Source organism: Musca vetustissima, unplaced genomic scaffold, assembly GCF_032173495.1.
Source record: "Musca vetustissima isolate MV318-11 ecotype Yass unplaced genomic scaffold, APGP_CSIRO_Mvet_v1 utg34875, whole genome shotgun sequence".
In the NCBI taxonomy this organism is placed as follows: Eukaryota; Metazoa; Arthropoda; class Insecta; order Diptera; family Muscidae; genus Musca; species Musca vetustissima.
The window spans coordinates 7,378-74,573 of NW_026886214.1; the positions used below are offsets into that span (position 1 = coordinate 7,378).

Sequence of the window (67,196 nt, forward strand, 5' to 3'; positions counted from 1 at the left end):
TGTCAAAAATTTGATTTAAAAAATCCACGCCTATTGCCTTAATAGTCTCTCAAAAATTAGATTTAAAAAATCCACGCCTATTGCCTTAATAGTCTCTCAAAAATTAGATTTAAAAAATCCACGCCTATTGCCTTAATAGTCTCTCAAAAATTAGATTTAAAAAATCCACGCCTATTGCCTTAATAGTCTCTCAAAAATTAGATTTAAAAAATCCACGCCTATTGCCTTAATAGTCTCTCAAAAATTAGATTTAAAAAATCCACGCCTATTGCCTTAATAGTCTCTCAAAAATTAGATTTAAAAAATCCACGCCTATTGCCTTAATAGTCTCTCAAAAATTAGATTTAAAAAATCCACGCCTATTGCCTTAATAGTTTGTCAAAAATTATATTTAAAAAATCCACGCCTATTGCCTTAATAGTTTGTCAAAAATTATATTTAAAAAATCCACGCCTATTGCCTTAATAGTCTCTCAAAAATTAGATTTAAAAAATCCACGCCTATTGCCTTAATAGTCTCTCAAAAATTAGATTTAAAAAATCCACGCCTATTGCCTTAATAGTCTCTCAAAAATTAGATTTAAAAAATCCACGCCTATTGCCTTAATAGTCTCTCAAAAATTAGATTTAAAAAATCCACGCCTATTGCCTTAATAGTCTCTCAAAAATTAGATTTAAAAAATCCACGCCTATTGCCTTAATAGTCTCTCAAAAATAAGATTTAAAAAATCCACGCCTATTGCCTTAATAGTCTCTCAAAAATTAGATTTAAAAAATCCACGCCTATTGCCTTAATAGTCTCTCAAAAATTAGATTTAAAAAATCCACGCCTATTGCCTTAATAGTCTCTCAAAAATTAGATTTAAAAAATCCACGCCTATTGCCTTAATAGTCTCTCAAAAATTAGATTTAAAAAATCCACGCCTATTGCCTTAATAGTCTCTCAAAAATTAGATTTAAAAAATCCACGCCTATTGCCTTAATAGTCTCTCAAAAATTAGATTTAAAAAATCCACGCCTATTGCCTTAATAGTCTCTCAAAAATTAGATTTAAAAAATCCACGCCTATTGCCTTAATAGTCTCTCAAAAATTAGATTTAAAAAATCCACGCCTATTGCCTTAATAGTCTCTCAAAAAATAGATTTAAAAAATCCACGCCTATTGCCTTAATAGTCTCTCAAAAAATAGATTTAAAAAATCCACGCCTATTGCCTTAATAGTCTCTCAAAAATTAGATTTAAAAAATCCACGCCTATTGCCTTAATAGTCTGTCAAAAATTTGATTTAAAAAATCCACGCCTATTGCCTTAATAGTCTGTCAAAAATTTGATTTAAAAAATCCACGCCTATTGCCTTAATAGTCTGTCAAAAATTTGATTTAAAAAATCCACGCCTATTGCCTTAATAGTCTGTCAAAAATTTGATTTAAAAAATCCACGCCTATTGCCTTAATAGTCTGTCAAAAATTTGATTTAAAAAATCCACGCCTATTGCCTTAATAGTCTGTCAAAAATTTGATTTAAAAAATCCACGCCTATTGCCTTAATAGTCTGTCAAAAATTTGATTTAAAAAATCCACGCCTATTGCCTTAATAGTCTGTCAAAAATTTGATTTAAAAAATCCACGCTTATTGCCTTAATAGTCTGTCAAAAATGTGATTTAAAAAATCCACGCCTATTGCCTTAATAGTCTGTCAAAAATTTTATTTAAAAAATTCAAGCCTATTGCCTTAATAGTCTGTCAAAAATTTGATTTAAAAAATCCACGCCTATTGCCTTAATAGTCTGTCAAAATTTTGATTTAAAAAATCCACGCCTATTGCCTTAATAGTCTGCCAAAAATTTGATTTAAAAAATCCACGCCTATTGCCTTAATAGTCTGTCAAAAATTTGATAAAAAAAAAAATCCACGCCTATTGCCTTTATAGTCTCTCAAAAATTTGATTAAAAAATCCACGCCTATTGCCTTAATAGTCTGTCAAAAATTTGATTTAAAAAATCCACGCCTATTGCCTTAATAGACCCCATCCCATCAGCAAGTTGTACGACATATCGTACTGTCTCTTAACAGCCTGGCAGCATAGACACCGTTAACTGACGGCGTCAAAAGCAACAATCCCAACGACTTGGATTTTCCAACCGACAAATGTCGACTTTTCGATTTTGTCAATGGTCTAATTGGCCTTCAATGGTCCAGTTGGCACCAAGGTGATTTGTAATAATATATTGTATGGCCCTTGTACCCATTTTGGATTTTTTGGATCTGGACGAATTTCAAATTATCTCTGACAAAGAAACCTAACCTTATTATTTTCTTATTAGCACATTTTTCTAAGGGTATACTTTTAGGCGTCAATAAGTGTTGGGTGAAACAACGTCGAACACAAGAACTAGCAAGCGAACATCATCATCAAAATCAATGTAGAAAAGTTTTCTTCATGAAAAAAAACAGGAAAGAAATGTTACAAAGTGAAAAATATATAAAATAAAAAAGTAGATTCTTGCAGTACGGGAACAGACAAATAATAAACCAAGTAGTTATAAAAAAATCAAAAGTCAATCTTAAAAAGTCGTTTTTGCGATTTCTTCAAAGTTCAAAAGTCGAATTCTACTTTTAAAAGGTGTACACATTAGCACTTTTGATTGACAGCTTTTTTATCGATTACTGACTGTCTTACAACCATGAATATTTTTGAATGACAAACATGAGAGGCCACACTATCAAACAAGCAAAACTTTGGGAAAAATTGCCATTCAAAAGTGCTAGTGTGTACACCTCTTTAGACTTTACAATACAAAAAGTCGATTAATCGATTAGTCGAAAGTCGATAAGTTAATAAGACGAAAGTCGATTTATTTATCCCTATTTCCAAACGACAGCAAAATACCGAAATTGAATGCATTTGCGAATTCAAATCATAGCGGACTTTCAAGCTGAGAAGTTGTGAAAAATACGGTTCTTGGAAAGCTAACAGGCCGATAAAAGCCAGTTAAATCTCCCAAAGGAAGAAAAAAGATATCTATAGATTGTGAAAAAAACAAAAAAAGTACTCTTAAAAATCAAAAGAAAAAAGTGAATTATAGAAGCAATTTGTTTGCTTCTCTTATTTTAACAATTTCGTATTGTTAAAGAAAAGCAACAAAACAGCGATTGCGACTGCAATAAATTTGCCGACTACAAGTGAAAAAATTCTATAAGAAAAGTTCTTTAATAAAATAAAGAACTAAAGAATTAACCAAAAAACCACAACGCAAATAAAGTGCTGTTCTTTTTGCTGCATTTATCTTCATTTCCTGTTCTTTGCTTCTTTCTTGTGACCAATTACAAAAAAACAAACAATAACAACAATATATAGTAAACCACAGACAAAAATCCAATAAGACTTGTTCTCTGCTCAGTGTACAAGCGTGTGTCTGTGTGCTTTTAATTGTATGAACAGCAGCCTGCCTGGCGTTCGTTGAAATACACACGGCAGCAAATCGAAGGAATAATAACAACAAACATTGTTGCATTTGCAAAATTCGTGTTTGTGTGTGTGTGAGTGTTGTTTGTACAAGAAGAACAAGAACACAGAAGCAACGCAAAGTAACAGAACCAAAACAAAAGGGACTTGCAATAATACAGAAGAGAAATTAAAAACGAAGGTAGATAACAATAACAACAACAAAAAAGTGCATTAAGTTTTTTGATATACAAAAAACATCACGAAACAACAACAACAAAAGAAAAAACTTTGTTAAGTTTGACAAACAACCGGTTCTCTTTGTTCCTCTTCGCTCGCCTGTGAGTGTGTGTGTTGTTTGTTTTTTTTTGGCAAAGACAGCTGAGAGCTATCATCTCCACCAAATACAGACAGATTTTGTTGTTTGTCATTTGGTTGGCGACTGACTCTTTGAATGCATTTGAAATTAAGTGAAAAACTTGCATAAACACGCACAACAAACCAAACGCGGCACAGACCATCGACGAAAAAAGGTAAGCTTTACATTTATTTTTCTGTTTTTGTTGGCTTTTTGTCGTAACAAATTTCTAGATTTTTCATTGATTGGAATGTTCGCGAATGAAATTGTGGAACAAAGTAGTTAAAGTAAGAATAGAAAGGAACAGCTGTAGCTAATAGAGAATCCGGAAAAGAAGGAGAAAATGGATATAACCATGGGTTACAGGGTTGCCGTGTGTAACGTTAAGTAAAATATAGGAAGAATACTTTTCTGGAAATTGCAGTGTGCATTGGATGTTGTTGTTGTACGAAAATTCGTTATAAATGGACCGAGTCGGTAGACAGCTGCCGCCAATATTTGGTACATTTCTCCGAGAGCGTCTGCCCAAAATTAATACAAAGCGCAGATTTTTGAAAATTTTGATTTTTGAATGCAAACATTTGAAGAGGTATAAAATATTGTTTTTTTTTTTTTATAAAATTTGTTTGTAATATTCATATAATTTAGTTTTAATAATAGCAAATGTGATATAGATGTAAGTAGGGATGTGTAAAAACTTGTTCAAATTGTTACATCCATAACCATACCATATGTAGATGTAAAGTTCAAAATCTATTTGGCCGGTAATCTCCAAGACTATCAAGATTATCTCCAAGATTGATTTCTATGGGTAGGAAAGAGTTGAAGATGACTGTGGGGATCATCACAAAATCATTGCATGATAAGGCAAGGTCTCTTTTTTCAAAATGTATCTCAGAGATAGACTCAAGAATCAAAAAAACATGCCATGGATGACCAACCCTAACCTGTACCTCTTCTCACATTTTTGTACCCTCCCCTATAAGGTGAAGTGTATATTAAATTTGTCAACACCTCGAAGTATTCACCGGAGAACCTATAAAATATATTTATTCTTGATCGGAATAATATTCTATGTCGATTTATCTGTTGAAATCACGATAGAGCTCGCAATATATTAATTATAGAGCTTCGAAATTTTGCACTTTCATGGGTGATACATCTTCCAACTAAAATATAAAAAATATTGGTCAAATTTTGTACGATAGCCATCAGATAACGGTACCCCCGCACATTCGGTATTTTTGAGATTTTTGGTACGTTTTTAAACCGAATTTTGGCTATAACGTTTTCATTGGCTGGCACATCTTCCTTTCAAAACCCGTCCACTTTCTAGCAAGTCCCCATATATCGGTACATTCCAAATTTAGACATTTTGGAGAATTTGCCACGTTTTTCAGGCCAATTGACTGGAATTTCGTATTTTGAGTTCAAATAGTGTAGCAAATCTTCGAACAACAAGTAAAAAAGTGTCAGTCGATATTGCGGAGGTCTTCGGAATTAAACACAGATTTTATTATTTGTTTTATGTGAGAAATATGTTTTTATCAAAGGGGTTTCGGATTTGATGTTGATAAAATTTTATAAAATATTAATCATTTGTGAGGGAAGTACCGGTAGGAATGGAATACTGGGTCCCATCTTCGGAATTGATATAGGATTGGTAAAGATAATAGGTTGTGCATGGTTTGGTTGAAATATGATATTCCATTCGCCTGATATTGCATATATAAATATTGAAAATTTTGATCATTACTGGTGGTGGTACTAAAAGGAGTGAACCAATGGGTCCATCTTTGGACTTAATCTGGCTTGTGCAAAGTTTCGTTCATATCGAAGCACAATTTTGACAATTTTGTGGGGGAGGAACCAGAAAGAGTGGATTAATGGGTCCCAGACCACTAGTCTTTTTAAAGGTAATATGTTGTACCAAGCTTTGTACCAGAAGGAGTTTAATAGCCTAGACAGACGACAGCCTTAATTCAAATTAACTTGTACATTATCCTCATTTTTATGTGTTGTTAATGCACAAAATCAAACTGAATTTAAACTGAATTAGGCAATTTCAATATGGCAATGCTGTCGAAAATTAATTGTTTCTTGTCAAATTTATCTATATTTATGAAAATAAAAATAAGAAATGCAGGCAATTTTCAACCATTTTTTAAATCGGGAACTGTTTTGCATAGTCGCTATTCCTCCTTTCCTTAAAGATATAATCCCGAAAAATGTTGAAACAAATGTACAAAATTTTCATTCTACACACAGACAAACAATTGTTTTGAAGCAAAAAACTGTTTCGTAAATGCAGAAACTCTCGTCTGTCAGGGTTAAATATTAATTCAAATTAAGAAATTTTTAATGCAAATTAAGGCTGTCGTCTGTCTATGGTATAAGATCGAAGATGGGGAATATAGATCCATATTCCCCATCTTCGAACTTAAACTAAGTTTAGAAGAAATATTAAGATGTGCAAAGTTTGAATGAAATCGGTTGCTGCCTTCGGGAGTTATCGTGCTCACAAGCCAGCCAGACAGGCGTACAACGGACGGACTCTAAATCGACTCTAAATTTTCTGAAACGGATTTGGTCCAAAGAAACGTGGCGTCTAAAACCAATTATTCGTTGAGGCACATTTTCACCGTATCAAAGTGTATACACCCTCATTAGTAAAAAGGCTGAGGGTATAAAAATTAATGCACTTTTTACGATAGCCCTCATATAACGAATTATCTGTAATTATGTTCTCATTGAGTGTTAAACCTTTTTACCTTTTTCCATGTCATGGTGGAGGGTGTAAAAGCCCTAATTTGGTAGATTTTATATTTTCAATACAAAATGAGCCACTTACGTAGACCGTATGCAAATAAATATGCTTTGTTTTTTCCTCTCCATTTTTAGTAGTAGGCATATGTCAGTCACTAAAAAAAATAATGACAGGTGGTGCCTGGTGACTGATATCTGAGATTGTATTATATTCTATAATGACGATGATGATAACAGTATTGAATTACTTTCAAAAAAAATCAAAAACAAACGAACATTAAGGTAATGAGTTGAATATTACAGATTTATTGTTCGAAAAAAAAAACACCCATTGTTTTTTGTTTTGTTTTCGCTATTTTGAATTCGCTGAATAATTTTTATTGGATATGCAGAAATACATGTACATGTCTATAAGGGATTTGGAGTAGCATGTGGTTTACTTTTTTACTGCAAAGCAAGTACATGATAAGCAATTTAAAATCTGTGGCCACACCTCCATTACGACGACCACATTAATACTGATAAGTGTTTTTATTTATATATTGTACCATAATTTGCATTAATGCAAAAACAAGATTGCAGTCAATATATTTTCAGGGCACGATAACACGATAAAAAGCGAAAGCATGGTAGCTAAACATTCTAGAGTGCTAAAAATTACCACGATGCATGGGGGGTAGATGTACGACAATTATTTTACCTTATTCAGTAGAGATATATATAGCCCCTAATATATTGTGGTAATTTGGCATTCCATATTCTTTGTGAATAATCTGGAAGAACGAGTTGACCAACTGGGTCGCATTTTCGGTCTTGATCTAGGCTTGGTAAAGATAATAGGTTCTAAAAAGTTTGGTTCAAATCGGATAGTCCGTCTGCATGTTATTATAAAATTAATTTTTAGCGCAATTTTGACCATTTTGTGGGGAAGTCACCAAAAGGAGTGGACCGATAATCCCCATCTTCGAACTTAAATTAAATTTGGAAGGAATATTAAGATGTGCAATGTTTGGTCCACTTCAGAAGGATTGGACCAATGGGTCCCATCTTTGGACTCAAAATATACTTCGTAAATATAATGGGTTGAGCAATGTTTGGTTCAAATCGGACATTCCAATCGCATGATGTTGGATTTATAAATATTGAAAATGTTGACCGTCTGTGGGGGATGTACCTGAAGAAGTGGCCATCGGCTGTACAAAGTTTCGTTTAAATCGGATAGTCCGTTTGCATGTTGCCCATTTTGTGGGGGAGGTACCAGAAGGAGTGGACCGATAATCCCCATCTTCGAACTTCAACTAATTTTGGAAGAAATGTTAAGATGCGGAAAGTTTGGATGAATCCGGTTAGGTATTTTGAGAATTTAAATCATATTTTCGAGTCTTTTTTTGGTATGTTCAAGGTCCTATCATAACACGAGTTTTCTCCTAGGAGTCCCCATTAATTTTAGATATTTTGAATGACATCCTCATGGTAAAGTGTATAAAAAATACGGCCCGGCCGAACCTAACCTCGTTTTCACTTGTGTTTACTCATAGGATACAAAATTTCTAGCAGATATTTTAGAACGGTATAGACCCTATATAATGGTCTCGTGCGATTTAAGATAATTTTCAAAGCCCATTATGGAGGGTATAAAAAGTTCGAAATTTTTTTTTTTTTTTTTTTGTTTATACTTTGTCTTTTTCATTTTACACATCATAACACCGGGTGGTGATGATGATTTTGATTGGGCAATTGAATGTCTGCTGATGCAAAAGAACGAACACAATCTGATGATGTACACGAACTGCCACTGCTGCTGCTTCACATGATGCATGCACATACATACATGTGTTCAGTTTTGTCTTGTTGCTCCGTTCTTTCTTTTTTTCTGTTGTATCCTTTATTCTTTTTGCTAATTACATTTTATTATTATTGCTGCATACTCTTTTTTTATTATCTTCTTTGCTGCTGCACTTTATTTTAACCGGATGGATTCACTGGTTATTCTGATAGGCTTTGCAAATTCTGCTTTTTTGGCATTAAAAAAATCTGGATTTATTTTTCGTTTTTCTCCCTTCTCCTTCCCTTTACTTGGTGTGATATTATGGGTTTTACATGAATTTTCTGGACTTGTTTGTTAGTGGCTCCCCGACACCACAAACATGTGTATCTACCTTCACAGTACGTGTGTTTTCTATTCCTTTTTAATGTTCATTTCTCTGTTTTGTTTTCTTTTCTTCTTTTTTATTATTTATTTACTTGCACAATATTCAAGCATATACAGTTGTTGATTTTTGCCCGGTTTAACCTTGAAAAAATGTATCGGTTCAGGTTTTTTTATTATATATTTTTCGGGGATTCCGCTCTAATGTCTGTCCTCCCCTCTTTAATTGCATTCCTCTTGGTATTTTAATGGCAATAAATTTGTAATGCATTGTGGTTCTTTTTTATTAAATAATCAGCAATTTTATTTTTTCAGAAATTCTATTGATTGGGGTGGGGAGAGGAAGTGTGGAGGATGTCTACAACTTGTCTCGTAAATAAATTAATTTTTTTCATTCCATAATGATTGCATTTTTTTCTTCAAAATTAAATGCCTGCCCAGAAATTTGTGTGTACTTGTTTTTTTAATCAACATAGATTGTGCCGAGAGGTTTTGCCTGCTGGCCTGGTGGGCCTGCTGTGAAATATTTTGTTGTTTTTTACTCGTTCGAATTCGCACAGAAAATTGCGTCGCAATATAAATTTCGGGTTTATTTTTGTAAACACTTTTTTTGTTATTATTATTCTTTTATATGCCGGTTCTGCTCTCAGTTTGTTGTTTTCTTCCACTTTTTTTATTTTTTTGTTTTGTTATGGTTCCCCCGAATAAATTTTTTGGGGTAGGCTGAGGAAGAAAAAAAAACGAAAGCAGAAAAACAGCAGACACATAAAAACGCCACAACTCAACCTATTAAATACACGTACATAAATATTGTATATAAAACAATTTTGTTGTTGGTGGAATTTGTTAGTATATTTGTTTGTATATATATGTAGTTTTGTATATATAAAATTAAAAAAAAAACAAACCAGCCATCTAACCAACCAAAACAAAACAGCTCAGCCCTCAATACCGGCTAAAAGTAGTGTGGTGGCCACAACATACATATGCTGGAAAAAAATTGAGAGGTGTCGAAACCTAATTATCATACAAAATCAAAACAAATTAGTCTTTATTAGGTAGAAAAAGTAAACAAAAAGCAGATACACATCGGCAGAACAAATCGTTATTTTCAACAGAATTCAATTTACTTCAGATTTACTCAATGATTATACCCTTCAGCACACTGTGGTACAGGGTATTTTGTCTTTGTGCATATGTTTGTAACAGGCAAAAGGAAACGAGTGACCCACTGTTCCTTTTGAGAATATGCATAGAAACACTTTCTGAGTCGATTTATGCATGCCCGTCAGTCTGTGGATGTTAAATTGTACAGGTCGCATTTATAATCCGATTTGGATGAAAGTTGCACAGCTCATTTATTTGGCCCAAGGCTGAACCCTATTGAAATTGGGAAAAATCGGTTCAGATTTAGATATAACTCCCATATATAATTTCGTCCAATTTAAGGTAAATGGTCCGCCAAAGTCCCTATATATCTTTCCATTTGTACGAAATTTGGTATAGCGCACTGAATTAAGTCTAGAATGATTTGTGTTAAGTTTGTGAAAATCGGTTCAGCTTTAGATATAGCTCCCATATATATTTCCGTCCGGTTTAAGTAAATGATGCGCCAAAGTCCCTAAATATCTTTTGATTTGCACGAAATTTGGCATAGCGCACTAAATTAAGTCTAGAATTGTGTGTGCTAAGTTGGAAATCGGTTCAGATTTGGATATGTATACAAAACATATATAGAAATTTAGCAGCTTATGAATTTAAGGTAAATGTTTTTTTGTTAAATTTGAAATCGTATTACTGAATAATTGTCTGAGATATGTCTATTCTATAAAGGATATTGTACATATGAGCATCTCCTGTATGTACCCAAAGTGGTGACGGGTATCATATAGTCGGCCCCATCCGACTTTTGAAATTTTTTTACTGGTTTTTTAACTTAAAATTCAAAGGTCCGCCATTTTAGTTCATACGAGAGCCAGACATGTAATTTTCTAAAACCCTTGGAATTCTTGAAAATTAAAAATCGATAATGGGGGAGATCCCCTTAAATAAAGCTCGACCCATAATAAAATGAACTCGTTTTTAGCGATTTAACGACGATATCCCAAAAAAAGTTCTGGTCTTTATATGTTATCGCTTATAACGAATAACGCTTATAGCGAGCAATTTGTCCGGTCTCTTGACCGTTGTTATAATCGATTTCTACAGTATATGCAAAATTTGATGTCTTGCACACAGTCGTAGGGAGTTTGGCACTGGATCATTTACATGAAATCGATAGAAAATTGTGGTAACTCCCACCTCAAATGGGCAAAAATTTCAATATTTATAAATGGAATTGAAATGCCCGATTTGAACCATACATTGCACGGTCGATTATCTTTATCAAGCGTAGATAAGTCCGAAGATGTCGCCCAATGTTGCATTAGTGCATATGGTACATCAACCCACAAATGGTCAAATTTTTTTAATATTGATTTTATATCATGCTAACGATTCAAACTAAACTTTGAAACAACCTAATATTTTAACCATGTCTATATAATGCTGGAAGATGGTTTTTATCGATCCACTCCTAAATGATCCACTTGTAAATGTCATATGTAGCGAAACATATATAGAGCAACCTCTGCTAAGATGATCAACTCATTGAAATATATACATTTTATAAAGCAGTAGCAGTATATAAATTTTTTGGAGTAGTTCATGTATTGTTGGTTATGATATAATTAAGTGATATACTGTTAATTTTAAGCTTTTGGAGTAGTCCATGTAAAGAAGTTTTTGGAATCGCTCATGGCCCTTTGGGCTAGGTTTTTGTTTATGAAATAAATAGAAATTGAAATTGCAAATAATAAAACGTTTTATTCCGTAGACCTCCGCAAACCATATGCCGTAGTCGGCAACACCGACAGACACATTTTTACTTGTTGGACCAAAATAAATCCAATGAACAATGTCCCTGTTCTGTCGTCATATAAGGGTACCAAGCGGTTTAAGATAATCTGCGGGGTATAAATGTTTTATCTTGTTTATTTGAATGTATTTTTAAAATCATTTGATTTTTAATTTCTGATATTAAAAGTTTGCACTTTATACATTTTATTGTATTACTGAATAATTGTGGTGGTGGCATACACAAAATTAAAAGCCTTCTCTTGCATCATACCCGTAGAAATAAACATTATATGTATGTATCAACTGATATGTGATGTGTGTGGTGCTGTACGACAATGTATACAAAACAAACCAAACAACCATTTAGAATGTTTTTGTGTAAATTTTTTACTGACTACACACATATCTTTGTATATTATATACTTTTTGTATATAATAACACGAGCCGGCTTTGGGCAAAACAAAATAAAAGACAAAAAAATAACAAATTTAAATACAATTTTCTGGAAGCAAGACAATAACAATTATCATCATCATCGTCCAGGGCTATGATGGTGTGGTTGTTAATGATGTTTACAACTTTCTTCTGCAATATTTTCTTCTCCTAGGAGTAGGGGCAGGATAAAAGAAAATAAATGCCAGTTTTCTTTTTTGAAAAAAGTATAATAACGGCTAGACAACAACACAGGAGGACGTACGAAATATCGTAGGAGGTTTGTTATTTTCTTTTGAGCATCCCATAAAATTACATGTTTTTTTTCTAGTAATTTTTATGCACGTGCCAAAATTTTTGGTGTGGCATTTATGTTTAACATATTTTTTTTGAAGAAATTTTGGTAGAAAGGATACAGAAGGCCAATTTAAAGGTATGAAATATTTTACTAAAATATCTTTAGTTATTTATGGAAGGCACAATATAAGCATGCTTAAGAGGATTTTGAGATTTGGAAGTTCCAGTGATCGGCAATCATTTCCGCCATCGAAAAATAATTGTTTTAAATTTGTTTATTAATTTTAAATTATAATATGCACGAACTATCCGATTATCGTTGCATACCTTCTAGTACCTCCCATACAAAGGATCAACATTTTCAATTCTTATAAATCCAATATTAAGCGAATGAAATGTCCGATTTGACCCAAACTTTACACATCGTAATAGATAAAGTCCGAAGGTATGGGGGGACTCCCTCTCCTCGCAATACTTGTTCCTTGATCATGTCCGAAGATGGTACCCGTCGGTCCACTTTTTCTTTCCACCACAAAGAGTTACAATTTTGAAAATTTGTGAAACCAATATCAAGCGAATGGAATGTCAGGTTTGATCCAAACTTATAGTCCAAATCGTAACCTAGATCATGTCCGAATTTGGGACCCGTCCGTCATATTGAGTATTTATACCCTTCACCACTCTGCGGTACATGGTAACAGGCAAGAGGAATCGAGATAGACTCATGGTTACTTTTGAGAATATGCACAGGATCACTTTCTGAGTCGATTTATGCATGTCCGTCTGCCCGTCCGTCCATGTATTTTTGTGAGCAAAGTACAGGTCGCATTTATGATCCAATTTGGATGAAATTTGGCACAGCCCATTTGTTTGGCCCAATGACGAAATCTATTGAAATTGAAGATAATCGGTTCAGATTTAGATATAACTTCCATCGTCCGATTTTAGGTAGAAGTCTCAATTGATTTTGGGTATTTGAATGTTCAACTCCTGGTGTAGGGAGGTATTTTGTATACCCTGGCAGAACTCAATATTGTGTTTAATTGTTCAAATCTTCAGTTCCATGCTGGAAGACTGCGGTTGTCCCTCTCTTTAAAGTATGCAAACCTACAGACACTGCTGGTAGATTTGTATAAAATATTCAAAATATGCAGGGCAAATGAAATACAGCAAAAATCATCACCAAAGTTTTGAATGTTGCCTCTGTTGTTGTTGTAGACGTTCTTATTGTGGCATTGTCAATATCATGGCGCATGACCTTGAAATTTGTTGTGCAAAAGGGAGTTTCCTTTTTTTGGGTAAAGTGATGGTGGTGTTGTAGTTGCTTATCGCGCTGCAAACAACAACAGCAGCTATCGCGCAGACAACCAAAGCAGCAGTATGTTTTGTATTTTGATTTTAAGGCGACAGAAGCCTTAAAATATTTTGCAATATTCGTCGCTACTTGCTTCTTCTGTATACCTCTGCCGATAAATGGGCAAGTTTGGACAGATGGATGGATGGAAGAGGAGTAGGAGAACGAAGTGCAATTTCAAAAAATGTTATATTCTTTTTGTATACAATATTCTGAACGTAATACGACGCAATATCATCGTCGTCCAAAACCGGCAAAATAACCCATGACACCATCCTGCTGCGCTCCCTACCTCTTCTCTCTTCTTTTCATGACTAACCTAATAATCAAGAAAGTAAATACATTTGTGCAAAACTTTGTATGTGTCTGTGTTTGTATGTACAGCTGCAACATGTTTTTCGGTATTATTTTTTATTCTGTTTTGAATAGCCTTTTGCGGGTTTTGTCGATGTCGTTCGTCTAAGCTTTATTTTATTTTGTTTCCAATTTGTGAAGCACAGGCATTCTACCAGAATATGCCCATAAATTGACGATTCATTCAGTAGCTCTATATTTTTTGTTATTTATTGTCTAAGGCCAGACGATGGACGCATTTAATATTCCTAATTAAAAAGTTTTTATTAAAAAAATATATATTCTTATATATAGAATTGGGTGTGTATTTTATAAGTTAAAAATATCTTTTATATTTAATAGAAAATTTTTATTTTCAAAAAAAAAAAAAAAAAATGAAATCAAAATATACGTATATATATATATTTATACACACTGTGGTACAGGGTATTATGTCTCTGTGCATGTGATTGTAACAGGCAAAAGGAATCGAGATAGATTTCTTTCTTTTGAGAATACTCATAGAATCTCTTTCTGAGACGATTTATACATGTCCGTCTGTCTGTCCATTTTAAATTGTAAACATGAGAATACTCATAGAATCTCTTTCTGAGACGATTTATACATGTCCGTCTGTCTGTCCATTTTAAATTGTAAACAAAGTACAGGTCGCATTTTTGATTCGAATAGGATGAAATTTGGACACAGATAATTTATTTGGCCCATTTGAAATTGAAAAAAATCGATTCAGATTTAGATATAGCTCCCACATATATTTTCGTCCGATTTAATGTAAATAGTGTACCAAAGTCCCTATATATCCTTCGATTTCCACGAAATTTGGTAGGATAGTGATAGATATATGTAGTTTTGGAAATTTGTACCTTTGTGTACGAAAGGTACTATATATGGTACAATTTGGATTTTTGTGAACCGATTGAGCTGCAACTTTGAAATTTTACGTTAGGATCATTGTTGAGGTATGTAGAAAATTCGTACTAATGTGTACTATATGGTACCACATTTGGATTTAGGTTAACCGATAGAGCTGAATTCTTGAAATTTGAAGTTAGGATCACTGTTGGGGTATGGGATTGGGAAATTCATACTTATGGGTACGAACTTGTACAAAATTTGGTGCAATTTGAATGACCTTATAGAGCTGGGATTCTCTGAAATTTGGAGTTAGGATCATTGTTGCAGAACTTGAAAAACATTTTTTTTTTTAATTTACGCCTTATGACAGATCTCCGCCCACACATGACCGGTATAAAATCGAATTTTCTCATCGAAGTGGTTGGCTATAATTTGACATTTCGGATTCCTGGTGAATAAAAAATAGCTCCCATTTATATGAAGTCCCTACTCCTTTTAAGCACAGCATATTGGAAACTGACTTTTGACAACTGGCATATAAAAAATAATTTTTTTGTAATATTTTTTTAAACACTTGTAAATTTATATGTAGCTTTATTAGATAACAAAATTGTCTTATATATGTTGTTTTTTTTTCTAAAATATTTTCGTTGTTTTTCTAAAATATATATTTTGAATTCGCATTGAACAGAGTAAAAAATGTTGACACTTCTATAAATACGATCGCGGTGGTAGAACAAAAATTGTGAAGCGTAAATAAAAAAAACAAATAAAATTCAAACTATTTTTGTGCAGCAGTGGGTTGGTAAGCTATTCGTCGTAGCGAATAACAGCAACAACAAAAAAACTAAAAAAATAACTATAAAAAAATTGCATTGCAAGAACTAAATAAATTTCATTGCACTTTTGGCAGAGAAAAAGGTAATTCAACTTGATTGGCGGTGGCTGGCGACGGTTCCACTAGATTCATGTTGTTGTTATATTTTTTTTCAACATTGGCGGCAACGTCAACAACAACGACCGACATGACTACGACAACAACGTTGTTGTTTGCTGTCTATGGCTATGAAAACCGACCGCCATGCAAACGCAAAACAACACTTGGTGGACGGACAGGCAGACAGACAGACTATGACGATGATAACACAACGAGCAACACCATGTAGCAAACACCAACAAATAGATCAAATTACACATGTTTACAAATTTGAATTTTTAGTTATTCACTTTAGAAATCGGCGAATAATTGGAAATGACCTAGCTCCGGGGAAGTCCCGCGCTATTTGCAATATTCCTTGGTCAGAAGCAGCATGGGCTCTCTGACAAAAGGAACCTTAGATCTAATAACACAGGTTTACAAATTTGAATTTTTAGTTATTCACTTTAGAAATCGGCGAATAATTGGATATAACCCTCTGGGGAAGTCCCGCGCTATTTGCAATATTCCTTGGCCAAAAGCAGCTTGGGCTCTCTGGCAAAGGACCCTTATTGTACTTATTAGGTCATTATCTATAAGAAATCCCAATGGCAACATTTTTGTAAACTTGTGTAAATTACAACCAATGTGTCTGTGCGTGTGTTTGTTCCATAAGCTCCACAATGACAACATTATGTCGTATTGTGGAACACAAACTACATATTTACGCAACGAACATATAGTTCTCAAATAGAATTACAATTTCTTAACAAGACAAAAAAATAGCAAGAACAAGACTGAGAGAACAGCAATATCACATGTTTTCTGGCCTTTCCAATGGTGTGCTGTGGAACCTTCAAATCGGTCTTTAACTTTGGCATAGAGTTGCTGCGCACACATGCCTGCATGCATAAATACATGGATTATTTCATTGAGACCCTGATTCCATGGGAACGCTAATAAACTTTATAATATGCATTTTTAAAGGAAGGTTAATAGTTATAGAAAAGTTAATTTAAAAAAAATATGCGGAAGGCTTTAAAAAAAACTATCTTTAAAAATCCACGTTCTATGGCAGGCTTAATAAAAATATTTTTTTAAAAAATCACGATCTATGGCAAACTTTGAAAAAATATGTTTTAAAATCCACGACCTATGACAGGCTTAGATATTTTTTAATCCACGACCAATGGCAGGCTTAGAAAAACATTTTTTTTTAAATCCACGATATATAGCAGACTTTGAAGAAATATATTTTTAAATCCACGCCTTCAATAGTCTTTGAAAAATCCACGCCATCAATAGTCTTTGAAAAAATATATTTTTAAATCCACGCCTTCAACAGCCGTTGAAAAAATCCACGCCTTCAATAGCCGTTGAAAAAATCCACGCCTTTAATAGTCTTTGAAAAAATCCACGCCTTCAATAGTCGTTGAAAAAATCCACGCCTTCAATAGTCTTTGAAAAATCCACGCCTTCAATAGTCGTTGAAAAAATCCACGCCTTCAATAGTCTTTGAAAAATCCACGCCTTCAATAGTCTTTGAAAAAATATATTTTTAAATCCACGCCTTCAACAGCCGTTGAAAAAATACGCCTTATATGAAAAAATCCACGCCTTTAATATTTGAAAAAAATGAAAAAATATACGCCTTCAATAGTCTTTGAAAAAATCCACGCCTTCAATAGTCTTTGAAAAAATCCACGCCTTCAATAGTCGTTGAAAAAATCCACGCCTTGAATAGTCGTTGAAAAAATCCACGCCTTGAATAGTCGTTGAAAAAATCCACGCCTTCAATAGTCGTTGAAAAAATCCACGCCTTTGAATAGTCGTTGAAAAAATCCACGCCTTGAATAGTCGTTGAAAAAATCCACGCCTTGAATAGTCGTTGAAAAAATCCACGCCTTCAATAGTCGTTGAAAAAATCCACGCCTTTGAATAGTCGTTGAAAAAATCCACGCCTTGAATAGTCGTTGAAAAAATCCACGCCTTCAATAGCCGTTGAAAAAAATCCACGCCTTTAATAGTCTTTGAAAAAATCCACGCCCTCAATAGTCGTTGAAAAAATCCACGCCTTCAATAGTCGTTGAAAAAATCCACGCCTTCAATAGTCTTTGAAGACATATTTTTAAAAAATCCACGCCTTATGGCAGACCTTAAATCCGTATTTTTTTGATTTTTTTTTTTTTTAAATTTACTTCTCTTGACATTACATTCTTAAAAAATAATAAATGACTCCATTTTCTTCTTTTTCTTTCCAGCTGGACTACAAATTTAGCAACAACACAAACTCCTGAATCATTCCAGACATTGCCATCAGCTGCAGCAGCCAGTGAAATATTTCATTGACTCCAAGTTAAGCCCTGAAGCACAAGCGGCGCACCTGTCTACACAAGTACAAGCTCTCTCAAACCGGCACAGACTTCGATCCTACGGCTAAAAACAAGCTACCACCCACCTATTATCAAAAACACACCACCACCAACCCCCTACAGCCACAAAACTAAAACAAAACCGCCGCATCGTCAACATGGAAGTTGAAACAGCACGTCAAAATGGCTATGCCAGTGCTGAGTCACGTGAAAGCTCCGTAGAACGTGAGCTAAACGGTGACATTAAGGCAGTCGAAATTAATGGCGGCACTGCTGGCGGCGGTCATTCTCCCAAAGGCCAAAATGGTATCATTAAAAAACCTCACAATGTCTCGGCCGATTCGCATGATCAACGCATCAAGCGCAAGGCTAAACGCCTCATTCAGCGACAAAATAGTCGCGGTGAAAGCAACAATGGCGGTGCCATTGGTGGTATACCCATTGTTATAAATGGCAGTGCCAAAGATTATGTTGTACCTCAGCGACGCTGGAAGAATAGTCGTCGTTCCCGTTCGGGCTATGGTCGTGGCCTGCCCAAAAAGGGTGGTGCCGGCGGCAAGGGTGTATGGGGCCTACCCGGTTCCGAGGCACTCGAAGAACTGTACGAAGATGAAAACGATCCCAACTACGATAGTGAATCGAACGATCAAAATGTTGTATTAACTGAAGTCATTCCGGAGCTAACTCCCGAAGAGTTTTTCAAATTGGCTGAGCCCATTGTTTTGGAATACTACGAACATGGTGATACCCATGAGGTGGCTGTTAATTTCGATGAAATATTAACGGGTAATTTGCGTCCATATGTTACGAGTGTGATTGTGGAGATTGCGTTGGATCACAAGGATTCGCAACGTGAAATGACATCGGTATTGATATCCGATTTATATGGTCGTGTTATAACGGCCAAAGATATTGAAAAAGGTTTCGAAATATTATTGGCAAATTTGCCGGATTTAACATTGGATACACCAGATGCACCAAATTTATTAGGTAAGTTTGATAAAAATGTTATAAAAAAATATATGTGGGAAAGGAGGGCTATAAATAATTTATTTACAAGCTAAAAACTTAACCCTTGATATTTAATTCAAAACGCACAAAATATCAGCATTTTTTCCAAATTTCGGGTGACTTTTCTATCAAACTAATTTTTATCCAATAAACCTCTATTTAATTAGAAGATTTCGGCTGACTTTCTATCGAACAAATTTGTATTCAATAAAAAGAATCGGGCCGGTAAACAGTGAATTTCCTAATTTGAGGTTATGTCTAAAGAAGGTCAATCATAATCATTTTGTATTCGCACATATTATTTATAACCCTACCCTACACAAATACAAATCAATTGTAAAAACCAACTCTCCATTACTTTTTTTAATAAATTCGCTTTCCTATTTTGCATTCGTTTTATTCTTTCCAGGCAACTTCTTAGCTCGTGCCGTTGCCGATGATTGTCTGCCTCCGAAATTTGTTACTAAACCATCTGAGCATGGTGAACTCAATGATCATGCCATGACGGCAATCCGTCGTGCCGATACTCTACTGCACATGAAACAGGGTTGGGCCCATTTGGATAACGTATGGGGTATGGGTGGTCCATTGCGACCCGTCAAGACCATAACAAAACAAATGACATTGCTGCTGAAGGAGTATTTATCGTCGCGTGACATACAAGAGGCGCATCATTGTCTACGCGCCCTCGAGGTTCCACATTTCCATCATGAGCTTGTCTATGAAGCTGTCGTCATGACATTGGAATCATTGTCACAGACCACCGAGGAGGCAATGTGTGAATTGTTGGCATCATTGGATAAAGCTTGTTTGGTACTTCCAGCTGGCATGGAACAGGTGAGTGGTGGTCTTGTAGTACTAAATTTGTTGTCAGAATAATATTAAAAAAATATTTTTTTTTAAATCCAAGCCTCTATAGTCGTAAAAAATATTCTTTAAAAATCCACGCCTTTAAAAGTTGACGATTTTTAACGAATATATTTTTAAATGACTATTAGAAGGCGTGGATTTTTAAAGAATAGTTTTTAAACGACTTTTAGAGGCGTAGATTTTTTAAACAATTTTTTTTCGAATTTATGATCCAATTTGGATGAAATTTGGCATAGATCACTTATTTGGCCCAAGGACGAACCCTATTGAAATTGGGAAAAATCGGTTCAGATTTAGATATAGCTCCCATATATATTTTCGTTCGATTTTATGTAAATGGTGCACCAAATTCCCTATATATCTCTCGATTTGCACGAAATTTGGCACAGCGTAATGAATTAGGTCTAGAATGATGTGTGTTAAGTTTCCTGAAAATCGGTTCCGATTTAGATATAGCTCCCATATATATTTTCGTCCGATTTAATGTAAATCGTGCACCAAATTCCCTATATATCTTTCGATTTGCACAAAGTTTGGCACATCGTAATGAATTAGGCCTAGAATGATGTGTGTTAAGTTTCCTGAAAATCTGTTCAGATTTAGATATATCTTCTATATCTGACCAAATGAAAAATTTAGTATCGGTTGCAGAATGACATGACATTTATGGATCCAATTTCATTTTACTGGTACTTTTAAAAAGCGACGTCTTTTAGGATTCATCTGTAGAATATATATATAGTCGGCCCCGTCCGACTTTACTACTTTCCTTACTGGCTAAGAATATTTTTTAACGACTATTAGAAGGATGGATTTTTAAAGAATATTTTTTCAACGACTATTAGAGGCTTGGATTTTTTAAGGAGCATTTTTTAAGACTATTAGAAGCCTGGATTTTTAAAGAAAAAAATATTTGAAAAAAATTGCTTGGATTTTTTTTAGTGGCTTTTTAACAACTGTTAGATCCGTGGATTTTTTTTTAATATATTTGTTTAATTCCTTTAAATCAATCACTTTTTTTCTTCCTTTTTACAGGGTTTCCTACGAGTTTTTGATGATATGGCTGACATTGTCTTGGATGTGCCACTTGCTTATATAATATTAGATCGTTTTGTGGAACGTTGCAATCGTGCTGGTTTTATAACTGATAAGATATTAAATAATATGCCCTCTAGGTAAGTTGGAAAAACCTTTATTTATATATTTTTTTTTTTTTTTTTTTTTTTTTTTGTAAATATATAAAAAGATGGCAAACAATTTTCCAAAAACAAATATAGTTAAATGTTGTCCCTTCAAATTAAAATTGGCGAGTGAGATCCCCTTCAATGTAGCAATGAACAAACAAAATAAAATCGGTCTGCCCAGATTGTTAAGCGAATCACAAGGGTGCATAGAATAATAGAAACATTTTCTCGAAACATAATTTAAAAAAAAAAAAAAAAAAAAAAAAAACGTCCAAAACTTTGAGGAGTGTCTGATTTAATCCAAACTCTGCTCGTCGTAATATTATTACTAAACTTTTTTATTTGAATTTTGCCTTGTAAAAAAAAGATTATAAATAACTCACATTATTACTTAAACTTAAATTAAAATCGAAGATGAGCCCAATCCTTCTGCTGCGTGCCTCCCCACGAAGGGTCATTTCCAAAAAAATTATAAAAATTACATTTCAGTGTAACTGATAAATGACCAAAACTAATTGCCTCTTAACCCAACAGCCGTTAATGGCTTGATATCAAATATGGAATTATCAATTTAACTCAATGCTTATAAATAACTCGTTTTCACATCGGGATAATAAATAACAACGTACAAACACTGAAATATGATCAAACATTTTGTGGTAGTACAATGTATATTTAGTCCATACACATGTCCATATATTCGCGTTTGACAGATGGAGATAATAATACTTTTTTGTAAATACAAAAATAATAAATATCGATTTATTATTGTTCAGAAGGAAAGGTGTTTTTTTAATTTACCCCATAATGAAATGGGATATATAAATATGGGTCATATTTATGGCTAAAATAAACATAATTTATTTAAGGTATTAATAGTCAGGTTTATATACAAGTAAACATTTTTTTTTTTACATTGTTAATACATCAACAGTTGCTTTCTTGTCTCATCATTACTTTTGATTTAATTCTTCGCTTGATAATAAAGATAACTTTTTTAAAGACCCCTTGTTGATATAGATAAGAGTAACAATATTTGTAATGCCAATTAAAAAAAACAGATGTAGTAATTGTGTTATCAGTAAACTGCAAACAACGGGGACGTAAAAAACCGTTTGCAAAAGTTCTATTAAGGCTATTGGCACACACAAGTGATAGTGAAAATACACCACCATACATTATCATCATCAAACACACTTGCATGCAATTAAAATAAAAAAAAAAAAATGAGATAAGAAGTGGGCTAGGCACAACCAGCCTTATTTCATATTATATATACAACCATGAGGCGAGGGGGAGATAATGAATATTCCTAAAAATTACAATGTATGTAAAGAAACTTTCATTATAATTGAGTATTTGAGAATGTGATGATCAATTAATAGCAGAATCTAAGGATATTTTATAGGTTATTGAGGATTTGGAAGGAGCATTAATTTGCAAAATTATGGCGGTGAAGAAGATACCCATGAGATGACGGTATAGTTTATTTAGCACCTAGTTAATATGAGGTCAGAAAAGCAAATTATCGGCTGACGAATAATAAAGCAGCAGGTGCCGATGGTGTATCGGCCGAACTATTCAAGACCAGTGACCAGATGCCTATCAAGAGCATGCACCAGCAGATTAGTACAATTTGGCATTTAATAAATTCCTCCATTATCAAATGATTGAAATCATCTCATCATCTTGTATCGCGTGCACAAAAAAGGAGACATGACAAGAAGGAATCGGGTCAAAGAAAAAGCATGTCTTGACAAAGATTGGTAAATATTTGACGTGTCAAATGGACTCTGACTTTTGTGTGAAAAATTACAATATTTGTATTCTATGGCGTATAGGGCGGCACCTTTTAAACGGGGGCACCTTTGAACAGCGCTCATAAAATCTTGGATTAAATTTTTTTCCGACCCGCTACCACATTTTTGTATATGGCAATCTTGTTCTTTATCTGCGTAAACCACTTTTGAAAGCATTTTCAGTTGTCGACAAATTGTACATGGGTGACCATGTTTTCGCAGTGTAATTGTAAACTTTTATTCTTTTGGTGGTAAAGGCGCAGGAAGAATTCTGTGAAAGTTTTCTTTCGTTAAACAAATTTTTTGCATTCCAATAATCATTTCAAACATAACGAATGTAATTTCTTTCATATATATTTATTACAAAAAAAGTTATACATATCCGTCAAATGCCACGGATATATATAACTTTTTGTGTGCCCATTAAATTCGAGTAAAAAGCGCAGCTTTTAACTTTTGGCTTCGAGTTCTTAAAAATTTCAAATGGGATAATAAGACTACGAAATTAACTGTATTTTTCACCATATTAATTTTTGTTTTTATGTCATTTTATGTTTTAATAAATTTTGATCTGATTTTTTTTAATTTTCAAAAATTTTGTGTATATATTTTTTAATTATGTTTGAATAAAATACATTTATATTTTAACATAAACACTGTAAAAAACCAAGTCGTTCAAAAATGTCGAGCCTTGTTCAAAGGTGCAGTTTTGAACTGTGTGACTTCCTCCCTTAAAACAGCAATCAAATATTTATATCAAGCTATGTCATATACATATTCATTGTAAAGGTTACATATGCACCTATTTATAAGAAACCAAAAATTATAGAATAAAAAATTTTATGAGGCTTGAAAGAAAAAAGTGTTCTAAGGTGCCCCCCTCTTCCCTATATTTACTCCCAAAGGACAAATACCCGATAAGTTAATAGAACATCGAAGAAGAATGGTTGACCTTGAAATTGATACCAATTGTATTGTCGTGTGTACTCCGATGTATGTACTGGTATGAAGTGGATCAAAAACTTATTTTTTTTGTGTTTTTTTCGAGTCAATATATAGTTCAAAATTTAACGCCGAACATCACAACACAACCCACGGTGAAGGGAATCAGGACAATTAATTAGAAGGGCTGTGCTGGATATTAGTAATATTCGGAAAAAAATGTCAGTGTAAGGAAGAGGTGTTTTTGGCCTCTAATCGGGCATCATATGGTCGGCCCCGACCGACTATACTACTCCGCTCACTGGTTTTATTTTCGAAACGTTAATGCTACGACGCAATTTCGATTTGTCATACTGCCTTGTTTTTTTATTTTGGTACATTCTTTGGTCTGGTTATTTGGTTTTGCCATTTATTTATTTTTGTTTTTTGTTTTGTTTTTGGAGCAAATGAAGAAATGAAAACAAATAATATAAAAAATAAATTAGCCGGTTGATTATCAGCTGGCAATAATGTGTTGTGGTTGTTTATTTTATTTTTTTCTTCTTATTCGTGGTTTCCCATAGATTACTTTGGCAAAAACAATATAAAAATACGTCAGGTGCCTTATATATGATTTGTGTATACATACTTCTTTATTTTTTCTATAAAATGTTTGTTATTGTTTATGTTTTAGTTGTTGTTTTTTCTTTCTATGATTAGCATAATTTTGAGATAGGTTATGATGAGGTAAACAAAACACAGTTTTTTTTTCTGTTTGGGGGAATACGGAAGGGGTTTGTATGTTGATAATTTATAAACATGATATAAAACTATACACAAATTATTTAACAAAATAAGAACTTAAAAAAACAAACAACTTTTATTAATTGAGGTCACTTAATTCTAATTATTTGTTTACGTTTAAAAACTTGAAGAAATGCGTCGCATTTTTTGGTTTTATAACAGATTGTTATTAGATTTCAATATCATAACAAATATGTTATTGAATTTATTTTGAAATGTTAAAATAAATATTTTTAAGACAAACCAATGCGTATTTTGAATTTTTTTATTTTTTGAAAATAAAATTACAGAAAATGTTTTTATCCATTTTCGCCTTTTTCAATTGGCACTCAAGTAAATAAGGCCCTTGCGTATTTTGGTAATACGGACGTTCAACAAACCCTGTAAAGGTTCTTGCGTATTTTAGTACGCAACGCCCTGAATTTAGGTACGGGGCTTAAACCTTCAAAATAACAAATATTGGGCGGAAGCGTTATATTATAGCTCTTCTAAATAATATTGGCTGTAAAGAGGGGGCACACTCAAAACTTATATATCTTAACAATCTATGAGAAATATTCTGAAAAAAGTTTGTAAAATAATGTTATTATTAAAATTGTTGCCTACACATAAAATCGTTTGCAGTAAAGAACATGTTATTCTGTAAAAATGTAGACAAATTGTCGATAAACTTTAAAAAAGCTTTTAATTTGGAACATTTTGAAAACAAGGCATGTTCAATATTGAAGAATATTTGTCGATAAGTTAACTTCGAATTTTTTGGTGTTGTTTATTAACAACATTTTTAACAATTGTTGTTAAAAACTGTTATAGAATTAAAATATTGCTTATTTTGTCGTTATAATATTTTATCGATTTAGAATTGTTTAATTTTGATAGATCCCTTCACCGTGGGGGTTGTAAAATAATGTTTCGGCTTTTAATTGTGGCCTATAGATCGACTCGAAAAAACACAAAAAATAAGTTTTCGCTCCATTTCATCCCAATATTATTATCTTATCATCATCGAAAATTATAGGCGTTGTCCTTGACCATGCCTGTATCCTCATTGAAATTTTCAAAGCGATCAGCGCTATATTTGTTACTAAATAATATCTGAATTCGTAAGCACCTATAAATGTCAAGTGTAACTCTCACATCCGAGTACATACGACAATATAATTTGTATCAATTTAAAAGTCAACCACTCCTCATGGATATGCTATCAACTTTTCGGGTCTTTGTCCTTCAGGGGTAAATATACACGCTATAGAATACAAAATTTGTACTTTTTCACACAAAAGTCCGGGTCCATTTGGCCCGCTAAATATTGACCGATCTTTATCAAAACTGGCATGCTTATTCTTTGACCCGATCCTCTTCTCCATGTGAAAATTCACGATGTTTGGGCCATAATTGCGGCCACTGGAGCAACCAGAAAACCCGACAAAAATTAAGTATTTGGTCCATTTCATCCCCTTAATATTAACCTATCTTTACCAAAAACCCATCCTACATGCAAAATTTCATGGATATTGGTCCATAACTGTGGCCTGTATCGTGTTTACAAATTATAATGGACAGACAGACGGATAGAAACACATGTCTAGATCGATTCAGCTAGTCGAGATAGGACCAATATTTCGCGGTTTTACAAACTCTTGGGGCTGCACAAAGCTATAATACCCTGACAACATAGTTGTGTAGGGTATAAAATTTCATATTTATAGTCCTTGAAGGTATTCCGAAGATATTTCTAAAAAATCAACGTTTATAGGCTTCGAAGTTTTTTCTGGAAGTAGAGTAACTTCGGGTAATGTGGACCACCATTTTCTTTTTTTGATATTGTGGGCGTAACAACGGTAAAAAATAAAAACAAATTGTTTTCACAGCATGGTAGATTTGTTGGCTAATTATATTCCAGGTCAAAAATTATATATATTTGTCCATAAAAATGTTATTGCATTATATTTCAAAAAGCTCTAAACTGCGAATAAAAATAACTTGGCGGGTAATGTGGACCAGTATGTGTGGGTAATGAGGATCAGTAAGTTAAAGGTAGGTTGTGGATTGGTTGTGATAAATTTCAATTTATTGCACTCCTGGGTAACAATAAATGCAAAAATAAATGGGTTTATGTTTTGGAATAGCCCCCATTTAAGGGCACCACCCCATTTGCGGTATTTTGAAGGTCCTTGCTTCATTATCCAACCGAGGCACCTATAATTTCGGATATCGAGTTTTCAGAGGATAGAATACCTCCTCGCATATTAAATGCGCCCTTGTTTCGAACTCGTCCTCATGAAAATGTCCCACTTTTTTATAGTGGTCCACATTACCCGACATTGAATATTTTTATTTAAAAATAATTATCGGCTTCAAACATGAATAAAAATTTAAAAATAACCGAAAGTAATTACAGATAAACGTGTATTTTTGTTAAAGAAAACAAGAAAACCACATAACCTCTTTATATTCGAGAAAAACAAAATGTTCGACTATTTTACAAAATCGTTCGACTATTGTGCTAAAAAATTTTCAAGTCACACTTTTAAGATCAGAGCTACATTTTCACCTACTAAATTTTCAACATTGCAATTATTTATTAAAAACCAAGTTTTATGTTTGTTTTCACTAATTAGGAAAACATTTATCAAGGCGGCATTGGCATATTTCAAGCATTTTCTTAGATATGGGGGGTGGTCCACATTTGACGCATGGTCCACAATACCAGAAGTTACTCTATTCATAAAAAAATATATCGACTTATAGTCTTTAGATTGGATCTTAATAATATTTTTTTTATAAATAAAACATGTTTACCCCAATGGGTTAATTTTCATTGCATCTAAATATATTGCGATTACAGCACACAAATAGGGTATGTATATAGTATATGTAATGCAATAAAAATTATTGTTGTTGTTGTAAAAAATACATTGTATACTACGTACACGACCACAATACGAAAGAAACATTTCATTTTCTTATCGTGTTTTTATTTTGTAAATAAATATAAAAATAAACAAATAATAAAATATGTACAGTGAGTGTAATAAGTATTTTGCCTCAATAAAAATTTGAAAAAATTCCAATATATACGCCTAAAGCCAGCAAACTAAAGATGTAAAATGAATTATGTATGATGGAGTATGTTTGTGGGCATATTTAGATCGTATTTATGCAAGAATCACAGCGTAAGACCTATTGATCTCGAAGATATCGGCCGAAATATATAACAATCCAAAAATGTTTATCACAAAAAAGTATTTTGCTTTTTATTATTATTTTAGAAAAAATTGTAACATAGAACACGTTTGGTCTTTTTATAGTTACCATTGCGGGTTACGACATACTATAAGTGATTTGGCAACGATTCCAATAAACCACGGCATTTTTTCGCGAGTATTTTCTCACATTTACGTTCAATACATTCTCCAGCAATATTTCATTTAATATTTCGTAATTTCTTGTCCTAATCTCAAAATCAGAGTATTAAATATAGTCGTCGCGGCTTCAAAACATCACAAATATGTTAAGAATAATAAAAAGGAGGTTTTACAAAATATATCGCGAGGACAGGACCTTAAAAACTATTAAAACCAAAATCCGACAAACAAATTATTTAAAAAAATATCGCGAAACCCCATTTTTCAAACTTCGAAAACTTTATGGTTCATTATTACTGATCTAGGAACCAAAATATACTATGAAAATAGCAATAAGGAGGTCAGATTCAAAAATATGGACGGTTTTCTGGCAATAGAAATACATCTTATTTCGAAAATAAATAGATCGAACCGTTTATTCCCTGCTGCATTTTATTCGCAACTGATGGTGTTAATCGGAGATAAAATATAGAATGCGTATTCGCCACCAGCAACCACAGTTTTTCAAAAGACAATAGGATTTGACGAATAATTATGTTTTCTCCCAACTTCATGTATTGTTTTTTATTACTATTGCTTTAGAACTGTTCATATCTTTGAATCTGACCTCCTTATTGGTATTTCCATTGCATATATTGGTTCCTAGATCAATATTACTGGACCATACAAATTTCAAAGTCAGAAAAATTGGGTTTCGCGATTTTTTTTTTCAATAATTTGTTTGTCGGATTTTGGTTTTAATAGTTTTTAAGGTTCTGTCCTCGCGTTATATTTTGCAAACCCTCTTTTTTATTATTCTAAACATATTTGGGATGTTTTGAAGCCGCAATGACTATGTTTAATACTCTTATCTTAAGATTAGGACGAGAAAATACCAAATATTAAATGAAATACTGATGGATAATGTATTGAATGTAAATGTGAGAAAATACCCACGAAAAAATGCCGTGATGTATTGGAATCGTCGACAAATCGCTTATAGTATGTGGTTAACCGCAATTGCAACTATAAAAGGACCAAACGTGTTTTATGTAATATTTTTTTCTAAAATAATATTAAAAAGCAAAATACTTTTTTGTGATAAACATTTTTGGGTTGTTATAGATTTCGGCCGATATCTTCGAGACCAATAGGTCTATCGCAATGATTCTTGCAGAAATACGATCTAAATATGTCCACAAACATATTCCATCACACATAATTCATTTTACATCTTTAGGCTTTAGGCGTATATATTGGAATTTTTCAAATTTTTATTGAGGCAAAATACTTATTACACTCACTGTATATAAAATTTTTATGCCGGCCGGTTGCAATTTTCTATGAATTGCGGCGTAATAAGCGAACAAGTCGACAGACTGCTGCTGGCCAGACAAATGAGCTTAGCTAACCCAGCCAACCAACCGGCATATTGGGCGTGAAAAGAAAACAAACAATGCAAGACAAAATGTTGAAAAAAAATAAATATAAAATTGACAAATTGAAAAAAATTGTATTTTCGAAATCACGAAGGAAGAAAAAAATCAAATAACCATAACAATACAAAGTTTCAAATATTAAGACAACAAAATATTACCTCAAAAAAAATCAAAACAATTTTGCTAATGATTTTTGAAAAATAAGCAACAATAAATCGTTGGCACGAGTTTTGGACAGAAATGACAAACATTTCAAAAAACATGTATAAAAATACATTTTTATATAACTATGTATATACATTGATTCTCATTTAGAAAAAATAAGCCATACTCTGTCAAACCATGTAGGTAGGTAGCCTTAGTAAGTCGCAGATCAGGCCGGTAGAGGAGGAGGAGGAGATTTTGAACAAAGTGTAGACAATATAATAATAATAGATAATGTCATGACGCATTTCACATCATATTGTAGATCTCACAGCTGCTTTATTTTCTATTGCTCCAAATAATTACTGTTACGTAAGAGCCGGTAAATATTTTTTTTACCGGTACTTGTTTTGCCTTTTTTTCGTTTCGTTTTCGTCGCCATTCTATTCTAATGAGGTTTCAGTTGTTGGTAGCTGTTTTTTGCTAGATATCTGGACTTTAATGACACGAAACAAACAAAAATCGTGTAATTAACACGTAATTAGATTAAAATTTTGATATTTTTGAGTGGCTGTGTGATTGGAGGAATAATTGAAATGTGACATTTAAAACAAAAAACATATATTAAACCAGTGTACGGAGCACTAAAGTCGGGGGGGCCGACCTACACAACTACCACGGTATACTAACTGCGCATTATTTGTGATAGTTGCACCCTCTTGCCCGATTAGAGTCAACAGCACATCTTCCTTACACTGACATATTTTCTGAATATTACTAATGTTCAGTACAGACCTTCTAATTACTTGTACATATTCCCTTCATCGTGGGATGTGTTGTGATGGTCGGCTTATAATTGTGGCCTATAGATCGACTCGAAAAAAAAAGTTATCGGTAAGTTCTTTATCCCAAAATTATTATCTGATCATCACCGAAAATTATAGGCGTTGTCTTTGACCATAACTTAAATCTTACGGAACATTTCAAAGCGATCAGCGCTTTATTTCCGCCAGGGTTCATTTGACCCGTAAATATTGACCGATCTTTATCAAAACAGCATGTCTATTCTTTGGTGCATTCCCCTTCTCCATGTAAAAATTGGCGATGTTTGGGTCATTAATACGGCTTCTGGAGCGACCAGAAACAACGACAAAAATTAAGTATTTGGTCCATTTCATCCCCCAAATATTAACCTATCTTTACCAAAAACAATAGGGGTCTTCATTGGGCAGAACCCATCCTATATGCAAAATTTCGTGAATAGTGGTCCATAACTGTGGCCTGTTACAAACTCTTGGGGCTGCACAAAGCTATAATACCCTGACAACATAGTTGTGTAGGCTATAAAAAATATTCAAATTTAAAAATTGTATGGGATTTTATCACCCCAAAATTATATACCCTTAAAATTCTAGATTTCCAAAAATCTAACTCTTTATAAACTCATTTTTTTTATTATTTTATTTTTTACTTACACATATAAGTGTGGATTTTTGGAATATTTTAACAAGCACTTTACTTGACTGAAATATGTGGTCAAAATTCTTTGAAACAACATTTTTAATAACTCATCGGTGTCGTATACAGAACGACAACAATCATACGCCCAAAGGTTGATGGTCCGTATACACTACGCCAGCAATCATACACAACCAGGTACAGCATTCTTGAAAATTTAACATTTATTTTAAAAGCAGTCTAAAAATTCACGGTAATCTATTTTTATACCCTCCACTTTAGTATGGAGGGTATATTATTTTGGGTTTTTATTTCGGTCATTCCTAGCTATGTAATCAATATTGGTTCCCCTTTAGGCATAGCCTCAAATAACTTTGCAATAGTTTGAGGATTTTATACACATGTTTCACTCTACCAAGCGTAATTAATATCGATCCACGTTTTAGGGTTTTCAGATTTTAAGGAAAATGCCGATTAAAAATCGTTAAAATTCGTAAAAGGCGTCATTGTGGAACCAGAAAAACAAACAACATTCTAAAGAATCGTGTGGGTAGAGAATTTGCAGTTATTTTTTTTTTCTTTTGCATTAATTACCACATTTTATAAATAAATTGAATGCACTTTTAAAAAGTAAAAAACTTGAATTGGGTGGAGGAGAGAAATAAGAAAAATAATGGAAATCAAATGCGACAAAAGCAATATAAAAAAACTTTCTGCTTGCATTTATTTTTTGTTTATTATTATTGACATTAACGTGTTTTGAATATTTTATTAACTTACAAACAAATTGAAGGCGATATTTTGTTATTGTACTTAAACACATATATCGTACTTGTAAACATGTATTTTTTTGAGCAGTGATAAAATTGAAAATAAAATAAATTTATGCACAAAAAATGTCTCTTGGTGGATAATGAATCAACTGATTTGTTTAAAAATTATAATAAAACATATAAGTCCTTTCTAATATCACACCAATTTTTATTATTATATAAACTTGAATTTTTTCAAAAAGCACCCCTTAATTTTATCTGACTGAGATATGTTTTGGAATTCTTTAAAACAACATTTTTAATTATTCAGAGGTGTCGTATACAGTACGACAACAATCATACGCCGTAAAGTTTATGACGCGTATACACTACGCCATCAATCATACACAACCAGGCACAACATTGGTTTTAGTTATCAATTAGAAAAAAAAAACTATCATTCTAGGAAATTAATTTTTTGTATTATTGAAGTACTGAAAAAGGCGGAATCTTTTTATGGGGGATTTGTTAAAGCACGGACCCATATGTAAACAAGTGAAAAAAAGCGGTCAGGGCCGAACTTTGGATACCCTCCACCGTAGGTGTACTGAAAGTTACTTGAAATGAAAATATAGTGAACATGCCAAAAAGTGGACATATACCGACATTTCTACAAACCGAGTTTCAACGATTTTAATCGTATTTTTCATAAAATCTGAAACCCCCCAAAACAGGGACCTATATTGATTACGCATGGTAGAGTGAAACATGTGTATAAAATCTTCAAACTACTGCAAAGTTATATGAGGCTATGCCTAAAGGGGAACCAATATTGATTACATAGCTAGGAATTAGCGAATATATGGGGTTATCATTATATGAGGTGAATATCAATAATTTTTGGATAGGAAACGCGCTCAAGAACATCAAAATACCTAAAGTTGGGGTACCCTTATATGGGGGCTACCAGAAAAAAATGACCTGTATTTTTAATGGAGAGGTTTGCTACCCAATTAGAGCACAAAGTACTAAATTACAGCCAATTCGGTCGACAAATACGATCACAACCCCCAAAATACTGAAAATTGGGGTTACCGTTAAATGGGGGCTACCAGAAAAATGGACCGATATTTATAATTCGGTTGAAAAACGCGCTCAAGAATCTCAAAATACAGAAAATTGGGGGATACCCTTATATGGGAGCTATGCCTAAACGTGGGCCGATAAAGCCCCACTTCCATTTCAATGTATTCAGAGGTTAAAAGACAAGCCCCTATTGTTACCATTTTTATCCGAAATGTCATTACCCCAGGCAATAGACTATTTCCAAAGATCTTTACGAATAGTTTTAAAACAAATTCCAGGACTAAAGTATGGAATATTTTTAGTCTAAAATAGTCCTTTTCGATTTTTTTACGAAAAATTAATTGGGGATTTAAAGAGTACATTTGGCCATGGTTTGAGAATCTAATCGGGGTTTTGGTAGAATATTTTAGGGGCTATTATCACGGATTTGTCAAATATATTTTTATGATTATAATCATAATTTGTTGTGGATATTTTAGAGTCCATAGTTAGGTGTTTTTATATCCTCAGGCTTATGGATATCGAGGGTATATACACTTTCTAAGATGGGGAATATCGGTGCACTATTTTTAGCGCATCCTTCAATAAAATTGTCAATTTTTTCATGAAAGTTATTTTTGCAATATCATGCGAACGTACTATCCGATTTGAACCAAACTCTGCAAAACCTATTATCTTTACCTAGCCTAGATCATGTACGAAGATGGGACCCATTGGTTCACTATTTCAAAGGGTCAACATTTACAATATTTATAAACCCAATATGGAATTCCTGATCCAAACTTTGCAAATCGTAATATTTCTGCCAAACTTAAATCAAAATGGTGCCGAAAATGCATTTTATAAAAGCATGCGATTCAGAGCATCCGATTCAAAGCAGCCTTCCAGTAGCTCCCCAAGAAATGGTAGAAATGTTGAAAACTTGTATTTTTTCATGCATTTTTGGAACATGGTAATATATAGATCAAGCTTGAATATGAGAACCATTGGTCCACTCCTTCTCTGGTAAATTTTCTGTCAAAACATTTGTATATTTGTTAATCCAATACCAATATAATCGGATTTTTTACCCTTCGAATATATAACATTAAATATGTAAGTCCATTTGTATAACAAAAAAATCTTTTTTCCACGTCATACAAATGAAAAGCTCTTTTTTTTTTTGTTTTTTTTTTCAATAATTTTTTACTTTTTTCTGGGGGCAACTATTTCAGTTGTTTTCCAAATTGCAACGGCTTTTCTAGACTCAACACCACTTCACCACGACTTTTTCAAAGCAACAACAACAACAAGAGAGAAAAAACACTACCTTAGGTTGTATAAATAAATATGTATATATACATATATATATATAATGTTGTTGTGTGTACTTTATAGAAGTGCAACAACCTGCATGTGGTTCAAGATCGTTTTGAAAATTATATGAAAAGCCAACATATAAAGCTTTTAGTTTTTACCGCTTTGCAACCTAGCTACCTACCTCCATGGTGGTGGTGGTTGTGGTGGCTTGGCTGCATTGCTGGCCTCTCGATGATTCCAATGATAATAAATAACTGCACCAAACACTCCCCCTTTTTTCTCTATGCAGCTTGTAACTAGAAAAAGCTTTTCATTATAGCTTTTTTATTCTCTCTTGTGGACACAAAAGAGACCAAACGCGACCCTCCCCCTTTTCATCTCTTTGGACGAACGAGACGACCAAACTCCCCGTGCCCAATTTTCTTGTTGGACCCCACCACACACACACACACAAGTGGTATTTGTTTATATTGTATATATGTGTGTATGCAAATAGTTTGTTTTTCTCTAAACAAGTTAGCCGGCAGCAGCTGTCGTAGCTGCAGTACAATGAAATCCAAACACACTAAGCCCCCTTTTGCTGCCGCCAACCAACCCACCACCTCCTCATGGAACTATCATCGTCATCACCATGGGCCCCAACACACGACACGATGCATCACAACCATAACCAACCGCAATATGTCTTGCCTTGAGCTTTGAAGGAGGAGGCTATTGCACTTTGCTCTTAAAAAAATTAAATAAAATAAAATAGTTGGTAGTTGTTTTTGTTGTTGCTGTCGCTCTGTTTTCATATGACAACAACACATTGACGTGACGTGCATAGACGACTGCACTGAACTACAAATGGTGCTGTGCATGTAAATAAAAAAAATATGAATGTTGTTTGTATTTATTTTTATATAGAGTTCGTTTTTTTATATTCTTTTCTTTGCTTATATTTTTTTATAATTAGTTTTAATTTCAAATTCTAAAAAAAAAACGACTTTTGATATGAAAATTATTTTTGATGTAGAATTCCACAGAAGAGAAAAATGGAGAAGAAAGATTTTGATTGAAGTGGTGAGAAAAAAATATGGAAGTTTGGAAATGTATTTAAATATGCAATTATTTTTAATGAGATGTGCAGAACTAAAATTGGAATTTTATTTTAACAAACCAATATATAGGAAGTCAGATTAAACCAGTAAGGAATGTAGTAAAGTTGAGCTGGGCCGATTATGATATGATACCATTCACCACTGTGGGTATATTCTACATAGTCTCCTAATAGAAGTCGCTTTTTCGAAAGACAATTGACATGAAATTGAACGAAAGATATATAAGAACTTTGGAGCACCATTTACCTTAAATCGGACGAAAATATATTATATGGGAGCTCTATCGAAAACGGAACCAATTTCTACGAAACTTAACACACATCATTCTAGACTTAATTCAGTACGCAATGCCAAATTTCGTGCAAATTGAAGTATATATAGGGACTTTGATACACCATTTATATTAAATCGGATGAAAATATATATGGGAACTATATATAAATCTGAACCGATTTTCACGAAACTTAGAGTGCATAATTATACACTCAAATCAGTACGCTATACCAAATTTCGTGCAAATCGAACGATATTTAGGGACTTTGCGCACCATATACCTTAAATTGGACGAAAATATATATGGGAGCTATATCTAAATCTGAACCAATTTTCACGAAACATAGAACCCATAATTATAGACTTAATTCAGTACGTTATGCCAAATTTCGCGCAAATCGAACGATATTTAGGGACTTTGGTGCACCATTTACCTTAAATCAGACGAAATTATATATGGGAGCTATATCTAAACCTGAACCGATTTCCTCCAATTTCAATAGGGTTCGTCCTTGGGCCAAATAAATGAGCTGTACAAATTTCATCCAAGTCGGATTATAAACGCGACCTGTACATTGTTTACAATTTAACATCAACAGACGGACGGATATGTATAAATCGACTCAGAATGTGATTCAATGCATATTCTGTTACAGACATATGCAAAAAGACATAATACCCTGCACCACAGGGTGGTGATGGGTATACAAAGCTGATATTTTCACAGTTTCGTAAGTTAAGTATACCCTCATCCTTCCGAAATATTGATTTTGGACTAAATCTGTTTCACACAACTGAATCCGTTTTAAAAATGTCCGTCTCTCTGGCTGGTTCGTTCTATAAATCACAAAGGGAGGGTATATACAGAGTAACGTAACAGTTCAGTCAAACTCAAATGATGTGGGGAAAATGGGTCCACTCCTTCTGGTACCTCCCTCACAAAGTTATCAAAATTGTGCTGAAAACGCATTTAATTATATCAGGCGAACAGATCATCCGATTCAAATTAAACTTTGTACAACCTAAAATTTTAATCATATCTGTATATTACTGAGAGATGGGACTTACCGGTCTTCGTTGATTTGATGCCAAATATGCCCATAGTAATATTATTTTCCAGCTTAATTCCAATTGGAAGATGGAACTCATTTGTCCACTTCTTCTGCTACCTCCCACACATAATAATAAAAACTTTGCTGAAATTTTATTTTATAATATAAGACAAACTGACTATCCGTTTCGACTAAACTCTGCTGAAATTCATATTTTAAACATGACTGGGTAATATTATTGGTCCAAAATTTGAAAATTTGGTAATCCAATATCAAGATAATGGATTATCTGATTTGAACCAAACTTTGCAAATCGTAATATTTTCCCAAACCTACATTAAATTCTTAGAGGGCAACCTCATCTGAAAATATACACCTTATATAAATCGAAAAATAATATGTGTGTGCGTTTTTCGTAGACCTCTACATAATTAGTGTTCTTTTGAACTTCTACATTTGAACAGGTTTAATAAATATCCATGTGTAAACTCATTTTTGATATACTGTATATCATAATATAATAATACGATATTTACACCTGCTGCTTTATTAAAATATTTATATTTATATCTTAAATATTCAACAATTTACTTGATTATTTATATTCAAGCAGCTACTGAACGCTGCCTACTGGCTGCAGCAAGGATAAATCGGCTATAAATAGCTGACATACATTATCCGAAACATGTTTTTATTATTTCAACTTTTTTCACAATGCCAAGAAGGTGTGTTTGCGGTGTAATTTATTTTTATTACAAATTAAAAATAAAAAAACCAATTGAAACAAAAAACATGATTTTAAGGTTATTGCAAAATATTTTAATTGAACACAGAACAGAAAAACAAAAACATATTCAGGTTTTTTCTTTGTCACACAATAAAATTAAGTTTAAGGAAAGTGAAATCGTTGTCGCCCAGATCTCCAAGAAAGCAATTCAAACAAATAGACAAGATAACGAGCATACTTAAAACAAAACAAATGTATGAGGCAGATCCCAATTCGAATTTTCCTTTAAGTTTTATATGTTTCAAAATAACGGTAACTAATGTATCACTTCTCTGTTGCGATTTATTATTTCAATTATAAATTTTCAAATTAAAAGTACCACACTTAAACATAATTTTACTCGTCGTTGCATTTTTTGTGATCGCTACTGTAGCTTTATATAGATTACCCCATTCAAATCTATTCAAAGCAATATTTTTTGGCAAATATTCAAAAAATGAAAGAAAAAGTAAATATGAATACTTTTTAATAATTATTGTTACAAAAACAAATGAAATGAAATTGAAAATATAGCAGGCCATGTTTAAACTAAATATTTTTTTAACAATTCCTCCCTCCCAGTCAAGGTTGTTGGTGCGGTGCGTTCTAGTTTAAAGAAACAACTAATCGTCGTTGTAATCCTTAGGCCAAACAATTTGTTTGACAAACAGAAAAATCTACATGGAAAACAAACAAAAACATGTTGTAATTATTTTAGAGGACACCAGTGGTGATGACTTTGTCCCAGCCACCCAGCCAATATTTTATTTCTGTGAGTCCTTCAAATTCACTTTCAAAGAAAACGACGACGACACAGAGACAACATGTTTTGTTTTGTCTTATTTCTGTCCTTTTAAAAACTTGTATTTTCCCATGGCCCAGTAAAAACATATTTAATGTTTATTTTTTTTCTTAATTTTTAATAAATATGCATGCATATTTATTTCAATTTCTTTTTTTTTACAAAGGCGACCGTCTAGCAAGAAGTGCGTTGCATACTTTTAGGCGTCTACTATATTAAAATGTTAAACATCAAAGAAAAATGAATAGTAAACAAAATAAAAAGAAGGTGAAATTGTGAGTTATCGTTAAACGAGGTTATACGGCTAAAGATTTGTTGATAATAAAAAAATATATTTTACTTTCATAATTAAAAATATACTATACATGCATATATCGGTTGCATAAAACCAAGGTATATTTTATTCATTACACATTTATACAAATTGTAGCATATTTTATGGGGCGTACATAAGACGTGAACAGCTTGTGAAGGACATTGTGAAAAAGGTATATGATATTAAATATATAAACCGAACTCTGGTACCTTCCACACAAAGTGGGAAGTTATTTTTAATTTGATATGAAGGGGAAAAGATATCCGATTTTGTCCAACGTTGGCATATCATATTTTTCCAAGCCAATATCAAGTGTGAATATAGATTTATATCTGTCCACTACTTTTGGTATAAACACTTTCCAACGGCCTTTGATCAAGAATTTCTATAGGAACTTTTATTCAGTTTATAGTAAAGTTTAAGGAAGGTTAGATTAGGAATGTACGGTTATTACTAACAACCGTTCACTCAGAGACAATTGTCCATTGTGATCATCCGTGATACCTGAAAAGAAAAGCTAAAAACATATGGAAGAGAGGAGAAAATCCTCGCAGTAGAACAAAGCGATTTGCCAATAAAATAGCTAATGGGTGGTTGCACAGATCTCTCAATCGGAAGATTGGACGAATGTGAACACCCTCCAGCAAGTTCGTCGGCTATCTCGTTTCCTTCTATGTTGATATGTCCTGGAACCCAACATAAATTAACTATCCGTCGTATATCATGCAGAGCGGACTTGCAATCAAGAACTGCCTTTGAGTTTATAGTACACGAATTTAAAGCCTTGAGGGCTGCCGGACTATCCACATATATAGTCACCGGTCCCGTATTATCGGCAGTAAGTGTTTTGTCTATCTCGGCCGCTTTCGTGATTGCAAGGATTTCTGCTTGAAAACGCTACAAAGATTGTTAAGCTCCTCAAGATATCATAACCTAGCGTGACCATAGTCCAGCGACTTCCAGGCATCTGTTTCTCCGAGCAGCTTGGAATTTAATCTATCAGCTTGGAATTTAATCAGAGTGTTCATTGGTTGGAGATCAAATATCAGATTCAATGCTGCCTGCGGTGTGCTTCTTAGAGCTCCGGTAGTCAGGACCTAAGCCGATCACTGTACTGCATTTCTTTTTGTCAGCAGTATCTTTTTGTTGACCCCCTGCCACCATACAAGGCATCCATATGTAATTTGCGGTCAAGAATTGTACAAAGGTATTTTGCTTCTTCAGAAAGGGATAAGGACCTCCCAAAAAAATGCAAGCGGAAATTTGCAGTCTTACGTTTCTTAGTGAAGAGCGCCAATTACACCAAGACCTTTGGCGTGTTCCCAGAGTGGAAATATTTAAGGAAACTAAATATTATTTTTAAAGAACCTATTAGTGGTTGATAATTCTTCTAAAATTCTGATAAAGTTTCAATTTGTACTCCCAACAATCAGATCATAACTTAGTATCTAGAGATGACGGCGGGCGGGGGTTTACCATAAGAAATGAACGAAAAACCTGAAAAAAACATCTTGTGTATACACAGCCGACCAACGAAAGGTATACAACGTTTATACATTTATTTTTTCTTACGTTACATTACGTTATGAGCTTTTACGCTGATATCGTTTTTTTTTTCTTAATTTTGTTGTCATTCGTGTACAGCAGCTTTACCTCGCATAATTCTGCATCACCGTCGTCATACCTTGTTCGCTCGCTCGCAATGCAAAAAGTAGCAGCAGCAACCAAAAAAAGGTCATTGGGTGAATGAACTTTTTTAGTTGCAGCCGCTACAACAAATCAAAATCAACAAAAAAATACAACAGCGCAACTGTAGGTATTTTCGTACGACAAACAATAATCTTACCAACATCTTAACATTTTTCCACACGATTTTGGGGCAGTAAAATCTCAGGCAGCGGTTGTCAGTTGTCTGCCTAATATTATGGACAAGAAAATAAACCTGAAAATAAAACTCTATAACCTGAGTTTTACTATACTTGAAAAAATTCTCGGCTCATATGGGCCTTGAAAAAATACTCGGCTCATATGAGCCTTAAAAAAATATACTTGAAAAAATTCTCTGCTCATATGAGCCTTGAAAAAATCCTCTGCTCATATGAGCCTTGAAAAAATATACTTGAAAAAATTCTCTGCTCATATGAGCCTTGAAAAAATCCTCTGCTCATATGAGCCTTGAAAAAATCCTCTGCTCATATGAGCCTTGAAAAAATATACTTGAAAAAATCCTCTGCTCATATCAGCCTTAAAAAAATATACTTGAAAAAATCCTCGGCTGATATGACCCTTGTATGGGCATTGAAAAATATTCTTTAATAAATCCACGCCTTATATGGTCCCCGAAAAAATATTCTTCCTAAAATCCATGCCTCATATGGGCCTTCAACGAATATTATTTTTAAAATTATATACCTACCTTATATACCTACTTACTTAGTTGGCTTGTGCAGAACTTTCGTTCCATAACCCGAGCTTAAAAAAGATTTCAACTCGCGTCGGTCTGTGCGCATCTCATCCAATTTGAAATACCATTATCCGAGATGTTGTCTTCTACTTGATCTTTCCATCGGATTCGTGGCCTTCCCCTTCTGCGTGAACCATCAGCTGCTTCGCTTTTATTATACGCATCTTCATCCATTCCCGCAAGATGACCTAGCCAATGTAGTCGCTGCATCTCGATAGTCTAAAAATGCCGATGTCCGAGAATAGATGGTATAGCTCATGGTCCATTCAACGGCGATATTCACCATCGACGCAGATCGGCCCATAGATCGCCCGGAGAATTTTTCTCTCAAACACTCTGAGAGCTGCATCATCTGCTAGCGCAAGTACCCATGCTTCATATCCCTACAACAGCACGGTTAATATTAGCGTCTTGTAGAGTGTGAATTTGGTCTGGCGAGAGGTGGCCTTGCTTTTGAGTTGCTTACTCAGACCATAGTAGCATCTGTTGACCAACACTATTCTCCTCCGGATTTCAAAACTGATGTTATTAGTTTTGTTTATGGCGGTACCGAGTTATATAAAATCGTTTTCTACCTTGAAGCTATGGTTTTTAAGTTCCACAGTTGGTCCGAGTCTATTGGACGTCCTGCGCGTTGATACCATAAGCTTGGTATTTTCGCCATTTACTGCCAGTCCCACCTTGGCAGACTCCTTCTTAATTCGTTCAAATGTGGCTGTTACCGCTCGCAATTTTCGATCTATTATGTTGATGTCGTCGGGGTAGGCGAGTAACATATGCTGTTTGGTGTACAAAGTGTCATTTCTGCTCACATTTGCACCTCGTATGACCTTTTCCAGCAAGATGTTGAACAGGTTACACGACAAACTGTCACATTGTCTGAATTCTCGTTCGGTATTGAAGGGCTCCTAGAGGTTCTTTTCGACTTTAACTGCTGACATTGTACCAGTTAAAGTCATCCTGCATAGCCATTTTAATTTAGTTCGAATGTAGAATGCGGCTTTATATTCGACGAATAGGTGGAGTGTGTCAATGTGTTTTTCGTGGATGTTTTCCAGGATTTGGTGCAGAGTGAAAATTTGGTCAATATGCCAAGCCTGAAGCCGCATTGGTATGGTCCAATAATGTCATTGACCATTGGCTACAATCATTCACACAGCACGCGATGGAAAGCAGACTTATTTATCTATAGTTGGCACATATAGTCTTGTCTCCTGTTTTGTGCACGGGACACAGGATGCTGAGGTTGCAATCAAAATGTACTAACCAAATTGTACTAATCAGCTGGTGCACGCTCCTGACCACCAGTCTTGAATAGTTCGGCTGGTAACTCACCTGCTTTATTATTCTTCAGCCGATTAATTGCTACTCTGACCTCATCTTGTCTAGGTGGTATACTCAACACATTGTCTGTATCTGTCACCAGGTTTCCATCTTCATCTCTACAGGAGGATGTGCCTGCGCCAATACCTTCGGTTTTGTGTTTTACACGTTGGTAAAATGTCCGGACTTCATTCTGATTCCTGTACATCTCGATTTGATCACGCTCACGCGCCCATTAATATAAATTTCTATAATTACTTACCTTACCCCAATCGTAATTCAAAATTTCAGGATTCCCACTCTATCGGATCACCTAAATCCAAATTGTATCAACCAAATTAGTACCATTTAGTACCCATAAGTACAAATTTCCATTACTACCTGCATCATGCAATCCAATAGAACACATTTTTCCCAATTTCTGGATTCCAGAGCTCTCGATTTCCCCTAAATCGAAAGTGTACCAAATTTAGTACACAAAAGTACGAATATCCAAAACTATTTACATACCTCAATTCTACACTCCAACAATAATTTTAAGTATTTAGTATTCCTGCATCGGTTCAACTAAGCCCAAATTGTATCAAATTTAGTACCATTTAGGATTCATAAGCACAATTTACCAAAACTACATCTACATACCCCTCCTACACAATAATCTTATTTCCAAATGTTAGTGTTCCACCTCTATCGGTTCACCTAAATCCAAATTGCACAAAACTTAGTACACATTAGTAGAAAATTCCCAAAACTTCCTTACATATCTCAATCCTAAACTCCAACAGTGATCCTAACTCCAAATTTCAGGATTTCAGCACTTTTGGTTTACCCAAAATTCAAATTGTACCACATATTGTACAATTTAGTACTTTTCGTACATAAAAGTACAACATTCCAAAACTACCCAAATTTCGCCATCCTACACTCCGACTTCATTAGAAATTTCAGGATTCCAGCTTCATTCTTTTATCTAAATTCAAATTGTACCAAATTTAGTACAGTTTAGTACTTTTCGAAATTTTTTTCCAATTCATCTGATTCTTCCTGTCGGCCCCACGCCCTCCTCCTCCCCTTAATAAAACCTCTATTTTATTAAAAGTTTTTAGAAATGTTTTGCATTTCCTTTGTAGAATATTCTACAAATTAATACATAATTATGAGGCAGCTTCTGATGTGACCCGGCATTATGCTGGAAATGTCAAAATAAATGTAAAACAACAACAATAATAACATGCAATGACATTACAACAAAGGCCGCCACATTATTCGTTTGATGTTTTTCTTTATTTCGCTCGCTTTTCATTTCATAATATTTTCGTCCGGCTTCTAGAAGTTTTCCAATTTGGCTTTTGAACATTCTAACGCCGAACATGAACATACCTTTGATACATATATAAATATACATACATACATTTATAAACTTTGACCGGTTTTCTGTGCAGAAAACTATACTAGTGGGTTGCTGCAGCTCAAAGCTTTTCCGTTGCAGCAGCTGCAATGTGCAGCAGCATATCTGCCACAACCATTTTTAAACTTGTTCTAGAAGCCGCAGCTGCAATGGTAGTTTTAAAGCTCTGCTCTTCTGCTATGTTTGGGTTCAATGTTCGCTTTTGGTTTCGTTAAGAAAAAGCTCAGCGTTATATCCGTCCGCCAGTCAGCAGACAACCCCACCACGACCGCTATTTGCTGCTTCTTTAGGTCATTGCAGTTTATTGAACCTCGATGTTATGATGCTCTAGGTAGCTAGCCTAGCTGGTAGTAGCTGGTACTCTGTTCTTGATTGCCAACCTCTGCCCCCCCCCCCCCCAAAACAAAATCTAGGCTACATCATCGTGCAGTGCAATACAATGTGATGAAAGTGAAATACTATGTAAAAAAAGAAAGATGGCAGCGGTGCGGCAGCAGGACCTCTTTTTCTATATTATTTGTTTGGAAAGTGAAAGTGAAATTTAAATCGATAGAATTCTAGAAAAGGCTGAATTCCTGCTATACAAGGACCAATGTGCTGTCGTTGCAGTTGTTATTATTTTTTTTTTAATTTGATTGTAGGCTCAATTGTTTGGGTGGGTTGGGTTTTGTGTCCTTTTTTTTTTTTTTTTTTGATAAAAAAGGGAGGAAATGTAGAATATACAATTAATTCAAAGTTTTTTGTTGTTTTATTTATGGCTTGGAATCATCTAGAAAGAGAGGCTATGAAAGGACACCTTATAAAAATAAAAATATAGATCATTGAAAACATGTTATTTAAATATCTATGCCTATCGAAAATGGCAAAAAATGGGCGAACAAAGCTCCAAAAATATTGCTTAATAATCCACGCCTAGCTAAGGACCAAAAAATATTATTTAAATATCTATGCCCATCGAAGGACCAAAAAGTATTATATTTAAATATCTATGCCCATCGAAAGACCAAAAAATATTCTATTTAAATATCTATGCCCATCGAAGGACCAAAAAATATTCTATTTAAATATCTATGCCTATCGAAGGACCAAAAAATATTATATTTGAATATCTATGCCAATCTAAAGGCGCAACATTTTTTTAATTATCTACGCCTAGCGAAGGACCAAAAACTATTCCTACATCAATCCGAAGCACCAAAAAAATATTTTTTTATAAATCTACGCCTGACGAAGGACCAACAAATATTTTTTTATAAATCCACGCCTGGCGAAGGACCACAAAACATTTTTTATATATCCACGTCTGAGGAAAAAATAAAAATATCTTTAAATAAATACAAGCCTAGTAAAGGAGCAAAAAAATATTTTATAAGGACTAAAGAAGGACCAACAAATATTTTATTTAAAAATGTTTGCATACTTTACGGCTTTAAAACTTAATATCAATCACAAAAACCATTCTATCCCTAACAATATTCTCAAAAAAAATCCTAAACTTCAAAATACCCCTAAAGATATTTTCAAAAATTCGTATTTATATCGAACAAAATCCATGATTGAGATGAGCCTTGAAAAAATCTTCTTTAAAAATCCGCACTTGAGATGGGCTTTGAAATTCTTCAAAAATTATTCTTTAATATATCTAGCTTTTGATCGGTCTTGAGATGGGACTTGAAAAAATATTCTTTAATAATTCCACGCTAGAGATAGAATCCAAAGATATCGAAAGATATGTAAAAGGGACTTTGGCGCCCCTTTTACATTAAATCGGACGAAAACATCTATGGGAGCTATATCCAAATCTGAACCGATTTTGACGAAAGTTAGCACACATCATTCTAGACTTACTTCAGTGCGCTATGCCAAATTTCGTGCAAATCGAAAGATATATAGGGACTTCGGTACTCTATTTCTATAAAATCGGACGAAAATATATATGGGAGCTATATCTAAATCTGAACCGATATTCACCAAACTTGTCACACATTATTCTACACTTAATTTAATACCCTATACCAAATTTCGTGCAAATCGAAACATATATAGGAACTTTGGTGCACCATCTCTATTAAATCGGACGAAAATATATATGGGAGCTATATCTAAAACTGAACCGATTTATCGGATGATAAATGCGACCTGTACTTTGTTTACAATTTAACATGGACAGACGGACGGACATGCATAAATCGACTCAGAAAGTGATTCTATGCATACTCTCAAAAGGAACCATGTGTCTATCTCGTTTCCTTTTGCCTGTTACAAACATATTCACATAGACATAGGGTTTAAAGGGTATAAAATTCCACACCTTATGGAACCCTTAAAAATAGTCTTTTAAACATCCACACATTGTTTTAGCCCTGAAAAAATATACTTTAAAAATTCACGTCTGGTTTTAGGCTTGCAAAATATTCTTAAATGCATTTAAAATATTTGTTTCAAATATTCAAGCCGATAGACCCTACCAAAATATGTTTCTATTTTAAAATCTATGCCTAGACTCTCAAAAAACATATTTTTAAAAGTCACTTCTATTGTCCTTTTGAAAAAAATATATTTTTTTGTTATTTCTCAAAAATGGAAAATTGTTTTTTATTTTATAAAAAAAAAATATATATATATATATATACATATAAAATAGTTATCATCTAAAACTAATTATAACATATTCCTTTCCTTTTTTCTTTACAGAGGACGTAAACGTTTTGTCTCCGAAGGAGACGGTGGCCACGTTAAGCCACCAACTCTTCCATTGCGTGACTAAAAATCCGTGTTTTTCCATTTCTCTCTCCAATTGCATCCGAATATATTATAACAACACTTTTTAATGGAATACAACAAAATAATTATAATAACAACAACAAAAATATACTACATATAAATTCACAAATTTTGACCACTTGAAATTTTCAACCTACCAGATCCACCCAAAACAATAAAGAGAATATAAAAGAAGTAGCCGAAAAATAAATATATCGAATAACAAAAACAAAAAAGATTTAAATGGATAAGACAACAACAAATGTTTATACTACACACACACGATATTGAAAAATAACAAAAACAAAAGTCTACGTATTATTACAAAAACAAAACAATATATATCGGATTATAATAAAAAATTTTAAAAAATATATATGGGCTATTTTTTAAGCCCCTTCATCATCTAACATGAGAATGACTACAGGAAGTGTGGAGATACGAACCTACTACTTACTCCTCCATAAAAACAATGAAGAACACAGTTTCTTGGTCCCCCTGCAGCAGCACTGGACATCATTACAAAACGGAAAAAATGGAAAACAACACCCCAAGCAAGTTGAGAGAAAAATGGTGTATATGGAATGGATTATAATATCTTTTAGAGTAGAGAAACCAGAAATTTGAAATATTCCTTCTATAGATACTACGAATACTTCTAACCACACTACCACCACCAATACCATCATCATCCATCATCGTTATCATCACCAATACAACGGCAACAACCACATAAAAACTTTTATTATTATAAAGAAAGAAGAAGAAAAAAACGAAAAAACCCACAAAAAAATTGATCTCTATTAAATGTTTTTGTTCATTACAAAATATTATCCCCATCCATCTTTACCCACCCCCCTATACACTTACACATTCAACTCTTTTTCTTATCATCATGTTTCAAAAACACACAAAAATGCATAAGATACTACAACAACAACTACTATATTCTATATTACTTTTTCTTAATTATTTTTATTTTTTTATATAAATCATCATAAATATAACAAACAAAAACAATGAATGAAATGAAGAAATAAATGAAACAAACAAAAAATAAATGTGACATCCTAAAAGTATGCTTTATAATTTGAAAATTATTTTTTATTACCTTGATTGGGTGAAACCTTGACCAAAAAACTATTTTTTGTTGGGTTGTTTTGCAATCAGAAAAATTACAAATAGCACTAGGTTGAATATTCTTCAAAGACTCATACGCCATGAAGCATGCCTACAGTCCCTAGGAAAGAAGAAATCTAAACATTTCACACCTATAGTCCATATTGGTGCAGAAGCCTGTGTATGAAGGAAATTATATCATTGTCACAGTATAGATATTAATAGACTTTATATTAACTAAGCAGAAACTATAGTAGTTTCCTATATCTTTAGGTTAGGAAAGTCAGCGGACAACTTCACTTGGAGTACATTGCTTTCATTTGGAAAAAATAACTTCTATTCCTGCAGTGTTCTGATGAGATTTATATCTCAGTGTTCCAAATTAATGGCCAAATCAGTTTGTATGTTCTCCATTAGGCATCTTAAGTAGCATGATCTAGCCAGGTAGTATGAAGGTGCAATCTCGCATAAGATCATAGAAATCTTTCGATATAATAGAAACATGTTGTTTGTAAGCCGACTTTGAGTAAGCTTTCTGAGCCCAACTAAATTTTTTTCGATTTTTTTTTTGGATCGGTTTAAAATCGTGTTTGAACTGAAACTGAACTAAATATTCTGTATCATCTCATCCAATTTGAAAGAGCATTTTCCGAGATGTTGTCTTTTACTTGATCTTTCCATCGGATTTGTGGCCTCTTCTGCTTGTGGAAGTACCCATGCTTCAGATCTATACAACAGCACGGTTAATATCAGCGACTTGTAGAGTTTGAGTTTGGTCTGGTGAGAAGCGGCTTTGCTTTTGAGTTCCTTACTCAGACCATAGTGGCATATGTTGGTCAACACTATTCTCCTCCGGATTTCTAAACTCATGTCATCCGTTGTATTTTTGGCGGTACCGAGGTATATAAAATCGTTCACTATCTCGAAGCTGTAATTTTCAAGTTCCACAGTTGGTCCGAGTCTACTGGACGTCTTGCGCATTGATACCATCAGCTAGGTCCTTTCGCCATTTACTGTCAGTCCCACTTTGGCAGACTCCTCAATTAGTTCAAAGGTGGCAGTTACCGCTCGCAATGTTCGACCCATTATGTCGATGTCGTCCGCGTAGGCGAGTAACATATGCTGTTTGGTGTACAGTGTGCAATGTCTCTTCTAATTTGCATATCGTATGACCTTTTCCAGCAGGATGTTAAAAAGATCACACGACAAACTGTCACCTTGTCTAAATTTTCGTTCGGTATTGAAGGGCTCCAATAGGTCCTTTCCGACTCTTAAACTGCTGACATTGTGCCACTTAAAGTTATCCTGCATAGCCGTATTAATTTTGCAGGAATGCCGAACGTAGACATGGGTTTAAACACCTCTGAACGGATAGGGCTGTCGAATGCGGCTTTATAGTCGACGGATAGGTGGTATGTGTCGATGTGTTATTCGTGGGTCTTTTCCAGGGTTTGGTGCAGAGTGAAAATGTGGTCCAATAATCTGGTAATTGACCCTTGGTTCCAATCGTTCACACAGCACTCTGGATAGCACTATATATGCGATGGGAAGAAGGCTAATTCCTCTATAGTTGGCACATATCGTCTTGTCTCCTTTTTTGTGCACGGGACACCGGTTGCTGAGGTTCCAATCATTGGGCATGCATTCCTTTAGCCAAATTATACTAATCAGTTGGTGCATGCTCCTTACCAGCATCTGACCACCTGATGCATTATTATTCTTCAGCCGATTGATTGATATTCTGACCTCATCTTGGCTATGTGGTATACACTCTATACCGTCATTTCTTATTGGTTCTGGGTATCTTCTTTATCGCCACTAGTTGATAACAAAACCTTTTCAAAAAGCTCCTTCCAGATCCTCAGTACGCTGTCTGTATCTGTAACCAGGTTTCCTTCTTCATCTCTACAGGAGGCTGTGTATGCACCAAAGCCTTCTGTTTGGTGTTTTAGTCGTTGGTAAAATTTTCGGTCTTCATTTTGACTCCTGTACATCTCGATTTGCTCACGCTCACGTTTTCCTTGTTCTTTTTTGTGAAAATACGTTTCTCATCTTTCCTTTCCCCCGATAATTCTCCATCGCAAACTTTACACATCGGAATAACTATAAAAATTATGAGCATTTGTGATAATTGCACCCTCTTGCCCGATTACAGGTCAACAGCACCACTCTTCCGAATATTACTAATATTCAGTACAGCCCTTCTAATTACTTGTCCAGATTCCCTTCTCCGTTGGCTATGTTGTTATGTTCGGCTTCTAATTGTGGCCTATATTTCGACTCGAAAAAAAACAGAAAATAAAATAATTTTCAATCCACTTCATACAAATTTTTTTATCTGGTCATCACCGAAAATAATAGGCGTTGTCCTTGACCATAGCTGGAACCTGATGGAAAATTGCAAAGCGATTATAACTAAATAATATCTGAATACGTAAGCACCTGTAAATATTCAAGTGTAACTCCCACATACGAATACATACGACAAATATAACAATTTGTATCAATTTAAAGGTTAACCATTCCTCTTGGATATACGATCAACTTCTCGGGGTCTATATCCTTCAGGAGTAAATATATACGGCATAGAATACAAATGTTGTAATTTTTACACAAAAGTCAGGGTCCATTTGACCAGCTAAATAATGACCGATCTTTATCAAAGCAGGCATTTATATTCTTTAGCCCGACCCCCTTCGCTATTTTCGGGCCATAATTGCGGCCTCTGGAGCGACCACAAAAAATTAAGTATTTGTTCCATTTCATCGCCTAAATATTAACCGATCTTTGCGAAAAAAAACAATAGGGGCCTTCATTGGCCAGAACCCGCCCAACATACAAAATTTCGTGAAAGTTGGTCCATTATAATGCACAAGCGGACGTACGGACACACACGTCTAGATCGGCTCAGCTAGTCAAGATATGACGATCGGTATACTTAAAGGTGGGTCTGGCACCAATATTTCGCGGCGTTACGAACTGCACAAATCTATTATATAAAACCTACACATAGTTGTGTAGGGTATAAAATGAATTTGGAATAAAGTTCTAAAATCCGAACTACTTCTATTTCTTGGTGGGCTTGGAAATATGAGACATATATTTTTTAGCATTATCGGATCTGCAGGTTGTATGACTCCATATAAAATATACCATATAATTTCTTATTTGTACACACACTCACAACAATATATTAGTGTAGTCAACTAACTACTGCCTACAAAAAGTAGAAATTATAATTTCCAATTATTTATAATAAAAATATACACTCAATAAAAAAAGTCTGCATAGCGCACTACATACAATACGATAAGAAAACAATCAGTATATATGTGAAACCATTTTTGGAACCATTAATGCTGTCCGCAGACTTTTTCGGATGAGTGAACATAGCAGTCATCATACACAAACAAATTAGTATCCTATAAAACTTCTTCATTTGAAAAAATTAACCAAAAAAGCATAGAACTAATAATTGAAAGAAAAAAATATAATCCTGTAATATTTTTTTTATTTAAGATTATAAAGAAAAACAAATCTGGTATTAATTCTTACTTTGTAGAATGTTTCTTACTTTGGATCTAGTTTTCAAGAATTCATATTTATTGTGAATGAACTACCTGCCCCGCCCATACCGAATACACGAAGAAGAACATAACCAAAACGTGTGAAAATACTGAAAATTATGGTCATGCATTTGAAATCACCTTTAATGGAATTTTCAACTTTTGTCACATTTTGAAAAATATATTTCAAAATAATCATAAAAATTATAATTTTCGTTTTTTTGTCATTATTATTTAAATATATATGTATATTTCTTTTACTTTATTTCATTATTTTTCAAACTTTTCAAATGAAAAAAAACGCAATACACAAAACTAATCCTCCTCTCCCCACAATTTTTTGTAATTCTTAAATGAAGAAATAAAAACTGAAATTGTATGAAAAAACAAACAACACAACTGAAAAAAGAACAGCAACGTATGAGATATAAATAAGTTTGAAAAAAATACTTAACAACAAAAAATAACAATTTATTATATTCAACGTAAAAAAACAAAAAATAAACATATTTAAATATATAAAAATATAAAAAACTTGAGTTTTTATTTTAGGTTGGGGGTTTTCCAAGGATATATTCTATAAGAAAAATATTTTTGAAGGCTTTTTTAAAGCATGAATTTTTATAACATCAACCTTATGTTCCGAAATATACTTACTGTTCGGTGCTGGTCACACTATTACCACAAAAATCGGGCTTATAACAATGGCAAAAAAAATTTGTTTCTTCGTAATAGCTACTGTGTAAGTATCAAGTCACATTAAATGTGTACATAAAAATAACCGCCTAAAAGTATGCTACAATTTTCTATACAAGCCATGGTCATCATTATGAGTTGAAAATTGCCCTTTTTACAAAATTCATTTTTGACTAGTTTTTCATTATCAAGTAATAGGCGTCCAGCACCGAACTGTAAGCATATTTCGGAGCATCGTTGCATTCAAATGCAAATAACTCAGCGACTACTTAACAGATTTTCATAATTTTTGCACAAATGATACGAAGGAATTTTAAAGTTTTATTCCATATTCAAAATACATATATAACCTTATGTTATATAGGAGAAACCTAGCATTATGTGAAACTTCAAAGATATTTAAAATATCAACTAATTTTTTGGTAACATGTAAACAAAGCAGTATTGCCGATTTTGACAGCCTGTGCTATATCCCACACAAATAATAGATCGCGTGAAAAGTCGAAGGATTGACATATAACTGATGTTTATACCCTTTACCATCACACTGTGGTATAGGATATTACGGCTTTGTTAGTTTGGGCAAAGTTTGATTACAATCGATGATTATTTCCCTCGTGCGTACCATCCTGCCAGAGAGACGGACATTTTTAAATGGATTCCAAATTGTCTGAAACGCATATGGTCCAAAGAAATGTAGGATCTAACACCAACACCAGCTGACACTTCTTTACCTGTCTAATGAATATTTTTGAAACCTTTCCAAGCCATACATTTTTTTAAATATTTTTTAAGGCTTGAATTTTTGAATGCATATTTTGAAGATGTTCCAAGGGCTTGGATTTTTAAAAGCATATTTTGAAGGCCGTGGATGAATATTGATGGCCTCTCCAAATGAATATTAAGGGGCTTTCTAAAAGAGTGGATTTTTAAATGATGAATATTGAAGGCCTTTCCAAAGGAAATGATCTCCTTTGAATGATCCTTTGGATATTTAAATGAATATTGAAGGTATCTCCAAATGCGTTATTTTTTAAGGAATATTGAAGGATTTTTAAAAGAAAATTTAAGGTTTTCTAATACAGATTTCTTTAAATATATTGAAACTAGGATGGATTTTTAAATACAATTTTTAAAGGTTTACCATAGTTTTTTTTAAAGAATATATATATATACAGTGGTGGTCACAGAATTAAAACATTTACTTTGGTAAACATTTTTTGATCAGCCCTCGAATCGTTTGAAGTATTTTTGAAAATTTTTTAATTCAGAACACTTCGATATACTTTACTTAAGAGATTTAGTGTGAAAATGGAAAATTATTGCATGCAATTTTTCCATAAATAATGGTTTTTATGAAAATACATCGACTTTGAAGTGGCCATATAATTAAAACATTGTGTGATTTTTTACTTTACTGTATTTTTTGAAAATATTTTTAAAAAAGCTCTTTAATTTAGTTAAATTATGTAAACTAAGCATCGATAAAGTCATTTACTGATAAAATTTTTTGAAAAAATCTGTAAAATCTATCAAAATCGTCAAAAATTTGTACAGTACACCTTACATTCATAAAATAACCCTTATTATAGAAAATAAAGTTCCGAATACAACAGAAATTGCTAGAATTAGTAGAAAACTATAAATAATTCTTAGAATAACTAAATATTTAAAATAAAAACTGAAAAAAATGGGAATTAACCTAAAAGAACGACTCAATTTCGATAGCCTTTATTGAAGAAGGCCGGAATATTTTTGCTGTATGTGAGGAAATATCGATTGATATTGGCATTTATTATATCAAATCGATTGTTCGCATAGTACAGAATATATTTTATCAAAAAATATATCAGTCACAACAGAACGAACAGAGATCAACACCTATGTTGACGAGAAAACGTTTCTGGTACACAGCAGCATGTTTGATGGTTAACTCTTGACCCTTAAAATCTATTGAACATGACAATATTTTTCCATAATAATATTTTTTGAATAGTATAATGTCCATTTAATCTATTTTAGCCTAAAAGAAGAAAAAAATTTACAATTTGACAAATATTTAAAGTCTTGTGTTGAGCAACAAAAATACTGCTGTGTGCCAGAAACTTTTACTCGTCAACATAGGCGTTGATCTCTGTTCGTTTCGTTGTGACTGATATATTTTTTGATAAAATATATTCTGTACTACTCGAACAATCGATTTGATATAATAAATTCCAATATCAATCGATATTTTCTCACATACTGCAAAAATATTCCGGCCTTCTTCAATAAAGATTATCGAAGTTGAATCGTTCCTTTAAGTTAATTGTCATTTTTTGAGTTATTATTTCAAATATGTATTTATTTTGAGAATTATTTATTGTTTTCTACTAATTCTAGCAATTTCTGGCGCATTCGAACCTTTATTTTCTATAATAAAGGTGATTTTCTGAATGTTGGGTGTACTGTACAAAATTTTTGGCAATTTTGGTAAATTTTACAATTTTTTTCAAAATTTGTTTTCTGTAAATGATTTTATCGATGCTTAATTTGCATAACATTTAAATTTTTTAAAAATATGTTCAAAAAAATGCAGTAAAGTAAAAAAATTACACAATGTTTTAATTATATGGCCACTTCAAAGTCGATGTATTTTCACAAAAACCGTTATTTATGGAAAAATTGCATGCAACAATTTTCTATTATCACACTAAATCTCTTAAGTGCAGTATATTAAAGTGTTCTGAATTAAAAAATTTTCAAAAATACTTCAAATGAATCGAGGGCTGATCAAAAAATGTTTACCACAATAAATGTTTTAATTGCGTGACCACCAATGTATATATATATATATTTTTTTTTTTTTTTTTTTGGTGCATAAAAATGTCTCTAAAATAAAAATATTTTAACCAATTCATCAACGCATATCGCCTGCAGGGATTTCCTAATATGTATATATAAATATAAATAATTTATAATTTTATTTTTTACATTCAATAGTTACATACAATTCTCTTTATTTATTTCATAATTGATTTTGTATATTACATACATACATAAATACAATTTGTAATAGCCTCATATACATTTATCAAAATTATTTTTAATATATTTATTTAAAATTGCATTCAAAATTATGTTCTTAAAAATATGAATTTTTTTAGGCAAAGTATTTTATTTCTTTCAGATTTTTGCCCATTTTTGTATACATAAATATATAACAAAAATATATAAATTTGACTATTATCCTAATTTCCATATTCTTTAAATATATATTTTTTCCTTTTCAACTTCATATTAATACATCTAATTTATAAAGTTATTTTCAATGCGAGATTTTTATGTTTTCAATGCAAAAATTATTTTGTATACAATGCCTGTTTCAATACTTCATTCAACAATAATTATTTTATATGCACATTTATAAACATTATAGACTAATAGAAAATACTTTATTGTTTTAATTATTACAACTAAAATAGATTATTTTAACAAATTTTATTTCTGTTTCTGTTGGCTTGAGTTAATAAAAACATTTGCCAATTGAAACAACTATGAGCACAGATATTTTATATAAATTGTATTTCTGTTTCTGTTGGCTTAAGTTAATAAAAACATTTTGCCAATTGAAACAACTATGAGCACAGATATTTTATATAAATTATTATATGGTTTAAAATAGTTTTAAATTCTTAAAGGAAATACTTTTTTTTAACAAAAAGACAAGCAGAACTAAATTTAAAGCCACACCAGTATAATAATAAATTTAACACATACAAACAATGAGTATTTTGGATATTGTGTGTTGGTTTGTTTTTTTTTATGGAGGAGAAGATTTGTAAATTTATTTTTCCATGAGATTTCCCATCATCCAAATGGCAAGCAAGACATCTGCAACAAAGAATTAGAAAGTATGAAATGTTAAAAGCTCCCACATACAATTTTTTCAATATCGCAATTAAAAAATTTAAAAAAATAAATAAAAACAAACTAAATTTACTAACAATTGACGTCAATTCGTGAGGCCTACATCATATATAGCTGTCATATAAACATGTACATTATATGATAAGTATTACTACAACTCACTCACAAAATGCAAACGTGCATATAGATTATATCCAAAATAATATATTTACACAGATGTTTACATTTCAAGATTTGGCACATGTTCGACTTTTATTCTTTCTGTTGAACAGAAGACATACAAAAAAAAAAAATAATAATGCATCATGTGTGAATTTAAATTGACATTTATGAAGACGTAGATAGATATAAAAATGAGAAAAAGAAATGTTGAAGAACATTTGGCGATATATAAAAAAAAACAATTGTTGACCAAGCTAAGATCTAGAAGCCATTTATGCAGGATGTAGTCAATACGACAAATTTAATAATCTAATACAGACTTTATTTTTACAGACTTTCCAAGGCCTATATAAATTTAAAAAAAATATAAAGACTTTCCAAGGCGTGGATTATTGTTGACCAAGCTAAGATCGAGAAGACGTTTACGAAGGATGTTGTCAATACGCCAAATCAAAAGATTCAAGGAATAATGCATAATGTTGCGCATACGTGTTGCCACCAAATGGTTAATCCTTTGTCGGATGAGAAAATCTATGATATTGCAGTAATGTACATTCCCTTCAAGCGGGCAATGAAACTGTCACACGCTGCCCGAATGTTGCTCTGCGGTATTTAGGCTCATTCATGGCGAAGCGCTAGCTTAAGGTGATGACACTTTGGTATTTTTTAGTGCCTACCTTGCTTTTCAAAATACTTCAGACACAATAGTCCAAAGGATTGGTATCCGGAGATTTTGGTGGCCAAATTGGCTTTAATACACCCTCCAGAATATTTTCGTAATAATATTCGGCATTTATTTTGATGCCTCGGCCGATTAATACGAGCGGAGAGCAATCATCGGCTATAATGGTGGCCCACACCATCACCAACGCCGGCGCTTGAGTTCTTGTGCCAACCAAAGCTGCACATTTTCAGCTGACCTCTATGGCAAGTAAACACGATCATTTTGTTTGTTTACAAACTGCTGGACAACGAATGTTGTCTCATCGAAGAAAACCAAATTCGGCAGTCACTATGACGCTTGATTCCATTACGAATAATTTTTTTCGTGAAAATTCTGACTAAAACGCTTTTGTACGTTTTAATAATTTTTAATAGCTGTAGGACGAGTGGCTTAGAAATGACTATGATACTACAAAGATTTTTATATAGAGTAATGATCTGAGGAGTGTGCTGGCCGTTATAAAACCCGGACTTTTGAGTCCCGCGACCAATCTTTGTTTTAGGTTATTGTCATGCTGAAACACCCAATCGTAAATAGATCGAACTCCATAAAAAGAAAAAATAGGCCAATACAATTATTGACCCGTCTCTATGATCTCCTGCGCCCTCGCAATACTTAGACTTAAACCTTTATTTTTTTATCTTCTCTTGGTAAATTTAGTAGTGACTGAGCCTTAAAAACTAACTTTTAATTCTCCCGAGAATATAGCATTTCTACACTGAGTCGGATTTCAACTTTTGCTAAAATCATATGAATTATATAAAAGGACTTCGTTGATAGTTTCCGGTCGTGCAGATATAGAACTGGAAAAGCCCGCCCGATACATTTATTTGCAATTTAATTTTCATTAGTTTTTGCCATCAGTGCATGTATTCTATTTATGTTTACTTTTGGAAACTCGTAATTGATAACCCTGTATATTGAAACTATTAGTAAATCTGAACTTTAATTTACACACGTCATTCTAGCGCGAAATTCGATAGCATGCATTTTTTACAAATGAAAAAGATTGGACCTAAATGTTTTTTTTTTTCGACAAAAAAAAAAAATAGCCTTGGACAAAGTGTTTTAAAACAGATTCATTTTTTAAAATAAAATTCAGAGTTCTTTTCAACTTTCTTTCATGATACTTGGTTATATTTAGTCGTAGATGGAGTTTACCAGAACAGAGTGTGCTGCCCTATCGAGCAATACGACTCTTTGAAAATATTCTCTAGTAATGATTAATAATATATGGGTCCCTCATGCTTAAGGTTATAGCCTTAAAGTCGAACGACTGGTTACAATATAATTTAAATAAATAGTTATAATAAAAATATAAATACATTAAAAAAAATAAATACCTTTTTTTTCCAGCGGAGATAATACACCAAGAAAACATTTAATATAACATAATTTTATAACTTATTTCAGCAGCTCTTCCATTCATTCTCCCCCTGACTTAATGAACTTCTGTGGTTGTTGAATTTTTACGCTGTGGTATTTCTTCGTTTTTCAATTTTTTCTCTTGTTCGCCTGCCCGAAGTGATTTATTATGACTAGTTTTCTCTATATGTTTTTCTAACTTCTCCAACAAATCAAAACCGGTCTTCCAACGTATTATTTCCGAACGGACTTTCAGTTTTAAAGGATTTTTAGTTAAGGTCTTATCCATTGAAAAACCCTCCCGAGGGCAGGCAATATCACGCGGTCTCAACTTGGTAACGGGGCAAATATCATTGTTGCCATCACCAACATAGATGACATGTTCATATGTCATATTATAGCGTAGATCTTGTTCAATGAGAAAATGTTCCAACACCTTGCCTTTGCACAGATTTGCCGAACTCATACGACATTCGGTTTGATGATGATATGGTTGAATGGTCAGCAATCCGTTCGCCTCAAATCGTGCAGGATTCGTAAAGACTTTCGTAAAACTATCACTTAGTCCATGATATTTTAGCCATTCCTCAATGAAAATACTATTCGAATCACTGATAATAATCAAATCACAATCGTATTTCGCTTTTAGCCTTTTGAGCATACGCACGAATCCCGGTACCTCGGGTATAGCCTGTATTGTTTGCAATATCTTGTCGGGTTTTATGTTCACTTCATGTAGCCGTCGAAATATCTCAGCCATATGTTCCGTCCATCCTTTGGCCTCGGCAATTTCTTGTAGGTCTTTGGTCAATTTATTCGGCGGCAGGATATCACGCACTACGGTATCTGTGTTTTGAGCCACCACCGTATAATCGAAATCAAATGCTCCCAAATAACGTTTAATCACTTTTGTGGCCTGTCCACCGCCACCAGCGGCAGCAGCAACACCTGATCCACTCATTGCCAACATAGCTGCAGGTTTACTCATCTTTGCTTTGTTCTCGTTTTGGCTTTTTGTAATCAAATTGTAATTAAAAATGGAATTCCTTCCTTCTTGCGACACCGAAATTCAAATAGACGATAGACACGGACACCTGTTTTCTGTGTTTTCTAATTGTTTTTGTTGCCTTTTGACTAGTGTTGTGTAGTGCAGTACGATGAACGACCTTAGAGTTCAATTGCCTGTGATTCACTGAAGGGAGTGTGGGAACTAGCAACCGATTGAGCTTTGCTGTATAGGTTGGGAATACTTATAAAAAAATAACAAATTAAGAAAAAATAAAAGTACAAGACTGTATTGCTTTGGCTCCTGCTCACAAATCATAAGTTAATGAATATTGCTTATTATTAAATATTATATAATAAAGGAAGGATTTGACATATACATCGTAAATATTCCATCGCTCCTTAATCTTCTTTATTTCCAATCCACTGAAATACCAGTTGTAGGAGATAGGTGTAATTCCGCTATAAGCTCTTTTGATTCCTACAGTATTAGGTAGAATCCACTGAGTTAACGAAATCGAGTAGAATGTAGACGTACCTTAAAAATGCTTTTGGATTTACAAAATCCACTCAATCTCAAATTTCAATTCCATTGCGTATACATGAAATTAAAACCATTTATGAACGGGATTAACGTGACGTTAACGCTATGGAATTGAAATCGATTAGATTTAGTAGTCTAAACGTGATTTAATACAATCACCTTAACCAATGATCCAACCTCATATTTTAGAAAGCAATGGCCATTAACCAAACCAAAAGACAAAGACAGGTCGGTATTGATGATATATTCTTGTTTTAAGCGAACTTATAGGTCCCAATCCGTTATGTAAAATACAGAGTTTTTTGCGTTTTTCCATCAAATCAAATCTGAGATGTCTAAACAACACTAACGGATATTAGTGTTGTAAAGTGATTTTATTCTGCTTTTAAAACTCAATTCCTAGAACCCTACTCTTGTTTAATTAGATCTTTGTTTTGGTTCCGGATTTTATCGGTAATTCTTTTATATTTCTACCTGGGTGAAGTTAGCAACGTTGCTAATTTTCGATAACAACATTTTTAACAAAAATACAGGGTGACACAGAACGACCAAATTTTACCTTTAGTACCTTTTTTGCAACTGTGATAAAAATAAATAAATAAATTTAAATAAAAAATAAATTTAAACACAAAAATTATGAATGAATATAACGAAAAAATTTACTAATATTGTTGCATAATTTATTTTATGGTCTCCATTTACAGATTAATCTGTAATATTCCAGTAACAGCAGTTATAAATATGACAAATTTTTAATTTGGAGGCTACTACTTCTAAGGTCAGAAATCTGGATATGGAAGCTACAATATAGAAACGTACACCATAAACTCGATGTCTAATGAAAGAGGAGATCCTCACGAGCAATTTGGTGTATCGCATGAGCTCCTAATCAGTTTTTCGTTGAACAAAGTTTCCAATTTTCTGGTTTCCAACTAGTGGTCAGGGCAGAAATCTGGATCTGGAAGCTTCAATATAAAAACGTACACCATAAACTCGATGTCTAATGAAAGACGAGATCCTCACGAGCAATTTGCTGTATCGCATATGTTCGTAGTCAGTTTTTCGTTGAACAAAGTTTCCAATTTTCTGGTTTCCAACTGGTGGTCAGGACAGAAAACTGGATCTGGAAGCTACAATATAAAAACGTACACCATAAGCTCGATGTCCACTGAAAGAGGAGATCCTCACGAGCAATTTGGTGTATCGCATGAGCTCCTAATCAGTTTTTCGTTGAACAAAGTTTCCAATTTTCTGGATTCCAACTGGTGGTCAGGGCAGAAATCTGGATCTGGAAGCTTCAATATAAAAACGTACACCATAAACCCGATGTCTAATGAAAGAGGAGATCCTCACGAGCAATTTGGTGTATCGCATGAGCTCCTAATCAGTTTTTCGTTGAACAAAGTTTCCAATTTTCTGGTTTCCAACTGGTGGTCAGGACAGAAAACTGGATCTGGAAGCTTCAATATAAAAACGTACACCATAAGCTCGATGTCCAATGAAAGAGGAGATCCTCACGAGCAATTTGGTGTATCGCATGAGCTCCTAATCAGTTTTTCGTTGAACAAAGATTCCAATTTTCTGGTTTCCAACTGGTGGTCAGGACAGAAATCTGGATCTGGAAGCTACAATATAAAAACGTACACCATAAACTCGATGTCTAATGAAAGAGGAGACCCTTACGAGCAATTTGGTGTATCGCATGAGCTCCTAATCAGTTTTTCGTTGAACAAAGTTTCCAATTTTCTGGTTTCCAACTGGTGGTCAGGACAGAAAACTGGATCTGGAAGCTACAATATAAAAACGTACACCATAAACTCGATGTCTAATGAAAGAGGAGATCCTCACGAGCAATTTGGTGTATCGCATGAGCTCCTAATCAGTTTTTCGTTGAACAAAGTTTCCAATTTTCTGCTTTCCAACTGGTGGTCAGGACAGAAAACTGGATCTGGAAGCTTCAATATAAAAACGTACACCATAAACTCGATGTCTAATGAAAGAGGAGATCCTCACGAGCAATTTGGTGTATCGCATGAGCTCCTAATCAGTTTTTCGTTGAACAAAGTTTCCAATTTTCTGGTTTCCAACTGGTGGTCAGGACAGAAAACTGGATCTGGAAGCTACAATATAAAAACGTACACCATAAACTCGATGTCTAATGAAAGAGGAGATCCTCACGAGCAATTTGGTGTATCGCATGAGCTTCTAATCAGTTTTTCGTTGAACAAAGTTTCCAATTTTCTGGATTCCAACTGGTGGTCAGGACAGAAATCTGGATCTGGAAGCTTCAATATAAAAACGTACACCATAAACCCGATGTCCACTGAAAGAGGAGATCCTCACGAGCAATTTGGTGTATCGCATGAGCTTCTAATCAGTTTTTCGTTGAACAAAGTTTCCAATTTTCTGCTTTCCAACTGGTGGTCAGGACAGAAAACTGGATCTGGAAGCTTCAATATAAAAACGTACACCATAAACTCGATGTCTAATGAAAGAGGAGATCCTCACGAGCAATTTGGTGTATCGCATGAGCTCCTAATCAGTTTTTCGTTGAACAAAGTTTCCAATTTTCTGGTTTCCAACTGGTGGTCAGGACAGAAAACTGGATCTGGAAGCTACAATATAAAAACGTACACCATAAACTCGATGTCTAATGAAAGAGGAGATCCTCACGAGCAATTTGGTGTATCGCATGAGCTCCTAATCAGTTTTTCGTTGAACAAAGTTTCCAATTTTCTGGTTTCCAACTGGTGGTCAGGACAGAAAACTGGATCTGGAAGCTACAATATAAAAACGTACACCATAAACTCGATGTCTAATGAAAGAGGAGATCCTCACGAGCAATTTGGTGTATCGCATGAGCTCCTAATCAGTTTTTCGTTGAACAAAGTTTCCAATTTTCTGGTTTCCAACTGGTGGTCAGGACAGAAAACTGGATCTGGAAGCTACAATATAAAAACGTACACCATAAACTCGATGTCTAATGAAAGAGGAGATCCTCACGAGCAATTTGGTGTATCGCATGAGCTCCTAATCAGTTTTTCGTTGAACAAAGTTTCCAATTTTCTGGTTTCCAACTGGTGGTCAGGACAGAAAACTGGATCTGGAAGCTTCAATATAAAAACGTACACCATAAACCCGATGTCTAATGAAAGAGGAGATCCTCACGAGCAATTTGGTGTATCGCATGAGCTCCTAATCAGTTTTTCGTTGAACAAAGTTTCCAATTTTCTGGTTTCCAACTGGTGGTCAGGACAGAAAACTGGATCTGGAAGCTTCAATATAAAAACGTACACCATAAACTCGATGTCTAATGAAAGAGGAGATCCTCACGAGCAATTTGGTGTATCGCATGAGCTCCTAATCAGTTTTTCGTAGAACAAAAGTTTCCAATTTTCTGGTTTCCATCTGGTGGTCAGGACAGAAATCTGGATCTGGAAGCTTCAATATAAAAACGTACACCATAAACTCGATGTCTAATGAAAGAGGAGATCCTCACGAGCAATTTGGTGTATCGCATGAGCTCCTAATCAGTTTTTCGTTGAACAAAGTTTCCAATTTTCTGGTTTCCAACTGGTGGTCAGGACAGAAACTGGAGCTGGAAGCTACAATATAAAAACGTACACCATAAACTCGATGTCTAATGAAAGAGGAGATCCTCACGAGCAATTTGGTGTATCGCATGAGCTCCTAATCAGTTTTTCGTTGAACAAAGTTTCCAATTTTCTGGTTTCCAACTGGTGGTCAGGACAGAAATCTGGATCTGGAAGCTACAATATAAAAACGTACACCATAAACTCGATGTCTAATGAAAGAGGAGATCCTCACGAGCAATTTGGTGTATCGCATGAGCTCCTAATCAGTTTTTCGTTGAACAAAGTTTCCAATTTTCTGGTTTCCAACTGGTGGTCAGGACAGAAAACTGGATCTGGAAGCTACAATATAAAAACGTACACCATAAACTCGATGTCTAATGAAAGAGGAGATCCTCACGAGCAATTTGGTGTATCGCATGAGCTCCTAATCAGTTTTTCGTTGAACAAAGTTTCCAATTTTCTGGTTTCCAACTGGTGGTCAGGACAGAAAACTGGATCTGGAAGCTACAATATAAAAACGTACACCATAAACTCGATGTCTAATGAAAGAGGAGATCCTCACGAGCAATTTGGTGTATCGCATGAGCTCCTAATCAGTTTTTCGTTGAACAAAGTTTCCAATTTTCTGGTTTCCAACTGGTGGTCAGGACAGAAAACTGGATCTGGAAGCTTCAATATAAAAACGTACACCATAAACCCGATGTCTAATGAAAGAGGAGATCCTCACGAGCAATTTGGTGTATCGCATGAGCTCCTAATCAGGTTTTCGTTGAACAAAGTTTCCAATTTTCTGCTTTCCAACTGGTGGTCAGGACAGAAATCTGGATCTGGAAGCTTCAATATAAAAACGTACACCATAAACTCGATGTCTAATGAAAGAGGAGATCCTCACGAGCAATTTGGTGTATCGCATGAGCTCCTAATCAGTTTTTCGTTGAACAAAGTTTCCAATTTTCTGGTTTCCAACTGGTGGTCAGGACAGAAATCTGGATCTGGAAGCTTCAATATAAAAACGTACACCATAAACTCAATGTCAAATGAAAGAGGAGATCCTCACGAGCAATTTGGTGCATCGCATGAGCTCCTAATCAGTTTTTCGTTGAACAAAGTTTCCAATTTTCTGGTTTCCAACTGGTGGTCAGGACAGAAATCTGGATCTGGAAGCTACAATATAAAAACATACACCATAAACTCGATGTCTAATGAAAGAGGAGATCCTCACGAGCAATTTGGTGTATCGCATGAGCTCCTAATCAGTTTTTCGTTGAACAAAGATTCCAATTTTCTGGTTTCTGGTCGGGACAGAAAACTGGATCTGGAAGCTTCAATATAAAAACACCACAAACTCGATGTCTAATGAAAGAGGAGATCCTCACGAGCAATTCGGTGCATCGCATATGTTCGTAGTCTGTTTTTCGTTGAACAAAGTTTTCAATTTTCTGGTTTCCAACTGGTGGTCAGGACAGAAAACTGGATCAATACAAAAAACGTACAAAAAAGATGTATCCATTCCTTCGTCTCTACCTAAAGGTTATAATTGAGCGCACCATGTTATAGAAATTACCCAATCTAATCCATAGTTGTCCTTTTACATATTTAGCAAGATAAGACATTAATTATTTTCTTTATAATATGTATTTATTTTTTGTGGAAAAATTGAATAAGCATGTATGGCGGCTATGGGGTATGTTTGGATATACATGGACATTATAGTAACAATTTATTGATTTTTGACACTGAACGTATATACATAATGTACAAATTTAATTTCTTAATGACTAACAACATAATATAATTCCGCACATATTCATTCTCACTTCAATATCCATGATGTCGCTATACTGAATTAGAAACTAAAAATGGACCTATGTATTCCATACGCGAACTTCAATTGTTTCCTAAAATTAAGAAATTTAAATTAATATATGTCTATGTTTGTATAATTGAGAACTACTTACCATTTATAAAAATATATATTTCATTTGCATATATATGAAATTATTATTTATGTAGGCGAATCGCTTCAAAAACAACCATTATAGCCGCCATTTCCAATAAGATAGGAGATACCACATCTGCAAAAAATGTCGTTGCACATTTTCCATTATGACCTAAAAAGTATAAATATAAAAATTATATATTTACATATATATATATTTTATAAATAATTAATTTTAAATTAGAATGCGTTTAATAAAATTGAAAAAAAAAACATTTTATTATTTAACGTGTAAATATAAAAATGTGTTTAATAAAGCGTGGCAACTCTCGTCACTTTCCATTTGTAATGGAATAAGAAAAAGTGGAACGAAACGGAATGAATTGGATGCCTAGGAAGCCAGACAGACGGACTGAAGACATTTGTAAACCGACTCCAAATTTTCTGAAACGGATTTGTTCCAAAGAAACATGGTGTCTAAACTCAATATTTCGATGAGGCACGTCTTCACCGTATCAAAGTGTATATACTCTCATTAGCCATAAGAATCTCCCACAGATTAATTTACCAAAAATCAGTTTAGAGTGGTTTTACACAACTGAATACATGGTTTTAATCTTAAATTCCTTTATCCTCTGTAATGCGTATTTTAGTCATGACTAGAATTAATAACAGGTCATAAATAAAAATATTTTATATAACTTTTTCAATACAAAATCGTCAGATAATAATAATTTTTTAATTCAAATAGCAGAAAAATCGATTAAAAATTTAAAATGCGAAATTCATGACATGCCGACAATTGGAAAAAAATGTGCCGACTATTGGTAAAACAGCACTATTTTACGTAGTTATCATTTCACTAAACTTTAATACAAATTAATTAAAGGATTTTCACATTTTACACGTTTCATCATTCCGAGCGCATTTCCCTTTATATTGTATTTAGGTTCATATGTTTCGAAATTTTGTTCACTCCCCGATGCTATAAAAATTTATTGAAAAGCTGAGTACATTGACAATTAGGTAACATATTGCTTTTTGCAAATAGTCCGTATGTCGTATTTTAGTTAAACAAAAACTATATATTTAATAGGTTTTTATGTTATTTACATTAATAAATTAATATTAGACGTTTACATCAGTGTTGTGCTGAAAGTGTAAGTCTTGATTTAGATTAGGCGAGTTTACTTGCGGCAAGTCTTTGTTTGTAGGAGAGAGGGGCAAGGGGAATAGAAATGAAAAAAAATTGCTCGTACCGACAATTTTCTGGCAATTCGTTTTGTGTATTTCGTATTTGTTGACATTTTATACAGTTTTAAATGTGAAAAAACAACAAATAGAAAAATATTTTGGAAACCGAATTGCCTTGTATAAACGCATGAAGCAAGTTCAAAAGAGAACGACAAGAATTGCCGCAAGTAAACTCGTCTAATCTAAATCAAGACTAATGTAAAATAATTTTATTTATTAAAACATTACAATTATAAAAGATGGTGCCAACTTTGGGAACAGTTATCCAATGCTCGACATGGTTAAATTACTCATTTCAGAGTTTAAAGGAATTTAAGATTAAAGTAATGTCTTTCATTATGTAAAACCACTTAAAATTTAACTTTTATAAATTTGTCGGTATTTAGAGCACTTCTTTACAATTTTTCCAACTTTTGAGACAACGTGAAAGGGTGCTTATAAATCCTTAAAAAGGTTTGCGTCGATAGAAACATCAGAATTGCAAATTTTTTGCAATAATTATAAGATCTAGTGTTCTCCTGTATGTTCTTTACAATTACGAAAAATATCCTTTTGAGAAATATATAAATTTAATGCCCACTATTTTTTTTTTAAGAAACATGAATTATCGTCCATCTCTATTGCAACTAAGTGCAATCAGCATTTTGTTTACAAAATTTGTGGACGGACGTACAGACAGACGGATATCCATAAATGAAATTAAGAAATGATTCCAAGCAAATCATTTTTGAATTGGGCTCA

General features: G+C 33.5%; 2 protein-coding genes across 2 annotated transcripts; one reads left to right on the top strand and one right to left on the bottom strand.

The window, feature by feature from the left end:
- Positions 1-18,328: 18,328 nt before the first annotated feature.
- Positions 18,329-46,604, top strand: LOC133333716 (programmed cell death protein 4). The gene is made up of 4 exons (XM_061542003.1): positions 18,329-19,185; positions 19,616-20,043; positions 21,112-21,251; positions 46,508-46,604. The coding sequence occupies exons 1-4, from the start codon at positions 18,354-18,356 to the stop codon at positions 46,578-46,580; spliced, it is 1,473 nt and encodes a 490-aa protein (XP_061397987.1). The 5' UTR covers positions 18,329-18,353; the 3' UTR covers positions 46,581-46,604.
- An 11,589-nt stretch (positions 46,605-58,193) lies between these two features.
- LOC133333717 (pyridoxal phosphate phosphatase PHOSPHO2-like) lies at positions 58,194-59,105 on the bottom strand. Its single transcript, XM_061542004.1, has one exon. It carries the CDS (start codon positions 59,103-59,105, stop codon positions 58,194-58,196), a length of 912 nt encoding a protein of 303 aa, XP_061397988.1.
- Positions 59,106-67,196: the final 8,091 nt, after the last annotated feature.

Excerpts from the sequence above, each read along its gene's own strand:
- LOC133333716 (XM_061542003.1), top strand. The coding sequence starts at position 18,354 with ATGGAAGTTGAAACAGCACGTCAAAATGGCTATGCCAGTGCTGAGTCA. Across the intron at positions 19,186-19,615 it reads AGATGCACCAAATTTATTAG|GCAACTTCTTAGCTCGTGCC; the intron begins GTAAGTTTGATA and ends TATTCTTTCCAG. Across the intron at positions 21,252-46,507 it reads TTAAATAATATGCCCTCTAG|AGGACGTAAACGTTTTGTCT; the intron begins GTAAGTTGGAAA and ends TTTTCTTTACAG.
- LOC133333717 (XM_061542004.1), bottom strand. The coding sequence starts at position 59,105 with ATGAGTAAACCTGCAGCTATGTTGGCAATGAGTGGATCAGGTGTTGCT.